The sequence below is a fragment of the Triticum aestivum genome, chromosome 2D, assembly GCF_018294505.1.
Source record: "Triticum aestivum cultivar Chinese Spring chromosome 2D, IWGSC CS RefSeq v2.1, whole genome shotgun sequence".
In the NCBI taxonomy this organism is placed as follows: Eukaryota; Viridiplantae; Streptophyta; class Magnoliopsida; order Poales; family Poaceae; genus Triticum; species Triticum aestivum.
Window position 1 is genome coordinate 382,225,685 of NC_057799.1, and position 71,500 is coordinate 382,297,184.

At 46.5% G+C, this 71,500-nt stretch overlaps 4 protein-coding genes and 2 pseudogenes across 6 annotated transcripts; 4 read left to right on the forward strand and 2 right to left on the reverse strand.

Moving 5' to 3' along the window:
* Nucleotides 1-11,307: 11,307 nt before the first annotated feature.
* LOC123053278 (G-type lectin S-receptor-like serine/threonine-protein kinase At2g19130) lies at nucleotides 11,308-18,094 on the forward strand. 2 transcript variants are annotated; one of them, XR_006425519.1, is made up of 3 exons: nucleotides 11,308-13,835; nucleotides 14,044-14,206; nucleotides 14,353-18,094. XR_006425519.1 is itself a non-coding variant. In XM_044476734.1 (2 exons), the coding sequence occupies exon 1, from the start codon at nucleotides 11,339-11,341 to the stop codon at nucleotides 13,829-13,831; it is 2,493 nt and encodes an 830-aa protein (XP_044332669.1). In that variant the 5' UTR covers nucleotides 11,308-11,338; the 3' UTR covers nucleotides 13,832-13,835; nucleotides 14,044-14,344. The 2 variants fall into 2 exon arrangements, 1 of the variants encoding a protein (XP_044332669.1); XM_044476734.1 differs by lacking the exon at nucleotides 14,353-18,094 and having other exon boundaries at nucleotides 14,044-14,344.
* A 2,231-nt stretch (nucleotides 18,095-20,325) lies between these two features.
* LOC123053277 (G-type lectin S-receptor-like serine/threonine-protein kinase At2g19130) lies at nucleotides 20,326-22,949 on the forward strand. The gene has a single exon (XM_044476733.1). It carries the CDS (start codon nucleotides 20,333-20,335, stop codon nucleotides 22,832-22,834), a length of 2,502 nt encoding a protein of 833 aa, XP_044332668.1. The 5' UTR covers nucleotides 20,326-20,332; the 3' UTR covers nucleotides 22,835-22,949.
* Nucleotides 22,950-24,175: 1,226 nt separating this feature from the next.
* On the forward strand, nucleotides 24,176-27,304 carry LOC123053279 (G-type lectin S-receptor-like serine/threonine-protein kinase At2g19130). Its single transcript, XM_044476736.1, has 2 exons — nucleotides 24,176-26,793; nucleotides 26,979-27,304. The coding sequence occupies exons 1-2, from the start codon at nucleotides 24,402-24,404 to the stop codon at nucleotides 27,062-27,064; spliced, it is 2,478 nt and encodes an 825-aa protein (XP_044332671.1). The 5' UTR covers nucleotides 24,176-24,401; the 3' UTR covers nucleotides 27,065-27,304.
* A 1,642-nt stretch (nucleotides 27,305-28,946) lies between these two features.
* Nucleotides 28,947-39,070, reverse strand: LOC123053280 (leucine-rich repeat receptor protein kinase MSP1-like; annotated as a pseudogene).
* Nucleotides 34,525-37,824, forward strand: LOC123053281 (G-type lectin S-receptor-like serine/threonine-protein kinase At2g19130; annotated as a pseudogene).
* Nucleotides 39,071-40,392: 1,322 nt separating the features above from the next.
* LOC123053282 (ubiquitin carboxyl-terminal hydrolase MINDY-3) lies at nucleotides 40,393-48,989 on the reverse strand. 2 transcript variants are annotated; one of them, XM_044476738.1, is made up of 7 exons: nucleotides 48,194-48,989; nucleotides 44,880-44,958; nucleotides 42,955-43,109; nucleotides 42,402-42,492; nucleotides 42,107-42,292; nucleotides 41,928-41,999; nucleotides 40,393-41,516 (listed from the first exon to the last, which is right to left on the reverse strand). In XM_044476738.1, the coding sequence occupies exons 1-7, from the start codon at nucleotides 48,715-48,717 to the stop codon at nucleotides 40,695-40,697; spliced, it is 1,929 nt and encodes a 642-aa protein (XP_044332673.1). In that variant the 5' UTR covers nucleotides 48,718-48,989; the 3' UTR covers nucleotides 40,393-40,694. The 2 variants fall into 2 exon arrangements, with proteins under 2 accessions (XP_044332673.1, XP_044332672.1); XM_044476737.1 differs by having other exon boundaries at nucleotides 42,107-42,295; nucleotides 48,194-48,988.
* Nucleotides 48,990-71,500: the final 22,511 nt, after the last annotated feature.

Sequence of the window (71,500 nt, forward strand, 5' to 3'; positions counted from 1 at the left end):
TCCAACTCCGAGATGCTTACTCCAGTCCTTAGAAGGATTGCTGGAGCTTTGCATACTTGTTAGCATCTTTCAGGATTGACAAAACCTTCTGGTTGTATCACATACAACCTTTCCCCAAGAAAGTCGTCGAGGAAACAATGTTTTGACATCCTATCTGCAAGATTTCATAAATAATGCAGTAACTGCTAATATAATTCCAACAGACTCTTAGCATCGCTATGAGTGAGAAAGTCTCATCGTAGTCAACTCCTTGAACTTGTCGGAAAACATCTTAATGACAAGTCGAGCTTTCTTAATGGTGACACCTACCATCATTGTCCGTCTTCCTTCTAAAATCCATCTGTACCCAACAGCCTTACGACCATCAAGTAGTTCTTCCAAAGTCTATACTTTGTTTTCATACATGGATCCTCTCGGATTTTATGGCCTCGAGCCATTCATCGGAATTCGGGCCCACCATCGCTTCTCCATAGCTCGTAGGTTCATTGTTGTCTAGCAACATGACTTCCAAGACAGGATTACTGTACCACTCTGAAATAGTACGCATCCTTGTCGACCTGCGAGGTTTGGTAGTGACTTGATCTGAAGTTTCATGATCACTATCATTAGTTCTACTTCAATTGGTGTAGGTGCCACAGGAATAACTTCATGTGCCCTGCTACACACTAGTTGAAGTGACGGTTCAATAACCTCATCAAGTCCCTACCATCCTCCCACTCAATTCTTTCGAGAAAACTTTTCCTTGAGAAAGGACCCGATTCTAGAAACAAACCCTTTTGCTTCCGGATCAGATATAGGAGGTATACCCAACTGTTTTTGGGTGTCCTATGAAGATGCATTTATCCGTTTTGGGTTTGAGCTTATCAGCCTGAAACTTTTTCACATAAGCGTCGCAACCCCAAACTTTTAAGAAACAATAGCTTAGGTTTCTCTAAACCATAGTTCATACGGTGTCGTCTCAATGGAATTGCGTGGTGCCCTATTTAAAGTGAATGCGGTTGTCTCTAATGCCTAACCCATAAACGATAATGGTAATTCGATAAGAGACATCATGGTATGCACCATATCCAATAGGGTGCATTTATGATGTTCGAACACACCATCACACTATGGTGCTCCAGGCGGTATTAGTCGTGAAACAATTTCCACAATGTCTTAATTGTGTACCAAACTCGTAACTCAGATATTTATCTCTATGATCATATCATAGACACTTTATCCTCTTGTCACGATGATCTTCAACTTCACTCCAAAATAACTTGAACCTTTCAATATTTCAGACTTGTGTTTCATCAAGTAAATATACTTAGAATCTACTCAAAGCATCTGTGAAGTAAGAGCATAACGATACTCACTGCGTGCCTCAGCACTCATTGGATTGCACACATAAAATGTATTACTTCCAACAAGTTGATCTTTTGTTCCATCTCACTGAAAACGAGGCCTTTCAGTCATCTTGCCCATGCGGTATGATTTGCATGTCTCAAGTGATTCAAAATTAAGTGAGTCCAAATGATCCATCTGCATGGAGTTTATTCATGCATATATACCAATAGACATGGTTCGCATGTCTCAATCTTTTCAAAAACGAGTGAGTCCAAAGATCCATCAACATGGAGCTTCTTCATGCGTTTTATACCAATATGACTCAAATGGCAGTGCCACAAGTATGTGGTACTATCATTACTATCTTTTGGCATGAACATGTGTATCACTACGATCGAGATTCAATAAACCATTCATTTTAGGTGCAAGACCATTGAAGGTATTATTCAAATAAACAGAGTAACCATTATTCTCCTTAAATGAATAACCGTATTGCGATAAACATAATCCAATCATGTCTATGCTCAACGCAAACACCAAATAACAATTATTTAGGTTTAACACCAATCTCGATGGTAGATGGAGCATGCGATGCTTGATCACATCAACCTTGGAAACACTTCCAACACATATCGTCATCTCACCTTTAGCTAGTCTCCGTTTATTCCGCAGCTTTTATTTCGAGTTACTAACACTTAGCAACCAAACCGGTATCTAATACCCTGGTGCTACTAGGAGTACTAGTAAAGTACACATTAATATAATGTATATCTAATATACTTCTGTCGACCTTGCCAGCCTTCTCATCTATGAAGTATCTAGGGTAGTTCTGCTTCAGTGACCGTTCCCCTCATTTCAGAAGCACTTAGTCTCGGGTTTGGGTTCAACCTTGGGTTTCTTCACTAGAGCAGCAACTGATTTGCCATTTCATGAAGTATCCCTTTCTTGCCCTTGCCCTTTTTGAAACTAGTGGTTTTACTAACCATCAACAATTGATGCTCCCACTTGATTTCTACTTTCGCGGTGTCAAACATCGCGAATAGCTCAAGGATCATCATATCTATCCCTGATATGTTATAGTTCATCACGAAGCTCTAGTAGCTTGGTGGCGGTGACTTTGGAGAACCATCACTATCTCATCTGGAAGATTAACTCCCACTCGATTCAAGCAATTATAGTACTCAGACAATCTGAGCACATGCTCAACTATTGAGCTTTTCTCCCTTAGTTTGCAGGCTAAGAAACTTGTCAGAGGTTTCATACCTCTTGACGTGGGCATGAGCATGAAATCCCAATTTCAGCTCTTGGAACATCTAATATGTTCCGCGACGTTTCAAAAACATCTTCGGTGCCTCAATTCTAAACCGTTTAACATTACGCACTGAACTATCACGTAGTCATCAAAACGTGTATGTCAGATGTTCGCAACATCCACAAACGACGCTCGAGGTTCAGCACACCGAGCGGTGCATTAAGGACATAATCCTTCTGTGCAGCATTGAGGACAATCCTCAGTTTACGGACCCAGTCCGCATAATTGCTACTGTCGACTTTCAACTAAATTTTCTCTAGGAACATATCCAAAACAGTAGAACTAAAGCGTAAGCTATGACATAATTTGCAAAGACCTTTTGACTATGTTCATGACAATTAAGTTCATCTGATTATTTAATGAACTCCCACTTAGATAGACATCCCTCTAGTCATCTAAGTGATACATGATCCGAGTCAACTAGGCCGTGTCCGATCATCACGTGAGACGGACTAGTCATCATCGGTGAACATCTTCATGTTGATCGTATCTACTATACGACTCATGTTCGACCTTTCGGTCTCTTGTGTTCCGAGGCCATGTCTGTACATGCTAGGCTCGTCAAGTCAACCTAAGTGTTTCGCATGTGTAAATCTGGCTTACACCCGTTGTATGCGAACGTTAGAATCTATCACACCCGATCATCACGTGGTGCTTCGAAACAACGAACCTTCGCAACGGTGCACAGTTAGGGGGAACACTTTCTTGAAATTTTAGCGAGGGGTCATCTTATTTATGCTACCGTCGTTCTAAGCAAATAAGATGTAAACATGACAAACATCACATGCAAATCATAAAGTGACATGATATGGCCAGTATCATCTTGCGCCTTTTGATCTCCATCTTCGAGGCGCGGCATGATCACCTTCGTCACCGGCATGACACCATGATCTCCATCATCGTGTCTTCATGAAGTTGTCTCGCCAACTATTACTTCTACTACTATGGCTAACGGTTAGCAATAAAGTAAAGTAATTACATGGTGCTTTCAATGACATGCAGGTCATACAATAAATTAAGACAACTCCTATGGCTCCTGCCGGTTGTCATACTCATCGACATGCAAGTCGTGATTCCTATTACAAGAACATGATCAATCTCATACATCACATATATATAATTCGTCACATCCTTTTGGCCATATCACATCACATAGCATACCCTACAAAAACAAGTTAGACGTCCTCTAATTGTTGTTGCATGTTTTACGTGGCTGCTATGGGGTTCTAGCAAGAACGTTTCTTACCTACGCAAAAGCCACAACGGTGATATGCCAATTGCTATTTACCCTTCATAAGGACCCTCTTCATCGAATTCGATCCGACTAAATTGGGAGAGACAGACACCCGCTAGCCACCTTATGCATCAAGTGCATGTCAGTCGGTGGAACCTGTCTCACGTAAGAGTACGTGTAAGGTCGGTCCGGGCCGCTTCATCCCACAATGCCGCCGAATCAAGATAAGACTAGTAACGGAAAGCAAATTGAACAAATCATCGCCCACAACTACTTTGTGTTCTACTCGTGCATAGAATCTACGCATAGACCTAGCTCATGATGCCACTGTTGGGGAACGTAGCGATAATTCAAAATTTTCGTACGTGTCACCAAGATCAATCTAGGAGATGCTAGCAACGAGAGAGAGGGAGTGCATCTTCATACCCTTGAAGATCGCTAAGCGGAAGCGTTACAGGAACGCGGTTGATGGAGTCGTACTCGCGGCGATTCAAATCGCGGAAGATCCGACCTAGCGCCGAATGGACGGCGCCTCCACGTTCAACACACGTACAGCCCGGGGACGTCTCCTCCTTCTTGATCCAGCAAGGGGAGAGGAGAAGTTGAGGGAGAACTCCAGCAGCACGATGGCATGGTGGCAATGGAGCTCGTGGTTCTCCGGCAGAGCTTCGCTAAGCACTACGGAGGATGAGGAGGAGTTGGAGGAGGAGACGGCTGCGCCAGGGAAGGGTGCGGCTACCCTCCCACCCCCTCACTATATATAGGGGGAAGGGGAGAGGGGGCCGGCCCCTCTAGATGGATCTAAAGGAGGAGGCGGCAGCCAGGGGAAACCCTAGATGGGTTTGGGCGCCCCCATCCCCTAGGAAACTTGCCCCCCAAGCCGGCAGGGGCGGCTGCCCTAGGGGTGGCGCCCCCACCTCTCCTGGTTACGTGAGAGGGGTTGGGAGGGGCGCACAGCCCCTTAGTGGGCTGGTTTGCCCCTTCCCCTTGGCCCATAAGGCCCCCAACGCTTGTCGGGGCCTCCGAAACCCCTTTCGGACATGCTGGCCATAGCCAGGTACCCCCGGAACAATTCCGGACTCCAATACCCTTCGTCCAATATACCGATCTTCATCTCCGAACCATTCCGGAGCTCCTCGTCATGTCCGGGATCTCATCCGGGACTCCGAACAACCTTCGGTAACCACATACTATTTCCCATAACAACTCTAGCGTCACCGAACCTTAAGTGTGTAGACCCTACGGGTTCGGGAACCATGCAGACATGACCGAGACACCTCTCCGGCCAATAACCAATAGCGGGATCTAGATACCCATATTGGCTCCCACATGTTCCACGATGATCTCATCGGATGAACCACGATGTCGGGGATTCAATCAATCCCGTATACAATTCCCTTTGTCTATCGGTACGTTACTTGCCCGAGATTAGATCGTCGGTATCCCAATACCTCGTTCAATCTCGTTACCGGCAAGTCTCTTTACTCGTTCCGTAATGCATGATCCCGTGACTAACTACTTAGTCACATTGAGCTCATTATGATGATGCATTACCGAGTGGGCCCAGAGATACCTCTCCGTCATACGGAGTGACAAATCCCAGTCTCGATTCGTGCCAACCCAACAGACACTTTCGGAGATACCTGTCGTGCACCTTTATAGCCACCCAGTTACGTTGTGACGTTTGGTACACCCAAAGCATTCCTACGGTATCCGGGAGTTGCACAATCTCATGGTCTAAGGAAACGATGCTTGACATTAGAAAAGCTCTAGCAAACGAACTACACGATCTTGTGCTATGCTTAGGATTGGGTCTTGTCCATCACATCATTCTCCTAATGATGTGATCATGTTATCAATGACATCCAATGTCCATGGTCAGGAAACCATAACCATCTATTGATCAACGAGCTAGTCAACTAGAGGCTTACTAGGGAGATGTTGTGGTCTACGTATTCACACATGTATTACGGTTTCCAGTTAATACAATTATAGCATGAACAATAGACAATTATCATGAACAAGGAAATACAATAATAACCATTTATTATTGCCTCTAGGGCATATTTTCAACAATTTTTAATCACGTAAAGCCTAAAAAGGGAGTATTGGCGGGTCAAAATCGTGATGATAAGCTGCCCAAGGATTAAAGAAGGCAGGTTTATTATGCAGAATTGATTGCTACAAAAGAAGAAAATTAATAGCATGCACGATTAAGCTGGCTAGCACTTGTAGGGTTACAAGGTATCCTTTGAGCCGCCCATACAACAGTGGTCAAGTAGGCAATTACAGATCTGGAATTGAATGAAATTTCACTAAGTGCTAGGCAAACAAGTTTCACAGATTCTGCCTACAATTTAAGATCTACGGCAGTTCAAAAAACAGGTGGAAATTATTAAACCTAAAACACTGAGGACGAACTACTATGTTGGGGAGTGAATCTCAACAGAAGGGAATAAATCTGTGGTTGATAGCAGATACGAAAGTAATCAAAGTGTGACTTCAGCATCGCATCTGGGCTCGACTAAGTAACATGATAGATGAACTACGAATGAGCTTGATGAACTTCGATGAACACCGAAGAACTAGGTGAACCCTAATGCAGATTGGAATTAAAGGGAGATGGGTACCTAGTGATGCTAATAGTCGAGATCAGGTTGATGCAGCGGCCAGGTTGATGCAGTCGGCGGGGGCGGCGGAGCTCCGGTGGGGTCGGTCGTCGCGAGGAGGAAGAAGAGGCAGAGGCAGGGGTAAAAATGAAAAGGAAGGCCCCTGTCCCTATTTATAAGGAGATGATAAGATGGCATGTGCGGAAATCGAGGAGGTAAAATGATTATGTTAACCGTGCGGGCGCCTCGACTTTCGGGAAGTCCATTAAGATAGAGATCCGTTGAGATACCCTGGGTCTTGTGCAGAATTAACGCACATGAGGTCATGGCGGGTTACAATGGTTCTGTTTATGTGACGTCATGGTGGGTTATAGCGGTCTGCTAAAGATTCGGCACTGATGCATATTTTTTAGACAGTGAAGATTGATATGAACAAGTTCAAATCAACCTGGGGCCTAATGTTGGGGATATATCTCCGAGGTGTGACCCGCCCAGGAGGGGCCGGGTTACACCGTTGGAGGTTTAACATGAAGAAGGTTCAAAGAGGCCCAAGGAGAAGCACGAAGACGGTGGCTCTTGGAGGCAGGCCTAGTGAAGGCCCAAGACCTGGGTCTGTGAAGTGCCGTATGAAGACTTGCTCTGTAAGACTTAATTAATTAGAAACTGAGCCGGTCACGTTGTGTGAGTCGGCCGGGACTCTGTAAGCCTCCGGGTCTCGGCCTATGTATATAAAGGTGACCCGGCGGTGGGTTAACTCAAGAAACAAGTAATCGAGAACTAGGTCAAGCGTATTCGCTCCCTGGTAATCGAGACTCAAGCAATACTACTAAAAGCAGGAGTAGGCTTTTACCTCAGTGAGAGGGGCCGAACCTGGGTAAACCCTTTGTGTCTCTCGTTCCCATTCAACCCCTTCAAGCTAACTACGTTGCAATGGCTCCACACCTAAGTCCTTTTGCTAGGACATCTGTCGTGACAAATCCACGATAGTAAGGTTCAGTAGGGTAACATGGATCATATCATTGGGAATAATAAGGTGTAGTCATTAAACGTCCAAAGCTCTTGTCTGATTTCATTACTTAATTATCGAGACAACCCTGCGCGATAGGTAGGGCTTGCGGTAGGACAACTTATTCTTGATGCAGGACTCATGCTGGTCAAGATGTTATTTGGACACATTCCCCACTTCGATCTGTAACAAGCACATCTCGATGGGTGACTTCCAGCGCATAAATTAATATCCTATTTGATCCGCGTGCAAATACGAGGTTGTAAACATTAAGACCTCATACCCGTACCTTTTTTATTATAAGTGTTTGACTCACTATTTGCTTGCTCCGGCCAAAAGCTGAATTTGACACTTTGGCAAAAGCTTGCTAGAGACCATCGCTTCAAGGTAATCTTCCTCTCGTGTGTTCGATAACTCAGGGTCACCTCTTGGGAAATAGGTGCGGGATACACTTTTCTGTTCCATTACCGGATCAATAAAAGGAGGTATCAGCGAGCCACCTCACACCTGCGCACCCTATGCCGGAGCCGCCAAATGAGATGTGGGACATGGAAACCACGACCGTTTGCACGACTCGGCTTGGTAATCTTCCTTCTTATACCTCAGACAATGAACCACGTTCGTGCAGAAGGCCGACATGTGATCCGACAATAAACAGTTGTAGCACAAACCTTGCAATTCGTGGAGGAGTCTGGGTTTGGGACGGGGTGTCGAGAGAGGATGGAATGGTCGGCGTTGCCTCCATGACTCCTGCGATTGAGGGGTCCTCTTGCTCAAGGATCCGGTGGGGGCACGATGATGGATTGTAGGGCCGACGATAGGGGAGGCACCACCAGCGACAACGGTGAGGAGCTCATGTCTGAACCTGAGATCTGGACGCAGTCCCTGAAGAAACTATCGTTCAATAGGGACACCGGAGAGGGGGGTGGACGCTGTCATCGAAGTGGTGGGCAGCAAACACTAGCTCTCTGCAAGGCGTTATGCCCTCTCTACCAGAAACAAGTTTTTTCTAGTTCTCACTATCTATATTCGAAAATGCTAGACTTACATAAGAATTAATTTCTACGTATTGAAGTTACGTGCTGGCTTGTCCTGTTTTTACTTGTCTAATTAACCGGGCCTCCTAATTAACCACTCATTCCCCCAAATTCAACAAGGTGTCCCGGTGGTCATACATAATGTTTTCATAGCTTGCCCGTAGGTGTAGCATTGCTCATCTATACTTTATGCACTTCAATGTCTAGATGATTGTAGCACGTGTTTTAGCTACGAAGTGTGTAAATTGTAGCTATGTATTTGAACTCTGTGTGTAGCTTTGTGCTTGAATTTCCAAATTGTTGACGAAATTAATGATTAATGATAAAACTGTTTGAAGTAGCTATGTGAAGAATAAAATTTATAAAAATAATCCATCGGAAAGTTTTTTTTTAAAAAAAACACCATGTATTAATTAACTTAAAATGTTCGTACAATCATTCATAACAAACTTTGCCACGCAGGGCGGAACGGAATGAAAAAGAAAACCATCAGATCTATTATCAAAACTAAACTTTGCAATCTGATGAGCCACTATATTAGCCCTCCTGTTGGTCTTAGAAATCTGTAAACTCACCAACAACTTTGAGAAATCTACAGCTTCCTTCTTTAGATGAACAAGGGATGATCTGTCCGTATAATCTTTTCCAAAAACGGAGGCCACAAAGGAACAGCCAGTTTCCAAATGACGGGCATGTCTAGTGTCATACCAATATATAGGCCGGACAGGGACGCTCTAAGTTCCGCTTCCGTGACGCTATAGCAAGCACCAATATAATCCCAGGAGGATAGGATCACTTGTCCACAGTGATTTCTAACAACCACCCCCACGCTCGCAGCTTCAATGGCCTCTACAAAACTTGCGTCGACATTAATCTTGCAGACGTCTGGGGTAGGTGGCCTCCAAAGAGTAACCTTCCTCTCAATGTTATTGGTTGGCTGAAGATCCAGCTCCACTTGCTTCCCTTTACTGCATATCTCCACCTGCATTTTAGCATGACAAGACGAGAAAGATGCCCAATAATTTTCGACAAAACTCATCGAGGCTGGGATGGATTCCATTCCCTTACCAAAGATTAAATCATTCCTCAAGTGCCAAGCTCTCCAGAACTCATCGGAAAGTTCTTTGAAATGCGCATCCAATAACATATTTTTTGTGACCTATAACTTACATTTTGTTGATAAAATTAGTGATATGAAGTGACCGTATTATATGAAAAATAGAGGGAGTAAAATAGACAAATACCAGACAAACGGATACACTCCTTAGGTGCCATCCTCAATCGCCCATTTAGCCGAGGACCTCGAAGATGCCCTAGTCCAAGTTCCACTCATTTTCACAACCGTAGTCAAATGTGCTTTTTTTCGGGTAAACACTTGTATTACTCAATCACCGGTCATATTACAATCAACTTTGCAAAGGTCTACTGCCTCTGGCGGTCCTGAGCCCAACTAAACCACAATTCTTTTCTCGGTTCTAGCAAAGTTTGTCAAAGAATCACTAACAACATTTTGGCTGCACTTAACATGAGCTATACAAGTTTTGCAGAGGGAAAGCAAGTGTTTGATCTCTGCTACTGAAAAAGCAAAGCACTAATCTATCCACATCTTCATTCTTGAAAATGTTCACCACAGAGACAGAGTCTACCTCTAGCAAAATAGAAAGAATTGATCGTTGAATCGCTAAGGATAAACCCTCCATACATGCACAGAACTCATCCTCCATTGCATCTCTGCAAGAAAAAAGTTCCTTGCACGATGAATAACTTGTGTTGCATGTGTTGTCACGAAGAACCATTCCAGCTCCAACACCATCATCCGGCGACCAAGATCCATCAGAGGAGGAGGAGCCCAGTTGTGAGTCTGATCAAATGTGTTTCTCGGCCACGTCCACTTGCTAATCATGCTCAATCCGGCCGTCTTCCACTAACCTTCTATTTTGTTGGTACAACTTTAAGTAGACTTGGTTATCATATTATTATTTTTTGTAGCCTCGGTTATCATATTGGTTACATTATTGGGGTTGGGACACAATTACTTTTTTTTCTTTGTTTTCTGTTATATTTTCCCCTTTGACCTTTGTTCAGGGTTTTTACCATATTCATGTGGCCATCTTGGCCACTTAGTAATGCCATTTCATTCCCTTGAGCCTTCTTATGGGGTTTTACCCTATTCTTGTGGCTAAGCTAAATTCATCCAAAACAAAAAACACACAAACAATCATATAATATTCCAACCTGAGCTCCCCGATGTTTCGCATCCCAGACATTGTTCTGACATGAACACCTCGTTCGTTGGCCGTGCCTCTCCTGCTTCTATATGCCGGTCGAGCTCCGCCAAGAGAGGAACAAGCCGTAAAATTGTCATCGATTCCATGACGTCGAGATTCATTGCATGACATGTTTTTTGGAAAACAAATAGCAGACCATCGGAGAAAAGTTTCATTATACTCCCTCTGTAACTAAATATAGGGCATTTTTTATGCCCTATACAAAATAAAAAAGCGGCTGACATTTTGATACAAAGGTACTTTCTCTATCCCACAATTTAAGATGTTTTTTGACTCCAGTGTAGTGTGAAAAAACGTCTTACATTATGAGATGAAGGATGTAGTAATTTTTTTAAAGTTAACACCGTATAAACGAAAATGTTTACATACACATACCTACATAATCACACGCACATACGCTATGAAAAAAAGGAGCGTTCCGCGAACAGCCCAAAAGGGCAGCACAAGTTGCCAACTGCCATTTTCACCGATGAAGTCAATCCTCAAAAAAAGACTCGTGAGCATCCGTCCAACCCGAGCAGAGCGGATGTCTGTCCCGCGTCCCATTGACAATTCAATCCCCACGCACCGTCCTCACCTCAACAGCTCTCGCCTCGCCATGCCTCTCCCCGTCCTGCTCGCCCTGCTCTGCGCCCTACACGCTCCCGCGAGCTCCGCGTCCACGGAGACGTACTCCCTCTCGCCAGGCCAGTTGCTCGCCGGCGGCGACAAGCTCGTCTCCAGCGGCGGCAAGTTCGCGCTCGGCTTCATCCAGATCCCAGGCAGCGACAGCAAACCCTCCGGCTCCGGCGGCAACAGCACTCAGTTACGCATATGGTTCAACCGTGTTCCCAAGCTGACCTCGGTGTGGGTAGCCAACAGGGGAGGCAGCCCGGTGACAGGCGCCGCCTCCCCGGAGCTCACGATCTCCGGCGACGGCAACCTCGTCATCGTGGACCACGGCAAAGTCGCCTGGTCCACCCAAGCCGCCGCCACAGCCAGCAACAACAGGACGGTCCTCCTTCTCCTGGACACCGGGAACCTCGTCCTGCGCAGCGCCTCCGACGTGCTGTGGCAGAGCTTCGACCACCCCACGGACACTCTGCTCCCCGGCGCCACCATCGGGCTGGACAAGGTCACCGGCCGGAGCCGCCGCCTCGTCTCCAGCAAGAACCGGATCGACCAGGCTCTGGGCCTCTACTCCATGGAGCTGGGCCGCAGCGGCGTCGTCCAGATGCTGTGGGACTCGTCCGTGCCGTACTGGTCCAGCGGGGAGTGGAACGGCGGGTACTTCAGCTCGGTGCCGGGGATGACCGCCCGCCACCTGTTTGGCTTCACGTTCGTCAACGACGACCGGGAGGTGTCCTTCGCCTACCACCTGCTCGACGAAACGATCACCATGTACAGCTTCCTGGACGTGTCCGGGCAGAGGAAGGTGTTGGCCTGGCACGAGGCTACGCAGAACTGGGCGACGGTCTACACCCACCCCACCGCGCAGTGCGAGGTACACGCCGCCTGCGGGCCATTTACGGTCTGCGACGACAACGCGCCGACGCGGTGCAGCTGCATGAAGGGATTCTCCGTGGGTTCGCCTGAGGATTGGGACCTTGATGATCGGAGCACGAGCGGATGCAGGAGGAACACTCAGCTGAATTGTGCTAGCATTAGCAGCGGCACCATGGTTGGCATGGCTGACATGTTCTACACCATGCCGTCCGTCAGATTGCCCTATAATCCCCACAGCGCCGTTGGACATGTCGCCAGCGCAGTCGAATGCGAGCAGGTCTGTCTGAGCAACTGCTCTTGCAGTGCATATACCTTTGGAAGTGGTGGCTGTTCTATGTGGCATGGTGGATTGCTGAATGTAAAACAACACCACCAGATTGATGGTGCTTCCAGCGGTGATGGCGAAATTCTTCACATCCGCCTCGCGGCAAAAGAGTTCCGGACTCGGAAAAACAACAATGTAGTTATCATTTTAGGTGCCATTGGTGCAGGCCTCAACGCTCTGGGTATCTTGGTACTCATCGTAGTGCTACGCAGGACCAGGAGGAACAAAAGGTACAGTGAAACATTAGACAAAATCCATGGTGGTAGTGGGCTTGTTTCATTCAGATACAGCGATTTGCGGCGTGCAACTAGAGATTTCTCGGAGAAGATTGGGGCAGGTGGTTTTGGTTCTGTGTTCAAGGGGTCACTAAATGATTCGACCACTATAGCCGTGAAAAGGCTTCACGGTTGTTATCAACAAGAGAAGCAATTCAGGGCTGAGGTGAGTTCAATTGGAATCCTCCACCATACAAATTTAGTCAAAATAGTTGGTTTTTGTTGTGAGGGCGACAAGAAGCTTCTTGTCTATGAACACATGCCAAATAGTTCCCTTGATGCCCATCTGTTCAGGAGCAGTGCCAAAACTCTGAATTGGAGAACCAGATACCAAATAGCTCTTGGAGTTGCGAGGGGGCTGGCATACTTGCACGAGAGCTGCCTGGACTACATCATACACTGTGATATAAAGCCGCAAAACATACTTCTGGACGCATTGTTTGTTCCTAAGATTGCTGACTTTGGGATGGCAAAGCTTCTGACAAGGGATTTTAGCCGGGTCATGACCACAACCAGGGGCACAATTGGGTACCTTGCCCCTGAATGGATCAGTGGAGTGGCTATCACACCCAAAGTCGATGTGTATGGATATGGGATGGTGCTACTGGAGATCATATCGGGGAGGATGAACGCGAACGGAGAATGCGGCAGCAGTGGTGATGGCATTGTTTATTTCCCCATCCAGGTGGCACGCAAGCTTCTCGAGGGAAATGTCACGAGCTTCGTGGATGATAGGTTAAACGGTGATGTCATCATCGACGAGGTTGAAAGGGCTTGCAAGGTTGCCTGTTGGTGCATTCAGGACAGGGAGTTTGAACGGCCAACGATGGGCAAGGTAGTCCAGATTCTTGAGGGTCTTGTTGAAGTCGACACCCCTCCGATGCCTAAGCTACTTGAAGCTATCGCCGGAAGATCAAATTCAGCATGCACCTGACCTGGTAACCATTTTCTTCTTCTTTAAACTGAACTCGCCTAACCCATTTATTTACTCTAGCACCTAACCTGCTATAGACATGGTTTGAAATGATACAGCAGGCAAGTATATTGATTTGAGAACCTTTTGTTATAAGGGAATTTGAGAATTTTCATAGCAATTAGCAATGAATGCTTGCGATGCTATTCTCACAACTATCTCACACATGGCAGAGTGGAACTTGTCTGTTGAGCTTGCACTTCTGTTGCTACTACAGTCTAATGGAGCATTTCTCAAGCACCCGCTGGTTCGATCATCTAGCTCCCAGTCCTCTGGTGATCTCACGGTGAAGCCCTTCATACAATTTCAAGATGGCAGCATGTTATAATTGCAATTGTGAGCTTTCTATCCACATATATGCCCATGTATCATCACAATTGCTGCCAAAAACCACCATTTTCATAAAGGTTTGCTGAAAACACCGATTTTCAGTAACCACGTTGCAGAAAGCACTAACCGATCAATTGACCGCGTTTTAACAGTGAACCCTGATGTCCCGGCCCCACCAGTCAGGGCCACATGGCAAGTGGGAGACGGCGACCGCGAACGGCCGTTAACGGTGGCTTGCATTCACCTGGTCTAACATATATGTCCATGTACCAGTCTCGAAGAAGCCAAGCGCGTACCTGTCGTTCCGGGAGACGAGCTTGTTGCCGCTGCCAAGTGGTTGGCGAGCTGAGATGGTGTCTGTCGTAGCAGAGCTTGTCACACCGATGTGTAGGTGGAAGATTGCGGTGAAAACAAAGATGAGGAGAAGGCGAGCTTGCAGTTGCAGAGAGAGACTGCAGATGTAGCAGGAACGTAGGTGGTTCTTGCCAGAAAAGCATTGTGAAGTTAAGTAGCTATTCAAGTACAACCATCAAATTAACTAGTGGAGGGAAAAGATGTTCCATTGGCGATCTAGGATCGGGTGTTAGGCTTAACTTAGTGATGAGCTGCACGACCAATGGGCATGGCAGCGACGTCATCTCGTCTTCCTAGAATATAATACTACTGCTCATGAACCTAAAATATTTTTGTTTGCCAGTTTCCTGAACCTAAAATAAGTTGACAATGGGCAACACCAATACAGCAGAGACAGGAACACCAATACAAGTGACTAAATTTTGTACTAAAGCTAGTACAAAGTTGAGTCTTAATTTGGGATGGAGGGAGTACTTGCCTGAATTTAACAAACTGAAAATGGGCTAGTTTTGAGACTAACCAAGGGAGGCTATTGATTGTCTTTTGAGTGGACGTGTTACTGCCACTAGTGGATGAAAACCAGTGGCAAATTAACAGATGTTTTCTGATGTTCTTACTGCCCTCTCAGTGCAAATTGTTTGTTACTGTTTGGTGATGTAAATAGTCCAATTTCGAAGGGTCAAACTTTCAGGGGTGTTAGATGAGAATACGGCAACATGTCCGAGTAGGATAGAATGACAGGATCGTGATAGACTGTCGGTTTCCATGTATAGTTCAAACCGACCTAGCTAAGCTAACTTGTATTGCAAGTCTGTACGTGTATATATGTTGATCAATGAAATCAATCGAGGCGTGCAATTGCAGCCCGATACTGTTATCTTACATGGTATCAGCTTGACCCTCGATCCTTAGCCTCCCTCCTCTTCCAACCTCGTATTCTCCAAACCCTAGCCTTGAACCTCCATCACCATGACTCCCAAAGAGATCGCCGCCAAGGAAAAAGAGCTGAACGAGCGTGCCAACGCTCTTGACGCCCGCGAGACCCAGCTCAATCAACAAGCCACCGACACCGGCAAAGCAAACGCAACCTCAGCACCTAGCCCTTCCACCTACGCCACCTCCATCAAAATCCATGTTCCCATTACCCTAGACCTCGCTGCCTCCAACTACACCAACTGGCGCGAGCTGTTCCTTGTCGCCCTTGGCCGCTATGGCCTCACCTCCCATGTCGTCAGCAAGGACGGTGCTACACCCTCCGACACCTCGCCCACCTCTGATTGGGGCCGCGATGATTATACGGTCCTCTCCTGGATCTATGGCTCCATCTCCGCCGATCTTCTCGGCATCGTCATGCGCCCTGGATCTTCGGCGCGCACCATCTGGGACGCCATCGAGAACCTCTTCCGCGACAACAAGAAACATCGGGCGATCCAGCTCGAGGCGGAGTTCCGTAATACCCCGCAAGGCGACATGACGATCAGCGACTACTGCACCAAACTCAAGGCTCTCGCGGATGCGCTTGTGGACGTTGGCCAACCGATCAGCGATGAAACACTCGTCCTCACCCTCCTCCGCGGCCTCAACGACAACTTTGCACATCTCCGCTCTTTTCTTCCATTTCAGGTTCCCTTCCCCACGTTCCTGCAGACGCGCTCAGCACTAATCCTGGAGGAGAATCAGAAGAAGACCGACGCCAAAAACACCGCGTCCACGGCGCTCTGGGCAAGCGGCAACAGCGTTCTCTACGAACGCGCTCCTCCTTCCGGCTCCGGGGGCGCGACTGGCGAGCACGCTCCCTCCTCTGGCTACGGGGGGCGGACGTGGCCAGGTCTCTAGCAACACAAGCTTCACCAATTACAACAACCGCGGCGGCCGCCGCGGCGGTCGCGGTAGTGGACGCGGCGGACGTGGACGCGGTCGCAGCGACAACCCGTGGCAGTTCAACCCCTGGACCGGTGCTCCTACGCGCGCCAACCTGCTTCAGCAGCAGCACTCTGTCGTCCCATGGCAGCAGCCTCAGACGCCATGGCAGCCTCGCCCATGGCAAGCTCCTACACAAGGTCTACTTGGTTCCCGCCCACCAACACCAATGGCTCCGCAGGCGTACCCTGCTTATGGCACCAACAACCAAAACCTCTCCATGCGGCCGTCAACGTCCTCAAGCTCGGCGATCGACCCAGCTCTCCTAGCGGCCCTCAACAATATGCAGCTCCCTGGCTCACACGAGTGATACATGCGAAATCATTCAGGTGAGCTTACGCACCCGGGTACTGCTATCCTGGACGTCCATATTCATTGGGATGTGTGCTACACGGAACGAAAAATATTAGGGGCCACATTATCTGGCAGTGTTTTATAGACATAAGGGACCGCGATCGCCTACTTGGGCTAGGGGGGAACTGTACCAGATGGCCCATCCGCTCGCACAAAAGGACAGACACATGTGGGCTTCGAAAGCAAGCATCTCCAGAAAGAGAGACAGAGGAGTCATCCGCGGTCGCCGCGTGACATTTTCTCCTCCGTCTTCCTGTGGAGCTAGCTCGGCGGCGGGGGAAGAAACGAGAGAAGGAACGAGATCTGAGAGGCAGCTTCGCTTGCCGGGGAGGGAGGAGGGGGGATCATTCGCCAGTCCGGGTGTTCTAAATTTCTGTCTACTATTATCAGTGATCTGAAGTCTGAACTGGCTAGTGGCCGAGTCTGAAGTTGAGCCTCCTGAGCCAGACGGAGTGCAGGATCATGTGGAACATGTCGAGCCTCTCCGGCGGCTGCCGCAGAGAGAAGATTGATGATTTGTCATTATTTATACGCTGTCCTGAAGCATTGCAATAAATCTCCAATAGGTTTGACACTGCAACCGAACCCTCTACACTAGCCTTAAAGAGCAACATGCTGTCATCTGCAAACAAAAGGTGGTTTATGGATGGGGCTGTTGGGGCCACCTTAATACCTGCAAGTGATGACTGTGATCTGGATTTCAGGAGGCATGAAATGCCCTCTACTGCAATCAAGAATAAGTAGGGGGAGATTGGGTCTCCCTGTCGGATTCCTCTGGTAGGTCTGAAAGACTCGAGCTTCTCACCATTAAAAAGAACAGAAAAGGATACTGAAGAAACCATACCCATTACTGTGGTGATCCACTGCTGAGAAAAGCCCAATTTGCTCATAATGGCCTTCAGATATGACCACTCCAGCGCAGTCGAATGCGAGCAGGTCTGTCTGAGCAACTGCTCTTGCAGTGCATATACCTTTGGAAGTGGTGGCTGTTCTATGTGGCATGGTGGATTGCTGAATGTAAAACAACACCACCAGATTGATGGTGCTTCCAGCGGTGATGGCGAAATTCTTCACATCCGCCTCGCGGCAAAAGAGTTCCGGACTCGGAAAAACAACAATGTAGTTATCATTTTAGGTGCCATTGGTGCAGGCCTCAACGCTCTGGGTATCTTGGTACTCATCGTAGTGCTACGCAGGACCAGGAGGAACAAAAGGTACAGTGAAACATTAGACAAAATCCATGGTGGTAGTGGGCTTGTTTCATTCAGATACAGCGATTTGCGGCGTGCAACTAGAGATTTCTCGGAGAAGATTGGGGCAGGTGGTTTTGGTTCTGTGTTCAAGGGGTCACTAAATGATTCGACCACTATAGCCGTGAAAAGGCTTCACGGTTGTTATCAACAAGAGAAGCAATTCAGGGCTGAGGATAAAGAGCCCCAGCTGATGATGCTTTGATCACCTGTTTTACATCCAGGCTTGCCGAAAGATCGAGTTTAGCATGCACCTAACAAGTCTGTTCTTTATCTAAAATAATATTTTTCCCTCCATTTTCTCGCCAAAATAAATTTTAGAAAAAATAGTTTCCTTCTATTTTTCTTTTTAAAACCATGTGAATCATGCAACATGTTTGATTCGAGAACTTCGAAATTTGTCATTGCCATGACCGGCCTTGTCGTGTTTCTTATTTCTTAGGCCATGTTTGTTTCAACTTTGATTGTATTCGAATCATATGTGGATTCGCTTCACTGGCAAACCTGATTCTATGGCCTGCGGAATCAGTTTTACCACCGAAGTACACTTTGATGTGCTTTAGGCAATTGCACTGAAATGGCTCAAATCCAGATTCAGCTTCACTGGCAAAGCTAGTTCAAACTAGTTGTTTGTTTTAACTTCACTGACAAAGCAGAATCTAGTCCCTGAATCTCAAACGAAATTGTTGTTTGTTTCAGATTCCATATTCAACTTCACTAGCAAAGCAAATCTGTCCCTGAAGCTCAAACGAAATAGTGATCGCAATCGTAGCTGAGCGTGCGTCAATTGTCAGCTCATTATTTAATTGGAGATGAAAAGCTTTGTTCACCCACAATACACAACTCTTGCTAATCAAAACTCACCCAAGAGCAATTCGACGCTTGAACTAACAAATGAATATGTACCAAAAGGATAGAACCAAAATTCTTTTTTTTTATTTTTTTATTTCTCTATTTACTTACATTTTTCCTTATTATTTTTCATCTTTTCCTTGTGTTACTCTACCACATGAATATTATTTGATGAGCAAAAAAGACTAGCTAGGCATTATTGGGTTGAGCAGCCTTTACCTCATCAAACAACACTTTGAGCTTTCTTCGGGATTTGGCACAAAGGCTTGTTTTGAGAAACATTAACAACTAAAAAAATGTGAACACCTTTTTAAAAATACATGAACATTTTTTACATATAATAATATAAAAAATATATTCATGAACATGTTGTCTTGGTATATGCAAACATTTTTTAAACATGAGCATCTCTTTGAGAAGTAATGAGAAAAATTGTTTCAAATACAAAAGTAATTTCTAAATTACATGAACATTTATTTTCATATGCGTGCACATTTTTTATTGCAACGAATGAACACTTCATTTCCACATACATGACCATTTTAAAGAAAAATACATTCAAAAAATAAAATCACATTAACATGTTTTATTTCCCTGGATATTGTATTTTTGCAACAAGTGAACATTTTTTCACTTACTATTTTTAAACTGGATATATAAAACTAGTGAATACATATAAAACTGTCCTTAGAGATGTGGACAGCCATCCAAGAATTGTGTATGAGGTGCGCAACCTGCAGGCTATATCAAGCGTCAAAATAAATGATGACTTCGAGGAATAGTTGGTAAGCTTTGCTCACCAGCTAGCCAGTCAAACCTAACGCAAGAGCAGTTGGACACTTGGAGTGCTGACAAATGTATCTGCACCAAAAGTATACAGCCAAAATTGCTTAATTTACGTCCATTGTGGCAATCAGCAGGCCGGCAAGTATTGTTGTTTGTTTGTCTGACAAAGACAAGAATGGATATTTTTTGGTTGTAGACATACCTCACCTCACATGCATTCTGGCATTCTACAAACATGGCTAAATTAAGACTGTTTCAGGTTGGTCAAGAGTATAGCACCCAGACCACATCGTTGCCGTGATGTGGATGTTGTGCACTTCATCGCTAAATTAGACCTGAAGAAGATCTTCAATCACAGCATACTGACATTTTTTGCTCCGCTATCAAGGAAAATAGCTGCGACATGTATCCATCCCACGCCTTAGATCTGGTGAAGAAAGACTAGACGTGAGGCAGGCGGAGTGTCAAACTTTTCGACGAAACTGCCAATCCAATAGTTGTGCAGTTCCTCACTAAATTAAGCCTGAATCTCACATCTTCACAGGGACGTTTTTCACCCCATTGGTTTGGCGGTTGTGCTTGACTACTAGTTCACCACGCTTAATTATTTCTTGCCATGGCGGCCGAGCGGAGCACCCACCCTACTACACAACAGTTGCGGTCTCTCCAACTGCAAGCTACCCCTCTCCCTCTCCCTTGGTTCACCATGCCTCTCCTCCTCTTTGTGTTCACTGTCTTCACCTTACACGCCGCCGCCCCTGCAAATTCTGCCACGACGGACACCATCTCCGCCGCCCAACCACTCGCCGGCGGCGAGAAGCTCGTCTCCGGGAATGGCAGGTACGCTCTTGGCTTCTTCGAGACCGGCAGCGACTCCAACTGGTACATGGGCATATGGTTCAACACAGTCCCCAAGCTTACTCCAGCGTGGGTCGCAAATAGGGACGACCCGATCAAGAACATCACCTCGCTGGAGCTCACGATCTCCGGGGATGGCAACCTTGTCATCCTGAACCGGTCCAGCAGCTCCATAATATGGTCTTCTCAAGCAAGAGCCACAGCCACCGACACCATTGCTGTCCTCCTGAACACTGGGAATCTCGTCCTGCAGAACAGCTCTTCAAACCCATCAGATGTTTTCTGGCAGAGCTTTGACTACCCCACGGACACATTTTTGCCCGGGGCGAAGCTTGGGTATGACAAGGTCACCGGCCTCAATCGCCGCCTTGTTTCTTGGAAGAACTTGATCGACCCAGCCACTGGAGCATACCATGAGGAGTTAGACCCCAGCGGCCTCGACCAGTTCCTCCTGACACCGCTCAACTCTTCCACACCGTATTGGTACAGCGGTGTCTGGAACGGCCAATACTTCGCCTTGATGCCAGAGATGTCAAACGGCTATTTTATGAATTTTACATTTGTCGACAACGATCAAGAGAAGTACTTCATGTATACCTTGCATGATGAAACCACGGTCATCCGTAATTATGTGGATGTCTCAGGTCAGGCAAAGACCAATATGTGGCAAGAAAGCTCACAGAATTGGGTGCCGATGTTTGCCCAGCCCAAAGCTCAGTGTGATGTCTATGCAGTCTGTGGACCTTCCACCATTTGCGATGACAACACGCTGCCATCTTGTAACTGTATGAAGGGCTTCGCCGTGAGATCGCCCAAGGATTGGAAACTATATGATCTAACCAGTGGGTGCTTGAGAAATACTCCATTAGACTGCAGCAACAGAAGCACAATTTCGACAGATAGGTTCTACCCCATGCCATGTGTTAGATTGCCCCAAAATGATGATCATAGCAAGCCAGCTGCTGCTAGTTCTGGTGAGTGTGCACAGATCTGCCTGGGTGACTGTTCTTGCACTGCATACTCCTTTGTGAAGGGCGAATGCTCTGCTTGGCACGGCGAATTACTTGACTGGAGACAGCATCAGTGCAGTGACAGTTCAAGCACAAATGGAGAAACTCTTTACCTTCGCCTTGCTGCCAAAGAATTTCCCAGTCAGCAGGCTAGCAGAAGAGGAAAAACCAATGTTATACTCGTCATCAGTGCAACTGTTGCTTCGTTAGGCTTGTTAGCAGCACTGGTGCTACTAATCATTATTTGGAGGAACAGAACAAAGTTATCTGGTGGCACACTGAAAATTGCTAAAGGTGTCAATGGTATCATCGCGTTCCGGTATGCTGATTTGCAACGCGCAACTAAAAGTTTCTCTGAGAAGCTCGGAGGAGGCAGCTTTGGTAGTGTGTTCAAGGGGTCTCTGGGTGACTCGACAACCATAGCGGTGAAAAGGCTTGACCATGCTAACCAAGGAGAGAAGCAATTCAGGGCGGAGGTGAGCTCCATCGGGATCATTCACCATATCAATTTAGTCAGGTTAATTGGCTTTTGCTGCGAGGGTGGTAGGAGATTGCTTGTCTATGAGCACATGCCAAATCGTTCTCTCGATCTCCATTTATTCCAGAGCAATGCCACAATGCCATGGCATGCCAGGTACCAAATCGCCCTCGGAGTTGCTAGAGGATTGGCCTACTTGCACGACAGCTGCCAAGACTGCATCATACACTGTGACATCAAACCAGAAAACATCCTCCTTGACGCTTCGTTCGCTCCGAAGATCGCCGACTTTGGGATGGCCAAGCTTCTGGGAAGGGATTTCAGCCGGGTGCTGACCACGGTGAGAGGGACTGCGGGGTACCTCGCGCCTGAATGGATCAGCGGCGTTGCGGTCACAACAAAAATCGATGTTTACAGCTATGGGATGGTGCTGCTGGAGATCATATCTGGGAGGAGAAATTCTTGGGCACCATGTTCTTGCGGCGGTGACCATGGTGTTTATTTCCCTGTTAACGTTGCCCAGAAGCTTCTCGAAGGCAGTGACATCGGGAGCTTGGTGGATCACATGTTACATGGCGATGTCAATCTGGATGAGGCTGCAACGGCTTGCAAGGTCGCGTGCTGGTGCATCCAAGATGATGAGTTTGATCGGCCGACGATGGGAGAAGTAGTTCAGATTCTCGAGGGGCTGTCTGAGATCAGTGTGCCCCCGATGCCCAGGGTGCTTCAAGCTATGAGCGGCAGGGGAAGTTCGCATTCGACATGCTCCTAATAAATATGTTAACTTTTAAGGGAGTATTTCTATTCTGGAATCCATGGAATTACTTGTAATTTACATGTGTCAGAAATGAAGTTGCTATTTGTTAAAAATATATTTATATACTTGAAAGATAGACCGTTTGTGTGAGTAGTACAAGTGTATCGATTTGATCGATAAAACAACTATATGTGGCATTGGGAGAGAATACATAGTGTTCCCGTAGCTTGGATGCTGCACGAGCTTAGGGAAACTTTAATCCATTCTCAAAAGTTAGTGTCTAAAGGCACATCTCCAAAACTTAAGTTCCAAAAGTTCCTGGGTATTGGGAAGGTGCCATCTAACCATCCCCAAAGCCCTAGTGATGCCAATCTTCAGGTAAAGGGTCGGCGTTTCGGAGGGATGAAGATCCTAGATCAGATTTTGAGTACAAAGGAGATTCTCTTCAACACATCTTTGTTGATGAAAGTGCTCTAACAAACAAACAGAGACAAAGATCCCTCCAAAAACTTGTCACCCTGTACATAAGGCGTCCATTTTGTTTTTCTTCTATGTATGAAAAGGCAATGCTCCTGCCGGTTTCTCGAGAGAAAAACACAGAGACAAGATCTTCAGGTTCGGGGCGAGGTGATTTGCCAACATCTTAGAGATGGTCTTCGCCACGCTATGATGCACCCAGCCACCCATGGTTTTCCCCTTGAGTATATTTTTCCCACATTCAAATTTGGTGTCTTATTATTGATCTGCTTTTGCGCCTAAGATAAATCTTGATAAATTCAAGGCCTTAATCCAAAATCGCCATCGGTCAAACCTCAAAGTCAAGCTTCTGATTAGAGAATTCTTGTACATAAACTTCCAGCAATGCACATGTGAGCGTTCACTTCAGAATATTTTCACCACATAAACAGACAACTGATAATTCCCTTAATTTCACTGCAGTGGACTTCACCTAGGCAAGAATTGTTTGACCAAACAAATCGACCCAGGCTTTAGTTTCAAGAGATAGTGGAACACTCCTTGATAAGTACTGCCTCTATTCACAAATATAAGATGTTTTGGATGTTTCAATATTAACTACATATGGACTGAAATGAGTGAAGAACACACTAAAGCATGTCTACATACATCCTATTCAAAAAAAAAAAAATCGTATACATTTGTGAACGGAGGGAGTAGTACCTAGGAGTAATTAATAGAGTAGTGACGTCCCAGCTCCCACCGGTGAAGGGCTGAAGGCAATCTCTGCCGTCGAGCACAGGTTTGGCCCGTTCTCCACCCCAGGACTACGGCACGATGTGTGAGCTCCAGACATGATCGGACCTTCAGACAACCGCCGACGTATATATATTTCAGTCGTATTCGGGTCCTTTAAAGCCAGTCGTACTCGGGAGTCGGGTCCTTTAAAGCCGTGACGACTAGGCGGCCGGCACTCTACTGTACCCCAACGGCTGCTGTCGTGTGGCTGGCTTCCTTATCATGCTCAGTTTGCTCCCTTCGTACACCATATAGTTGTGCCGCACGCCGAGGCAGCATTTCCACGTCTCAAGAAATAGAGCAGCAACTCTAGTTTCTTCGCACCACCATGCCGAACCCGATCATCGTCGTCGCCTACGGCCTCCTCCTGCTCCTCCCCCTGCGCAATCCCACCTGTCGTGCCGCGACGGACACCATCTCAGCTGGGCAGGTACTCGCCGGCAAGGACACGCTCGTCTCCAGCAACGGCAAGTTCGCACTGGGCTTCTTCCAACCGAACAGTAAGTCCTCGCGCCATGCTTCCAACTGGTACCTGGGCGTATGGTTCAACACAGTCCCAAAGTTCACTCCGGCGTGGGTGGCCAACGGAGATAAGCCTGTCACTTTGCCGGAGCTCGCAATCTCCGGCGACGGAAACCTAGTCATCATAGACCAGAGCACCAAGTCCATCATCTGGTCTACCCAGGCCAACACCACAGCAAACAGCACTAGAGCCATGCTACTGAAAACCGGTAACCTCGTCCTGCAAAGCACCTCAAACTCTTCCCATGTCTTGTGGCAAAGCTTTGACTACCCGACGGATACTCATCTCGCCGGCGCAAAGCTTGGCCGAGACAAGGTCACCGGCCTGAACCGCCGTCTTGTCTCCAGAAAGAACATGATAGACCCTGCTCCTGGGATGTATGTTTATGAGTTGCACGAGAAGAACGGTTCTGCCTGGTTCAGTCTTGCAGCACTCAACTCGTCCATACCATACTGGTCGAGTGGAGAATGGAACGGGCACTACTTTGGTTCTATACCAGAGATGTCAGGCCGCCAGTTGATTGACTTTACGTTCGTCAACAACGAACAAGAGGTGTACTTCACTTATACCTTGCTGGATGACGCGACCATCATGCGTTTTGCGCTGAATAACTCTGGTCAAGTCAAGATACTCTTGTGGGTTGAGCGTGCACAGGATTGGGTACCAGCCCACACCAATCCCAACGACCATTGTGATGTGTATGGCATCTGTGGGCCTTTCACAATCTGCGACGAGGACAAGCTTCCTTACTGCAGCTGTATGGAGGGCTTCTCCATAAGATCGCCTGATGACTGGGAGCTAGAAGATCGAACAGGCGGCTGCATGAGAAATGCCCAATTAGATTGCAGAATCAACGACAACACAAGTATGCAAGACAGGTTCTACTCCCTGCCATGTGTCGGTTTGCCCGACAATGGCCGCAAGATAGGAGATGCTACAAATGTAGCTGGATGTGCACAAGTTTGTCTGCGCAACTGCAATTGCACTGCGTATTCCTATGGTTACAACGGATGTTTTGTTTGGGATGATGAATTAACCAATGTGAAACAGCAACGATGTGGTGATATTGGTAACAATAAGCAAGCTACTCTTTACCTCCGCCTTGCCGACAAAGAGGTGAAAAGGTTGGGAAGGAACAGGCGACGGATAATCATTGGCAGTGCCGTTGGTGCAAGTGTTGCTCTATTTGGTTTGTTGTCACTCTTCTTTCTACTGATGACTAGGAGGATGTGTGCTCACAGGATGAAAAACCTTCAAGGTGATGGTGGCATTATCATGTTCAGGTATGCTGATTTGCAACGTGCAACAAAAAACTTCTCTGAGAAGCTAGGGACAGGTGGTTTTGGTTCTGTATTCAAGGGGGTTCTAAATGACTCGTCTGCAATAGCAGTTAAAAGGCTTGATGGTGCTCGTCAAGGCGAGAAGCAATTCAGAGCTGAAGTGAGATCAATTGGGACCATTCAGCATATCAATTTAGTTAAACTAATTGGTTTCTGTACCGAGGGTGATAGGAGGCTGATTGTCTATGAACACATGCAAAATCGTTCTCTTGATGCCCATTTATTTCATAGTAATGCTACAGGCTTAAAATGGAGCATCAGGTATCAAATTGCTATCGGAGTTGCTAGAGGACTGGCCTACTTGCATGATAGTTGCAGGGATTGTATTATACATTGTGATATTAAGCCAGAGAACATACTCCTCGATGCATCATTTGCTCCAAAGATCGCAGACTTTGGGATGGCAAAGTTTCTTGGAAGGGACTTTAGTCGAGTTCTCACTACAATGAGAGGAACTATAGGATATCTTGCACCTGAATGGCTTAGTGGAACTCTTATTACAGCAAAAGTCGATGTATACAGCTATGGCATGGTTCTGTTGGAAATTGTATCAGGAAAGAGGAACTCAGGTACACAGTGTACAACCGATGACGATGATGTCTATTTCCCTGTGCAAGTCGTAAATAAACTACTGCAGGGGGGTGCGGGAAGTTTGATGGACAGCAATCTGCACGATGATGTCCATTTGGACCAGGTGGAAAGAGCTTTGAAGGTTGCGTGTTGGTGTATTCAAGATCATGAGTTTGATCGACCCACAATGGGTGAAGTAGTTCAATATCTTGAAGGTTTTCTTGAAGTCAACATACCCCCAATGCCAAGACTACTTGAAGCTATTGCAGGGAGTGCACACTCGAAATGTAAGCAATAACGTACTTGCACAAACATACCAATCCAAGCATAGCTTACTATAAATACTACTGTAGAATATAAGCAGCGAGATGTGTCATGATTACATTTGGTATAATACTGATAAAAGCCTATGGTATGTCAATATTCAGTGCTAGCATGCCTGACTTGCATCATCTTTTTTGTGTACGTGTAGCCGATTGGTACCTGGACCAAGCTTCACAAGAGGGGGGACTGAAAGATGATGGAGGCAGTGCGCCACACCATGCAGCTCACCCATGACATGAACATAGGTTGCTGCAGTCATGGAGCAGAGTTTCCCTTCAGTGATTGTCTAAACCATGGCATGAAATACCAGTGGCGCTATTAGCATTTCTGAAACTAAATGAACTGAGATAAGGTACACTGTGTTTTTCAGGATATATTGTTGTACTCTCATCAAAGGTCGATGGCACTCTTTAAGATTGGAGGTGTGCATAGAAGCACAAGTATTTTTTAAATAAATTATTGGTTGGTTGTCCACGTGATCTTGTAAAAAATGGGTGCAAGCACAGATATAGTATAATTTGGCTAGTGATCGTTGTCTGTGAGTCACTCGGTAGAATAGAATTCAGCCGTCCGGGCTCATCCCCAATTCAACCAAATGTCAGGTGGAAAAAATTGGGCATGCAGGCAGGATGCGGCGAATAGTGGATAGTTGTGCCGCAGCTAGAAGGCGTATACCTCAAGCTTGGGACCAGATTTGTTGAGTCCAGCATTGGCGCCATCAGGCGTGGTGTGGCTTCCCGGCTTCACACTGGCCTGAAGGCCTCGCGGGAAACAGGAGAAGTTGCGGTGGGTGATCTCGCCGGTCCTCCTGCTCCTGTCACCGCACTCCTTCCGGGCCTTCAATCCCACCCAACGTATTTCGGATTTTCGGGGCAGGGTAGTCCTGATAACGTGGTCCTGGTAACCACCGAGGCTTTGGGGTTTCCGGGTGGCGCGACGGCGGCGGCAGAGGCGTTGCTGGGCAAGATGGCGCGGCCTGGCGATGATTAGTGAGCTCAAGAAGCCGAGCTCGTTCGCGACATCCAACAGGAAGCCAAACTTTGGGCACCTCAATAACATCATCCCTGTAAACTAAACCCATTGTATTGGGGCTGAGCAGCCTCCTCCTGCTCACTGCCAAGCTCAACTTCGCCATCTAGAGTGCGTAGCAGAGGAAGGCCTACTTTTCTCTACTCTCTTTCTATCGATGGAATGATACGCATCAATGCGTATTCGCAAAAAAAAAAAAGTTCAGCCTTCATTCTGTAAGAAAGGACGATGTCTCTCTTGAAAAGGAAAGAGTAGGAGGCTAAACTTAGCATTCCTCTGTTTCCATATGTTTCAGTCTGGCTATTCTGCCGCGCTTTTTTTTTGAAATAATATTCTGCTGCGTCTTTAAGCCGAGTGAGCGGCCTACACTTTTGACCATGGTGTTTGACAGTTTTGTGTTGGTGATAGAAAAATGCCGTTGTGTCATTCGTGCTTGTTTGTCCAACGCTGTATAGTGTTTGTAATAATCAGTTTAAATAACCAAATAAGGAGACGAAGAATGATACGAGTACTTTGTCTCATCATGTGTGTTAAAGGCCGGGTACCAAGCTGTGCTTTGCTCGGGGTGATTCCTCACGAAGTGCTCCAAGATGTCCCTATGAAATGAACATTAGACAGTTTGGAATCAACACGCTATAAAGGAAAGTGAAGGAAAATAAACAGGAGTCACCTATATATAGTGGCGGTGTGCCCGGCATGTCGTCAGCTGGGAAAGTGGCGATGGCACCGGTACAACTGCATCATTTTCATAATTGCAATAGGTTCTTTCAGATGAACTGAGCATTGCTCAAAAGCCCAAGGCCCGGAACATTGCCTTCGTTTTGCAAGTTTTCAGGCCGCAACTTTGTTTTCTTTTCCTGGAGGCAGTCCATTGCAGGCAAGCTTGCAGATACAATAGCTTTGCATGCTGTATTTTCAAAACCTCCATAGAACCCGAAAAGAAGAATGAAGAGCAGAAGAGCATATTCTGGCAAACAGATGAGCAGAACCAGTACAACGGTGCACTACGACACAGAAGAAGAAAATTCAGTTAAAGCAAAAGCAGCAGCAGACCGTGAACAACAACAGAGTATAAGAGCTCTGGATCTGGCAAAGCAGACAAAAAACATGAGCTTAGAACTATCAGTTCTCTGAAATGCATAAACAAAAGAAAGGACAAGTGAACTTTCAGCACAACCATCTTCAGAGCTCCCATGCTGCCATGAGTGACTGACACACAGTACATGAATTAAGATACAACAGCATTTGTCCCAACTACAGCCTCAACATGAGCAACACTGGTTTATCTCATTACAATCTCCAGCATTTGTCCCAACTACAGCTACAAGTTACCTACCATCAGCCTGCATTATTACATCACATCACTGTCAAGAACAGTGCTACGAGGCCAGCACTACGAGCCCCTGGACACCGTCACCACCAGAGGCCCGCACTCCATTGGCTGGGTCGTCTTGAGGCCCTTCACCACCTCCACCATGCTTGGCCTCTTCCACGGCTCGTCGGCCGTGCAGTCCAGGGCGATGCCGAGCACGCGCACCATCTGCTCCCGCCACACGCCTGAGACTGGCAGGCAAGGATCAAACAGCTCGTTCCTCGCTCCGCGAGCGATCACCAATCGTACCCAGCCGACAAGGTTCCCACCACCTTCCAAGTCTTCTTGCCCTGTGGGTGGCCGCCCTGTAAGCAGCTCCAGCATGACGACGCCGAAGCTGTACACGTCGCCTTTCGTGCTGGACTTCATTGTCTGGCCATACTCTGGGGGGATGTATCCACATGTACCGGCAATGTCGGTGCTGACGTGAGTCTCACACGCGCTGATTATCCTTGCGAGGCCAAAGTCAGAGACCCTCGGCTCGAAATTCACGTCCAGCAGGATGTTGCGTGATTTCATGTCCCGGTGGATGATATGAGGCACAAATCCTTCATGAAGGAAAGCAAGCCCATGGGCAGAGCCGAGGCAGATCTTGAGACGGTCTGGCCATCCAAGCGCTTCAACTGCATCTGCTCGGTTCCTCAGCCATATCTCAAGGCTCCCATTCTCCATGTACTCGTAGATCAGGAACCGTTCATCGCCACAAACACAGTAACCAAGCAGGGGAACAAGGTTTGGATGCTTCACCTTTCCAATGGTCTCCATCTCAGCTAGGAATTCACGGTCACCCTGGAACTGATGGCCACCATGAAGCCTCTTGATCGCGACTCTCCGACCTTCAGGGAGTGCCGCCCTATAGACAGTGCCAAAGCCACCATCGCCTATGATGTGTTCCTTACTGAAATTCTCTGTGGCTTTCAGTATATCATCAATGGTGACCCGCAACAGTGAATGCTGAAAAGTTGCGAGATTGATACTCAGAGGTTCCCGTGACTTCCTTCCTAGGAGCCCATCACTTGAGGTTGGCTCAACGGTTGCCTTGGCCTTACCAGCGGGCGCAATAACCAATGAACTGTTCCTGGATAGTTTGTGTCTCAGATAAAACACGAGAAGTACTAACACAATGATGACAGCAAGTGAAAGGATACAAATGATCCCTAATCTTCAAACTCGATGAGATGGATGAGCCACCCTGCGACCAGTGCCATTAGTGGAACAAACACCTCCTGCTGCACAATCTAATGAGCTGTACATGTCGATGTGGTTACCAGAGAAGTTGGCAAATGTGAGGCCGAATATATTGCAAATACCACAAGGGATGACACCATAGAAATCATTGCTTGAGAGGTCAAGATAGTTCAAAAAGCTGAGATCAGAGAGTGCTGATGGTAAGCTTCCAGTGAGGCTATTGTTGTGGATATCAAGAGAAGACAGTTGTGTGAAGTTCGAGATAGGCTCATCTAGGGTCCCTGAGAAATGGTTACTGCTTGAATTGAAGAACAACAGTGAGCTTGAGGATTCTCCGTCCATGGGACAAAAGAATAAAATTTTCCCAGAGAGATTGTTGTTACTGACATCCAGGCGGTTCAGATATTTGTTGCACAGCAAAGACTGGGGTAGACTTCCGGTAAGTACATTACCGGACAAGTCTAGCATTGAAATTTTGGGAAGAACTTGGCCTATCTCAACAGGAATGGTGCCATTTAGGTGGTTGTTTGATAGAATAAGGCCTTGAAGTTGTACCAATGGTGCAGACCAAGGAAGCATTGGTCCAACTAATCCATTAGAAGACAGATTAATGCTTGTAAGATTTGTCAGCTCACCAAGCTCTGAGGGAATGGTGCCATTTAGCAAGTTGCCTTGCAGGTTCAACACCATCAGCATAGAACACTTCTTTATTGCTGCCGGAATCTGACCAGTCAACCGGTTGTATGACAGATCAAGAAGGCCGTTATGCTGCACAAACTCCGAGTCAGGGTGAACCTCATTTTCAAACCCCAGACAGATCTCAGCAGGAATAGCACCAGAGAGCTGGTTATAAGACAAAATCAAGCTATTGAGCAATGTCAAGTTAGATATGGCCCTCGGGACGTGCCCGGTCAGATTATTAGAGCTCAGGTCCAGTGTAGCAAGGTTTCGGCAGTTGAAGAGTTCTATTGGAATGTTCCCAGATAACCCGTTGCCATGCAGAGACAGAATAGTCAGATTTTGTAGATAGCCAACAGACTGTGGTATGGGTCCTTCCAAATAGTTATTGTCAATCTGCAACCTCTGCAAGCTGGACAACCTACCAATGCTATCTGGGATCTGGCCGGTAATCTGATTATTGCTGAGAGAGATCTGCAAAAGAGTTGATGACTCCCACAACCTGTCAGGCAGCATTCCTGTGAAATTGTTTAGGGACAATTCCAGACTAACTAAAGGCAGCTCAGCCAGGTACCCTGGTATCTCTCCATGAAGATGGTTTCCTAGCAAGTTCAGCTCGGTGAGGTTTGTGCATCCTTTAAATGTTTCCTCGATACTTCCAGTCAGATTGTTATCATGCAGTATGAGTGTTTGCAGGGAGTTGTCTTGACACATCTCAAAAGGGACAGAACCTGAGAGACGGTTAGTTTCTGCAGAGAAACTGAGCAGATGCTGCAATGGCTGCAATGGCAAAGGTCCACTGAACAAGTTTTGACCCAGCGATATAGATCTTGCATTTGCCCAGTTCCTTATCCAATCTGGAATATTGCCTGATAGTTTATTCCCTTCCACAGAAAAAGAGATAACAGTTTCCAGTTCTGCAAGTTCTTCAGGGATGGAGCCAGTGAAGGCATTAAATGACAGATTTATGAGAGTAATCTTCTTGCAGTTACTTAGTTCTTTGGGTATGCTCCCCCTGAGCCCTGCATTCTTCGCAATCAGCTGTGTCAGATTGCCAAGCAGACCGATGGATGTTGGGAGTTCAGCATCGAAGTGGTTCTCTGATATGTCAAATTTCTCCAGGCTTACAAGACCGCTGATTGACCAAGGGATGGTGCCTGTGAGTTTGCATTAGGGAGCAGAAGTACTTGAAGCCGCTTCAGATTACCAATTTCTTCTGGAATGCTCCCAGTGAACGCATTTTGTCCCAAAATCAGCAGTCGAAGGTTTTCCAATTGACCAATCTCCCTGGGTATTGGCCCCACAAAATTGTTTGAGGACAGATCAAGTGACATAAGGTTCACCAATGAGCTTATTCCGGAAAATATCAATCCACTGAGGTTATTCTGGCTTAGATCAAGATGCAACAGCTGAGACAGATTACGAAAAGCTGCTGGAATCGATCCATTTAGGCTGTTCATGTGAAGGTCCAGGAACTCTAGGTTCTGCAGACTGCCCAACTCTGTAGGAATGCCACTGGAGATGGAATTCCCGGATATGGAGAGCTTGGTGAGATGCTGCAACTGAGCAATTGCAGGGCTCAGTTGTCCATGTAATAAGTTGTTGTCAAGCACCATTTCTTTCAGCATCTTCAAGGTATATAATGAGTCAGGCAGGTGCCCAGTCAGCTGGTTGTCGTTCAGTTCTAGGTACTGAAGACGCTGCAAATTCCCCAGGGTGTCTGGAAGCTCACCGGTAAACCCACACCCACTTAAGTTCAGCAGAACAAGCGACTCGAATGCCCCAATGCATGAAGGAAACCGGACGTAGAGTGGCATGGAGGACAAGTCTATGGCCACAACGCTACGCCCCGAACAGGTTATACCTAACCAGCTGCAAGGGGGAGTTTCTGAATCAAACCAGCTGCGGAGGAAACCCTTTTCTTCAGCAATTGAGTGCCTCAGAGTGAATAAACTTTTTATATCACTTGATTCAGACATGACAGAACTGGGGATGAAGATCACAAGAAGAATGAGAAGGCAGATGCTTCGAGATCCCATTGCTATTATGTTCTTTGGACTTGTGTGATGTTCAATCTGCATAAGAGATTAAACATGTCAGCGGCTTTCAAAGAACCACATAACACATGACATGTCAAAAGTTCGTCATGTTCACTATGTCAATGCTAAAAAAAATGAGATATTCTATGTGATCCAGAACAAAAAGAAATTCAACTTTTCCTTTAGCATATGAGGAACCAGCAATCAAAGTGATACTCAGGGTTTTATTTATTTGAGCCAGACTGGATGTTCAAGGCTTCAAAACAAATGGCTTGTTTATTACAGAACTTGTAGATTTTAATCACACTTTGATGTAAATGAGCAATCAAAAGTTGTGCAATGATAGAGCTCAAGCAGGGATTTACACTGACTGCCTTCTCAACCATGACGCCCGAAGTACAGCAGACGAAACTCAACTCAATCGAAGTTCATACGCTCCCCTCAGAAATACACCCTGAACTCCTGAAGAAAAAGAAGAATCAGCAGTCAGTTCCATGCAAGTAATTCTCAGGTCAAGGTACAAGAATGAGTAAACAAGCAAGCCCATCCTAGTACAGTCAAAATCATACAGCACAACTGAAGAACCACGAGTGACAAACATTCCCACTTAGCACTGCCCCCTACCATCCAGCCAAGAGAATCGGGGCAATGCCGGTGTCCACAAGAAAGAGCACACTACGATAACAAACCCAGGAAACACAAAGGAGAAAAAACAGCAGCACAAGTGGAAAAAACCCTCCCGAAAGCCCAAGAAGCAGGGGAGTCGAACTGTAGGACACAGGATGCCCATGATCCATGCAGCAACATTGAAGGTCTCAATGAAGGACTTGCTGAAGTTGTATCTAGCCTGGGCAATCATGCCTTCCATTGGTAGGAGTTGAGGGGTGAATCAATAGTCACACAGCACCTGTGCTGAAGTCGCATTTCCAGAACAGGTGGTAGCAGGATTCAACATCTCCTACGTTACATAAAATGTAACTAGAATTTCCATTGATCTGGATGTGTCATTGGCTCATCGCTCGAGCAAGTCCTTAGGATTGAGCCTATCATTCAAAAGGAGCCAAGCAAACGCCTTGAGCTTGGATGAGCAATTTGACTTCCATATCTAGGAAGAGTAAGGGGCTCGAACATACTGGAGGGAGATGTCATAAATCTCTGATGCGGAGAAACACTCGCCCCAAGGGAAGCTCCAGGTGTCACAAGGAAACCCCACATACTTGACCCAGCTAAACATGAAAGTGGCCTCTGGTGAACAGGTCAGCGGCAATTCAATGGCGTCACCTCTCACCCGTGGTTACGCCATAACTTGGTATTTCTAACTGAGGTCATCCAAGACATAGTTGTGGTATTATTCATTATTTACCTCCATTGTTTCTGCAGCTGATTGAACCACTTAAACATGCATGTGGTGCATTTAAACATGCAGTGATGCCACTAAGTCACTGTTCTATACTCTTCGTTCATCTTTCTGCTTTTATAGTAGCAAACATGAGAGGTGAGGGTCAGTCCCTTCCTACCTGGTTCCCATATCAAATCACAAGTGCAAGAGTTTGAGAGGATGAGAACACAATGTTGGATGAGGTGAACGAAATATAAAAAGGTGCACTGGTTAGCCATCTTGTCACAATCATGCATTTTTTTAATCTAGTGTGCAACACATGGTCACCTAACACTTTTCACAAATTCTTTTTTCTGCTAGTGTTGGATTTTGCAAAGATGGCATGCCACTTGATTAGTAAATTAGGGATATCGATCACGGCCATAGAGGCGAGTGCTCGACTTTACCATGACGTTTGGTGTTGCCCAGTGTTTTAAGTACCCAATTCTAACCAAACTTCTTGATGTTTGGCTAGCTCTACAGGCCATTCAGCATGCATCTCTTCCTCATCCCTTTCGGGTTTTTCTTGTCCCTACACTTCCCTGGATGTTCTGCTGCCATGGACACCATTACATCTAGGCAAGCACTTGTCGGCAACGACAGGATCATCTCCAACAACGGCAAGTTTGCTCTCGGCTTCTTCCAGACAGGCAGTAAGTCCTCCCACAACACCCTGAACTGGTACCTAGGCATATGGTACAACAATGTCCCCAAGCTAACTCCAGTATGGATAGCAAATGATCATAACCCAGTTACAGACACCACCACGTCGGAGCTGATAATATCCAGTGATGGCAACCTCGTCATCTTAAACCAAGTCACCATGTCCATCATCTGGTCTACCCACACGAATACCATAAGCAACAATACCATTGCTATGCTATTGAACAGCGGAAACCTCATCCTACAGAACTCCTCGAACTCATCAAATGTGTTGTGGCAGAGCTTTGATTACCCCACAAATACCTTCCTCCCTGGTATAAAACTAGGTTGGAACAAGATCACGGGTCTGAATCGCCGTCTGGTTTCTAGGAAGAACTTGATTGACCTAGCCCCTGGCAGATATGGTGCAGAGTTAGATCCAAGTGGTGCCAATCAGTACATCTTTACACAGCTGAACTCGTCCATACCATATTGATCGAGTGGGGTATGGAACGGCCAATACTTTCCGTCAATACCAGAGATGGCAGGCCCTTTTGTTGTAAATTTTACATTTGTCGACAATGACCAAGAGAAGTACTTCACATATAACTTACTAGACGAGACAATCATTTTCCATCATCTGTTGGATGTCTCAGGTCAAACAAAATCTTTCCTTTGGCTTGAGAGCTCACAAGACTGGGTGATGACCTATGCCCAACCCAGAGTTCAATGTGATGTATTTGCTGTTTGTGGACCATTCACAATTTGTAATGATAATACGCTTCCATTCTGCAACTGTATGAAAGGATTCTCCATAAGATCGACTAGTGACTGGGAGCTAGATGATCAAACAGGCGGCTGTGTGAGAAATACTCCATTAGATTGCAGTATCAACAAAAACACAAGTGAGGAAGACAGGTTCCACCCTATCACATGTGTTGTATTGCCCAATAACGGTCACAGCACAGAAGATGCTACAAGTGCAGATAAATGTGCCGAAGTTTGCCTTGGCAACTGCACTTGTGCTGCATATTCTTATGGTGTCAATGGATGCTTTGTTTGGAATGGTGAGATTATTAATGTGAAACGGCAACAATGTGATGGTACTACAGATACTAACAAAGCCACTCTTTACATTCGCCTAGCCAACAGAGAGGTGCAAAGGTTGGAAAGCAACAGAAGACGGATAATCATCGGCATATCAATTGGTGCGAGTGTTGCTTTCTGCGGTTTATTGTCACTCTTCTTGCTACTGGTGATTAAGAGGAACAAGAGGTTGTCTGCTCATAGAATGGAAAACCTTCAAGGTGGTGAGGGCATTATTGCGTTTAGATACGTTGATTTGCAACGTGCAACAAAAAACTTCTCTGAGAAGCTAGGGGCAGGTGGTTTTGGTTCTGTATTCAAGGGGCTTCTAAATGACTCCACTGCCATAGCAGATAAAAGACTTGATGGTGCTTGCCAAGGAGAGAAGCAGTTCAGAGCTGAAGTGAGGTCAATCGGATTCATTCAGCATATCAATCTAGTTAATCTAATTGGCTTTTGTACTGAGGGCGATAGTAGGTTGCTTGTCTACGAACAGATGCAAAACCGTTCTCTTGATGCTCATTTATTTCACAACAATGCTACAGTTTTGAAATGGAGCGTTAGGCATCAAATAGCTCTTGGAGTTGCTAGAGGACTGGTCTACTTGCATGATAGTTGCCGGGATTGCATCATACATTGTGACATTAAGCCAGAGAACATACTTCTTGATGTGTCATTTGTTCCGAAAATAGCAGATTTCGGGATGGCAAAGTTTCTCGGAAGGGATTTTAGTCGAGTTCTCACTACAATGAGAGGAACAATTGGATATCTAGCACCTGAATGGATTAGCGGAACTGTTATTACAGCAAAAGTCGATGTCTACAGCTATGGCATGGTTTTGTTGAAAATTGTATCAGGAAAGAGGAACTCGGGTAGACAATGTACAACCAGTGATGATTATGTGTATTTCCCTGTGCAAGTTGCAAGCAAACTACTCGAAGGGGATGTGGAGAGTTTGGTGGACAGCAATCTACATGGAGATGTCCATTTGGAACAGGTGGAAAGAGCTTTGAAGGTTGCATGCTGGTGTATTCAAGATGATGAGTTTGATCGACCCACAATGGGTGAAGTAGTTCAATATCTTGAAGGTTTTCTTGAAGTCGACATACCCCCAATGCCAAGACTACTTGAAGCAATTGCAGGGAATCCACACTCGAAATGTAAGCACGACTTCATTTATGCAAACATCTTAATTCAAGCACAATTATTTGTCATGCTGGAAGCCTGGAATCCAAGAAAATAAAAAGAGACATGCTAAGCACTTCAGGTTTTGTCATGAGTACATTTTTTATATTACTGATAAATCCTATGGAACATCAACATTCATTGCTAGCATTTCTGATCGCAGTATCTTTTATATGTTCATTTAGTTGATGGGTACCTGGACCAAGATTCACAAGAGGCAGGCAAACTGCAACATACCTCAGAGCTTCATGAAGACAGGTTGCTGCAATGATGGAGCAGAGCTTCCCTTCAGCGATTGTCTCAACCCTGAAATACCAGTGGCAAGTTAGCATTCCTGAAAATACTTGTTTTTCAGGATATACTGTTGTATTTATGCATAGCAATCATTTGGACTCTCATCAAAGGTCGCTGACACTCTTTAAGATTGAAGGTGTGCATAGAAGCACAAGTATTTTTGACATAAATTATTGGTTGGTTGTCTACGTGATCTTCTAAAAAATGGATGCAAGTACGGATCTAGTACAACTTGACTAGTGATCGTTGTCTGTGTTGTATCCAAATATTATGTTTTTCTTCTTCCATTAGTGGCGGAAGTTCTGCCGTTTAGATGAAGAAAGAGAATTAATTAGTGAGCATGAACCCTGTAAAGACTGCAGAAGGTATGAAATGGTCAAAGGAAAACTGATACTCCCTCCGTCCCAAAATAAGTGTCTCAACCTTATTTTGGACTATTTCGGGACGGAGGGAGTAAAACCAGATTGGCCTATGACAGAACAATAGCAGCAGCTAAATAGGCTAGCGCACAACCTGTGGTAGCAAATTGCTAGCCTTAACTGCAATCAGTTGTTGAGGCATGTTGAATCAACATGGTTATGGGATTCTTAGCAACAAAAGATGAAGATAATTGGCACTTCCTCATTCCAAAGGTGGACTTGTATACTACTGCTTCCGAGTCCCTCGGTGGAATTCAGCCGTCCGGGCTCATCCCCAATTCAACAAAATGTCAGGTGGAAAAAATTGGGGATGCAGGCAGGATGCGGCGAAGAGTGGATAGTTGTGCCGCAGCTAGAAGGCATATACCTCAAGCTTGGGACCAGATTTGTTGAGCCGGGCGATGAAGGTGGGCACTGCCGAGTCCGGCATTGGCGTGGTGTGGCTTCCCGGCTTCACACTGGCCTGAAGGCCTCGCGGGAAACAGGAGAAGTTGCGATGAGTGATCTCGCCGGTCTTCCTGCTCCTGTCAGCGCACTCCTTCCGGGCCTTCAATCCCACCACGACCGTGACCCCTGAGCGGTAGAAATTGTACCTCTAGACCGAGGGGTTTCGGGACGCCACCGCAATGGTGGCGACACTGGCACCCGACGTATTTCGAGGCGGGGTAGTGGTGGTGGCCTCTGATAACGTGGCCGTGGTGACCCCCGAGGCTTTGGGGTTTCAGGGTGGCGCGACGGCGGCGGAAGAGGCGTTGCTGGACAAGATGGCGCGGCGATGATTGGTGGGTGGAGACGGGAGGCCTGACTGCTTGGAGGTGGGGGGGAGGAGGTTCAGGGGAGGGAGTGGAGAGTTGGTCGGAGTCTGGGCGAGGGGGAGGGGAGTTCCGACGAGCAGCTCATCGCCGGCGTAGCGAGAGGAGAGAGGGGCCCGCAGCCGCAGGTTAGGCTGGTTGTAATAGGGAGTATCATATATTAGTATGTATTATGTAGTATTTTTTTTATTGTCATGCATGACACAAAGCAGCATAGCATTTATTATGATACGGTATCATGATATGATACTCCATTACCTCTTTCTTCATTTAATAATATGACACCTCATCAAAAATTGCCTAGTTGGCATGCTGCTACCGCGGGTCTTATGCAATCGATGATACTAGCTATGATACTATCATTACGACCAGCCTTAAAGACCGCTTGTGCTGCTTCTATTTTTCTCGGAGAAACTTCATCTGTCAGACCAACATTAAATCGGACGGTTGGAACGACGCCCTACGTGCGCCGATGTGTGATTTAATTTTTTTTAGGGTTACGCCGTGTGATTGATTATAATTTATCTATTTTGTGCGAAATGGATTGAATTTCTATTTTTGTAACACAATGCAATCGCCAAAGCATTCGTGATCTCACTAAACAAACATCAAAGTGAGCGGTCGCTGAGTGTTTTTTTTTGGTGCAAAGTCATGTGCATCAATTCAAAACTTCACACATGATCGATGTAGAGATTGGCGCCTCGCTATAACATGAGACACAAAAACGTCAAATCTAGGGTTTGATCCTCGATAGATTAGGTGTACCACTGTCCTCCCTATAACCATCCAATGAGTTGTACATTTTGTTTTCACTTCTGCCCTTATGATTTGGCTTTTATTCCATGATATCCTACGAAATCGATTATAACCTCTCTTTTTTTACGCAACCACGTTCCCAGATCCCACCTCGTTCGTTTCCTCTTCCCGAACAAATTCTCACGCCCGTTCATCTATCCTGCATATGACACACCTCGCCACCGAGCTCACCATGGAGGACGAAGAGGTGGATGGCGACATAGCCCTTGGAGCAAGAACACTCAAATCTTGAGGGGCTGAAGGTTGTTCTAGCTGGCCATGGCATGCTCCTCTAGCAGTCTTCTGAGCTTGTCGTTGCTAACTGGACCCAAACAAAGCTGCAGATTGACCAATTACGCCAATGTACCACCGTAATTATCTCATAACAACCTCGTAGTCGTTACCGTTGTGTTTACCAAGCACGTCAATACATAAATCAACTACACGGACACGTTCAACTGAAATAAGCAAGGAGTGTATGTGCGTCTGTGTTCAAAAAAAAAAGAAGCAAGGGGAACATTTTTTCGGTCAACGAAAGAAAGGTTATAGGCAAGAAAGTAAGAAATCAAAAGGTGGACAAGTACGCACTATCATAGAACTTTTACAGCTCCGTCAGATGTAAAACAAACAAGTCGCTCAGCTCTGTGTCAGATATAAAATAAACTACAACAAAATCATCTGTGTACAGGAAAGAATGTGCCTCGAGACTTAACAGCATGTCCATAAAAGGTGTATACATCTAATGTCAATTAAAAGAAAAAAGAAAACTCATGTCCCTGATAAGATGACGCGATAAAAAGGATTCATGTCGATGGGGGAAAACATATATTCATCAACACCAGCAGCCCCTTCCAAAACTTTGCATGGCATGGTCAACACTATGGGAGTTCAAGCAGTCTGCTCGAAATCAGCCCAACAAGTGATATGACTGGAATTCAAGCATCAGATCAGACGATACTCGGCACATCTCCAGACCAGCTGCAAGCTGCCCGTGGCCATCGAGTTCTAATGCAGTCCACTAGTGGCGCATGCTGACAAGCAGTCTGAACTGGTGGAGCAAGAGAAAGAACACTGTCATTCTTGCTGCCGCTGGCCGATGAGCTTACAACATCAGCTAGATATTCATCCTGCGTCCACCTAGGTGGGACGCTCACATTTAACTTGCATATCCTAGGTCTTTGTATTGGAGTTGAGCCTCCTGTGTTTCCACTCCCATTAAGCACTGACTTGGCAATTCCATTGAAGTGGTAGATAGTGAATTGCTTCTTGCCCATAAGGCCAGTTGGATCTTTCATGCCTCCAGCCCTTTTATCCAACTGAAGCAGTGCCTGCCAGAACTCACTCCATACTATAACGCCCGCATTACAGAGATCGTCGAGCTTGTCAGAAGGAAATGTTATGTCGGTGTCCCTCAGAACTTGCTGGAATCCCTCCACCGCAATAAAGCCTCCACCTCCACTCTGGTCTTGCGCATCAAATGCCCTCCTAATTTTGGATTCACGCTCTTCCAGCTCATTCTCCTCTTGGACGTTGGGATTTAGGGCAAAAAGGACAGTGTAGTGACTTTCACTTCCCACCACCCATATAGGCCATTTCGGGCACTTTAGGTACTGACCAACCTTGCACAAATTTAGTGATTCCAGAAGGGTAAGGAACCCAACTTCAACATCACTTGGAATGCCTTTCAGGGACATGCCGCCACCAAGGTCCATCTTGCCATCAAATACATTTGGGACAGCCTCTCCACAAAGCAATAAATTTACAATTTCCTGCAAAAGACCACACTAGGTTGTAATGTAATGTATAGATATTACTGATAATAATGGGCAGTCCTAGTACATAAAACGTTGTTCAATATTTATAGCTTTCAAGTGAGTCCAGCACTGTATTCCAACAGTAAGCACTGAATTGCTATGTCAAGTGTGATATGCTGCGATCCAAAGAAGCCAACAGCCCTGTTCATCATGGAGTGGGCATGCATCCGTAAATACCATACTTATAAGTTTATATGTTTGTCCTCACTTCACATAAAAGGGTTAAACCTGAAGTGACACTGCTTGCACAAACAAGACTTATGTGCAAGTGTAACTCGAGTTAAACTGACAGTGTGGTACTAAATGGCAGGGTGTCACAGTAAGCAAGTCGTGCTAAAATACTGGAGTTGATAATGCTATCAGTACCTGAGAAGCATGCCCAAATGGAGCTGTGACCAATGGTTGGCTTGGATCATCCCTATCTGCTTGGATACAATCCTGGTTCAAAATTGATTGAAGTTCAAATACACCACTGAGTTTGCAATTTATTCAACTGTGCAAGCAAAAAAAAAAATGCACACCACAAAACATAGACATAGACATACCAGTCCCCGTGAAAGTAAAGAAGAGATAAGAAATAACATGGCACCCAGTCGACTTCGAAACAGAGGAATGTTTGCCAGAAGCATGTTGAATGCATCCTTCCTTGAGGTAAATGTAATTATTCTAAGAACTTTCTGGAAATCAATTGCCGATTCAACAGAAATGCCTTCCAAAGCAGCATCAACTTTCTGCTGCAAGTTCCAAAAGAGAATTGTCGTCATGCTGTATATGGAAGTATAATCAACTTTGAAGCATCTCAAAGCTTACAAGCACCTGATTGTTATCAAGTCCACTTACCTCACGAATGACACCTCCAATGAATGCCACAACAGCTCTTTTCCCAGTTCCACATAAAAATAGAATTTCCACCATAGCATGAACCAATGCTCTAGTAAAAAAAAATCAATAAACAGCCGTTTGAGTATCAAGAATAATAAGAAAGTACAATGCTGCAAACTGTATAATGTTTCATGATACATTTAGAATATCAATTCTAAAATATTAACGTGGGGAAATAATAGGTATGGAAGCATTTAGGTTCTCCACGGAATAAACATTAGAGCATGGCTGTTGTTTCAATAAAGTAATAAAATGGCAAGGATTTTTAATAGTTCACTGAAACACAGCTTTTGGTTTGGTAAATCAAGGGATCTGTCACAAACACATGAATAGAGAACTAACTAAGAAATGCCGTGGGCTTAAATTAAAAAAAAAATCTCCCACGTCAGTCTGCTATGTTTTTATTTTCATAATGAAGAACGGTGGTTCAGAAGAATTACTGAATACGTAGATAATTAGCTAAAAGACAACACTGGCATCAGTATGGTTTTTAAGGAGCAAAAGAAACCACCTCGTCTTTCCATCCTCGGTAAGAGAAGAAAAATCATCCCTTGCAGCAAAAGAACTCTGATAAAATCGTCTTTGTCCAAGAGCAAATGATGGATCACTGACCTCTGGGTTACCCAAATTATCAGAGAAAAACAGAAGATATTTAAGGACATATGCCTGCAAAAAGAGAACATGAGAAGTTGCCATCAGAAATGTTGAGCTTGGTGATAGCAGAAACAATTGCACAACAGATAGCTAAATAAATAGTTAGATCTCGTCTGTAAACACATTACTGTGACAAATTAGAAAAAAAAATCATAGGCTTATATACAAGAAAAAGGTATAAGTCAGATAAGCTGCTCAGCTTTGAACAACTTCTCTGCTGATTTAATGTAACAGCAGGATGCCCCAGCGGTCCTACCAGACCTTACTAAGAAAAGTACAGATTTGTGACCACCAACGATAGGGTTTGTTCATCAGGATAAATTAGAGATAAAAAAATCAGGAAACAGGATTTTAAATTGGACCAAGGCGAGCTCATATAAGAAGAAAAAAGGTCGACCGGTAGAGCTACTCAGCTTTAAACGCTTTTTGGCATAACTAGCTCAGTGCCTGTGCATTATTACAAAACCAAAAAATCTGAGTTAGCCACCCAGCATAGAAGATTAATGGGAAGGCGTATGTGTGATTTGATCGCTGCACGAGATCCAGCTAGAAAAAAGAGCGAAATGACAGGGAAGAGTTGCAGGCAGTGATGCCCTGAAGCAACTGAAACAACCATGGGAGGGTTGCAAGGTTGGGAAAGGATAAGCATAGGGAAGAGAAGCGACACATGGGAGGTGATTGAGGAAGAAAGATAGCAGCGGAATGGCATCTTTCATCCCGTTTGAATAAGTAAAATCGTTTGCTCTATATGCTATAGCATGTGAAGAGTTGGTTGGTTGAGTGGTGGAAGGTAAAACCCATAGCAATGTTTTGAGTTTGAGGTTCGTCCTGTATGTGTTACTTTGTGCCTTTTACAAAAATGCTGGTCCCACGTGAGTAAAAGCGTGCTTGTTTACTTATACGAGTAAGTGTGCAATTATTTACTTGTGCCTTCTCCCAGGGCGATTCTCCCACTTGCGAGTATGGAGTTCATTTATTACTTGTGACTTTTGCAAGATTGTTAGTCCCAGGTGTGAGTAGAATGGAGAGTGAGGAGTGAACTCAACCACCAACTCAAATCTTTGTAAGTAGGAAAGAAATTTAAGTAACGGCAGACTGCCCCAACCTATCTCTTACACGTCTGTTCAATTCATCAGGAGTTTGAGATTTGTCATGTATGTGTTAATTTGTGTCTTTTACAAGAACGCTGGTCCCACGTGAGTAAGAGCGTACTTGTTTACTTATACGAGTAAGTGTGCAATTATTTATTTGTGCCATTTCCCAGGGTAATGCTCCGACGTGCGAGTATCGAGTGCATTTATTACTTGTGACTTTTGCAAGATTGTTAGTCCCAGGTGAGAGTAGAATGGAGAATGAGTGAACTCACCACCAACTCAAATCTTTGTAAGTAGGAAAGAAATTTAAGTAACGGCAGAATTCTCCAACCTATCTCTTACACGTCTGTTCAATTTACCAGGGTCACTACACAGGATGCTTAGGCGCGGGGGCAGAGCTTGGTTGGGACCAACCTGGGCCTTGGCCCCTCCTGCGATTTTAGCACTACATGGAACTTTTTGGCTAACTGTGAATTGAAATCACTACTTAATCATACACCAATCAGTGTTGACCCCTCCTCAGTTTAGCTCTGTGTTGAGTTGGCGGTTCATAGTATTGACCAAAGTTCAGGCAGTCCAACTGAAGTGACACCCAGTTAAGGCAAGGAAACATGTAGAATTCTAGACAGCAAAAATGCCCACAATAACACTCAATCAAACACAATTAGCTAAAGCAACAATGATGTACCTGCACTGTAGCTAAGACACCACAAGGGCCACCTTCATGTTGTACCAGTCCCATAGCTGTTTCTGGGTCAGAGCTGAACCTGCATACATTTTAACAATAATTAGAAAAATAGCATTCAATTGTATGACTGCAATGAAAGGTGTGATAGGATCAATGCTATGATATTTCCAAGAAACTGTATGCGTTAATTTCTAATGGTGCAGGCATGCAAATTCCTGTTAACTGTCAAATCTGGAAATTTTCCTACTTCATCGCCAGAATTTGCCAGCAATCAGAGTCATAATTCAAAATAATCACACTTTTAACTTGGACTCGGAGCACCAATATACCAAAGGCATACTTAAAACTTCACGTGTTAAGTCAATTGCGCAAAAACTTATTCAAACTAAAAGGTCCCTTTGATGTGTGAGAGTGAAGACATGCGATCCAAGCTGGATTCAGAGAAACAAAATAAAATTGATCAAGTCAATCCTAGAAAGCTTAGAAGAAGAAAAATGTTCAGAACTGGAGCTCCTGAAGGACCGCGTTTCACCCAAAATGCTTGATGCTCTGTGCTGCATGGTTCTCCCATACTGTTCCCATGCAAAAAATAGCAGTGGCTTAAAATTGTTGCACGTAGGCCCTTTGATCGCTACATAATTATTTTTCTCAACCACCAATGCATAATTATGAAGATATTTGCAACTCCAGCAGCAGTTATTTTCACAAACACCCCTAACGAAGTTACCTTTGATGACAAGACATCAAACATGGTATTAGCTAGCCATGGCAAATGCCCATTATTTGTAATGGCCAACATGCCATAAGTTCTTATCCAGGGTGGGTTCCATTTCCTGGCAGTACCGGCCAGTTACTGCCAGGAATGGGACAGTGCCAAGGTAATATAAATCGGATGGTTTATTTTGAATTTAAATTCCTTTATTAAAAGTATGCAGTATCTTCTAGCTGATATGATCACATCCAGAATGGATACGGCAAGAAGCTACAATTGGTACAACAAAGAAGCGTGAATTAACATAACTACTTAAAAATTGAGGTTGATGAAACCTTTTGTTTTGTTTATTTCAAATTCTGAAATCCAAAACCATCAGAATTTGACGAAACCCCACTGGTAACCGGTCAAAACTGGATGCCAGAACCTGGCAGGAAGCAGGAAGCAGGAAGAGCACAGGAAAGTGAACCATTTTTCGAGAAAACGCGATGTCTGGTTGTATTTAAAAGGTAGGACAGACCCAGTGTATAGAAGCTCGCACACAAGGTGGGGTCTGGGGAGGGATTATAGGAACCTAGTCTTACCCCTGCGAAGTGCAATGCAGAAAGGCTGGTTCGAACCCAGGGACCTCTTGTATTTAAAAGGTAGGAAGAAAGCAAATCACACTCAGGCGGGCAGAGGCAAGGAAAAAGGCAGAAAAACAAGGTCCTCGGGGAATCAGTGAAACATCCCAACCCTCTGGCCAGCAAGCAGCAAGCGCTGCGGTGCCGGCTCTAACCCAATATTTCTCGCGTCCAACTTCAATATGCTTCCATCAGATCTGTACTCCTCTCAAAGAGAAAATTTACTAGTACTGGAAGCTCATGTATCATGTATGGCATGAATATTAAATTATAGAGCACGACCAATGTCATCTTTAATTGCTAGTTTCTGCGATTGAAACTGCCATGATATATAGAACGTTTCTCATAATTGGGTTGGAAAATGGAGAGGTACTACCAATGTTTAACTTAACAACAAGAAACAAAAAGGAAATGCAAGTCAGAGAACACATCTCCATGCACATCTATTCTGCCACGAGAAAAGAAAAAAATTATGGAACTTACATTTTGCCATGCATGGAGTATTTATTAACTACCAAATTTGTGTTCTCCATATATGCTATGGCAATGTTTCATATGTATACTACTACCTCGTCCGGGTTTAAAGGGCCGGAGGGCCACAACACACAGTCCAGATTTATAGGCCGGGTATTTATTGCCCTGTGTTAATTCGCGGATTAACAAGCATTTGTTCTGGGATACGTGGGGACGGATGAAAGAGCTGGCATGAGAGCGCGCTGGTTGGCTGGCCGTGCGGCTGCGCGCGAGACTTGTGGCGTGCAGGCTTGCTGATTGGCGAATTTGGAGAAAGGCTAACGATTAACGCATTAATTGGAGCAAAGTATGGCCCGCTGCTTTGTGTACCGCTGCGCTGCCTTGGTCCTGGAGAATTGGTCGGACGGCCCTTTAAACCCGGACGGAGGTAGTATAAATGAGTACAGTTAAGGATGCCCAGATGCCAATCTAAGTAACCTCAAGGACAACCTCTTGTTCTCTTAGTCTCCTACCATGATTCGATCCTCAAAGATACACATAACCATGTATGATCACTTTGAATCATGACTATCATTCGCTGGCAGAAACAACTAAAATACACAATATATGTCCACATCAGTCTGTCTTCACAGAACACTGAACCATTGATTGACACCCAATCCTCGAGTATTCAGGGACAGTGGGACACTAAACCCTAATCTCATAAACACATGTCTAACACTAATTTCTAGGTGCCCATCACCATGCCCATCAGAACAGAAACTTAACATAACCTACTTAGACAATGAAAGCAACGAAGTCACCAAAGGCCATTATCTTACAGATATGGGAGGTGAAATCAGAGCGGATATGGACATATGTCGCTCATTTCGTACCCTAAACCACATTTTTTTCGTGGGACTCAGAGTTGGACATGTGTCGTGCCCGATATGAGTACAAATGCAAATATTACCGGGTACTAATGTTAATCAAATAAGAACTGTATAAAACATAAACCATTTATATGGCAATATAAAGATCAATCAACCATACAATTTCCAAAATGCAACTACATGAATAATTCAACAAGGCAAATTAACTCGTAAATATATGGTTTCCACTTGTTGTACGATGACATTGGATGACATGTACCGTGCAAGACAATGTGAAATTAACCTACCAAAGGCACCTTTCCAAGAAAAATATGTACAAGTACAGCATCAGGAAGGTCGATAGCCACACAAGCAATGGGTCAGGCCTTCAAAAGGGCCGGATATGAGCGGTGGGCTAAGATCTATAGGCTGAGCAAGTTAGCTTGTCCCGTATATCATAGATTATATTATCCGAATAGTTCCGTTACAAAACCGGATATCACTCATCCTATATCACATCCCATATCCTATTCTGGAATCAATGCCGGATTTCTATTTCGGTGAATGGGTAAGTGCTCCAGAAATCAAAGTATCCCTCTATTTTTCACCCATATACACATATTAATGAGACTGAAGTACCAAACAAAAGCTCACCTGATACCCTGATTGCTCCACTGCGCCAGCACTGCCTTTGAAACCCCACTCCCAAACACCATGAGCCAGAGCTTCTCAGCGAGCTCCGGATGCAACTCCTCCCCTTTCTCCTCCTCTCCCACATCAACCTCCAACTCCACTTCCGCCTCCTTCACATCCTCCATAGGTACCACGGTTGATTCCGACTCCACCTTCACGTCCTCCGGGGCGGAAGGTTGCTCCGCCACCACGGCCGTCGGCTGGGACGGCGGCGGCACCACGACGGCGGCGGGCGGGGCGACGGTGACGGGCGGGGCGACGGTGACGGGCGGGGCGACGGCGGCAGGCGGGGCGACGGCGCGGAGGCGCTTCTCGGCGGCGGCGGCCATGAGCTCGCGCTGCTTGCGGCGTGCCTCCGCCTCAGGCGACTCCCCGGCGGGCGATGGGGGCTTGCTGCGCTTGGGCTCGGGCTGCGCCGGCGGCGAGCCGTGGAGGCTCATGCGGAGCGCCATCTGGAGCTCCTCCTCCTCGTCCCGATCCCCCATTGAAAGCCGCTCCGCCGAACCCTGGCCGGATCGATCCGGCTCGAAACCCAAACCCTAGGGCAGGGTTTGGCCCCTCGCCCCCGGTCGTAGGCTTCGAGCTAGGGACGAAGTGGAGCGGGCGGTAGTTGTTGGAATTCGGGCCTGGGGCATCGGGATCCGGGATGGCGGCGGGTCAGGAGGCCGACATGGTCGGTGTATTTGTAGGAGCGCCGTCGCGACGGCGATGCGACGGGGGGTGGTGGGGTGTGTCAGAAACGGAAGTGTTCTCCCGGTGGCTGTTCGGTGCGCTGCACACTTGCGGCTCGGGCGCGTGGTTTGGCTGAACAACCGATGACTTGTGGGGCCAAGATAGATCGTGGCCCAGCTGTCATGGACTGGCGGCAGATGATTCCTGGTGACTGGTTGGACGGTACGGTAGCTTTGGCTTCCCCTGCTTTGGAGTTTGGACAGTGCGGCATGAGATCCGCCTTCATCATTGGTCTACCCTCAAGTCGAATGCGTTTTCGGCCCTTCGATGGAAGAATTTTCGTAATCTCACGGAATTCTATGTATACCATAACATTTAATTGTTGTTCTTTTTATTTTGGAATAGACACATTCTTGCTTCTTACGACCATAAAACTATGTTTCCGAGTTCCATTTCAGGTTTCCATTCTTGCATCGCCGGAAATACTGAAATAAATTCAGAAATAAATGTGAGCACCAGAACTTAACCCTGGTGGGCTCGGGATACCACTGTCCCTCTAACCATTCAATCACAAGTTGGTTCACCGATGTTCATATTTTTAGAATCAATATATTTTCAACAAATTATTAGTGGGTCGCTTGTAGTAATACGATTTGTACTATAATAGTTCTAGCACTTCATAGTGTAAAGTACGAGTTGAGATGCAAAAATGTGCTAAGACGAGAGAAATTTTGTTGAAGCAAACTTGAGGCTGCAGCCCCGCACCCACTCCATCCCAATCTTGACAAATTTAGTGAAGAAAATTCTTTTATATGAGTTTTACATTAAAAGTTAGAGCTTTTGCAAACCCCCCACCCCCCCCCCCCCCCCCACCCCCAGAGAGAACCAATCTTTGTCTAGCTCTCCTAGTATTATTATGTGACGTTGGCTCAAACTTATAGAGATTAGTATACGTGACCGGTATCACAAAAATGTTGATATTCTAAGTAACATGCTTGCATGAATAGTACTCAATTTGTTTCATGTTATTCCTATTATCTTTTTCCCTTGCCATGTGTCTCTCTACCTTATTGTTCTTTGCTTTGGGCATTCTCGATCGACTCAAAAAACACATGCTCATGGTCACTGGAGAATTCTCACCCACATGACACAAGGAGACACCGATCCACACCTTTAAGGCTCCGGGGGTGCCTCGAGCCAACTTTCTTCGATGTAGTTTGTAGTATAGTGAGTTGTCATGTCTCGCCGCCACACGCTTCTGTCGGAAAAATAAAGCGTTTTGAGCTATACTTCTAATGGACGAGTTGGTGAATAGTCTCCGTGGTTTATTTTCGTTGGTTTTTTTTGTGTCTCCTCCCACCACCCCCTCCCACCCTGGTGAATAGTCTCCGCGGTTTATTTTCGCTGGTTTTTTCGTCTCTCCTCCCACCACCCCCTCCCACCCTGGTCCATCTGTTTATTTTTCTCTCCACTTACAACCAGAACTTTCCTAACGTATAACAAATCACGGATCTAACTCTTTTAAATTATGCAAATCAATCGATTCCTTTTATTGGTTCAATTTGTCTTAGGAAACAAATAACAGATTTTCAGAAAACAAATAATACATTTTAATCTAATTTTTCTAACTTATCTAAATCAATCGATTTCTCTTATTAGTGAAATGTGTTTTAGGAAACAAATAACAGACACGTCACAACTTTCCTCCCAATAAATAGTTTCTTAACATTTGCAAACTTTCCTAATCAGACACGTCACAAACGGGCAGGTACTGATATCACGTTACCAAACAATAAAACCTCATTTGCATAGAAATTAGTTCAAAAATCCTAACTTTCCTAATTTTTTACCTTTCCTTGATAACAACCAATATTTCCTATGTTTTCCACCTATTGAAGGAAATCACCCCTCCATCGATATTAGCATTTTTTGGAATGAGATCTCCGATTTTTTTTTTTGCGATTCTTTCCAATGGTGACCTCTCCTTCCACTCCGGCTCCTTCTCGCATAAACACCTCCACCACAGCCAAGTGACACCGCCCCAGACCTCCTGCCTCTCCACACCTTCTCCGCCACCTCCTTCTCGTACTCCATTAACAATCCCTCCGCCACATTTGTCCACGGTGGTGTCGAGGGCATGGCACAGCAGCGTACCAGCGGTAGAGCAGCGCATAGCAGCAGGAAGCAGCACGCAGCAGGCGAGGCAAGCAGCCGACGGTGGAGGGCAGAGATGCGGCCGGCGTGGCTGAGGGGGCGGCCGGCAGAAGATGACCACGACTGGAGGCGGCGCGAGGCAGGGGCGCGACAGCGGGGCGAGCGAAGGGATAGACGGCAGCAGACGGGGCGAGCGCAGCCAGCGAGAGTGTGGCACGCGGCCAGGGTGTGTGTCGCGCGGGGGCACAGTGGTGCGGTGGCGGCGGCGGGCGCGACCGACGCGGTGTAGCACGGGCGTGGGCATGGAGAGGGAGTGGCCCCGCGGGCACGGAAGAAGAGCGGCAGGCTCGGGCATGGGCGTGCATAGGAGCGGGCATGTGCCACGGGGTCAATCCGAGGAGCTCGGTGGCTACCCCTACAATGGCCATGGCGGACGGCGGTTCTCGGCCACGGCAAAATACCTAACGAGAGCAAACGAGAGGGGAAACAGGGGAAAGGCAAGAGGAGATCATGGCGGTGTCAATGGCGCCCTAGGGGAAGACATGGGAGCTCGGGGCGGCGCGGATCGAACGACAATGTCGCGGTGGCCCAAGGTTGAGGAAGACGGCAGCGACGTCGATGCCGGGGTGCTGGACTTGATCTCGTTAGCGCAGACGAAGTAGCGAAGGCGTTCGGAGCTCCTCGACAAGCTCCTAGCCCGCAGGGAGGGCGGTGGCCGTGTGGACGGGGTCGGTCATGGTGGTCGTTGTAACGCCCGGATAATTACGGTACAGTAACCCTCTACTAGCGAGGGCACGTCACCGCTGTTACTGTTGCTAAACTCACTCTATTTCAAAATGATTCAAATTTGAATTAAAAATCAAGTGAAACAAATAAAATTTTCAAGCAGTAAAACTAAAATGTTCGAATAATTCTATAATTTCCCTTGATCATTGCCGTGTTGAAACCAACTTCATTGGACTCAAAAATAAATTCCTAGTAAAATAATAAGTGTTCCTACAACAATTATTTTGGCTTTATCAAAATAAACAATTATTTATTTTACTCCAACTGCCTCCAAACTTCGTGTGTTAGCTCCTAAATATACAAAGTTTTTATGTGCCAAGTGTTAGATTGAACAAAATTTAATTGCTATTTATATAAAATGCAAAGTAGAGTAGAAAACTAAAACAAAAATAATAAAAATAAAAGGACCTAAGCTACTGTGCAAGTGGGCTCTAGTTCCTACAGTATGGCCTGGCCCAATTCGGCCAGCCTCTCGACCTCCTCCTGGAACAGGAGAAGGCCGAAGAGCCATGGCCGCCGAGTGCTTGACTACGCGCACTGCTGCGCCGCGGAGGGGTTAAGAGCAGCCCCTGCCCCCTTTTCCTCTCCCCCGAAACCCTAGCATCCCCCCAGATCCCCTTCCTCTCGCTCTTCCTCTACGCCCGAGACATCGTCGCCGCGCCATCGTCGATCTCGCGGCCACCGACTGCTTCATCATCTCCATCACCGGATCGAGCCCGGGGAGCCACACCAACGACGCCCCCGTCTTCTTCTTCGCCCACGGCCACCGCGGCCATCGCCGTCGATCTCCACCGCCGATGCCTCCCAACCCTCCTCGAGCTCGCCCCACGCTCACTGTGAGCCCCCTCCGTCGACCCCTCTGTTTTTCCCTTTTTAGTCGTCGTAGTCCGCCGACCCCGCTCCCGCGTGAGCTCACCACGACCCCCCTGCACACCCCGCGCGCGCCCGTCCGCCCAACCCCATGGCCGCCGTCGCCTGGGCGCTCCCCTGCACCCCCGCGCGAGGCCTCCCTGCCTGCCTTTGCCTCGCCCGCGCCCACCTCCGCTCGCGTCCGCCATGGCCGCCGCTCCCTGCTACACGCCATCCCCGCTCGCCCCTGTCCGTCGCGGGCGCAGCCCGCCTGCCGACGCTGCTGTCGGCCGCTGCTGCTTCGTATTGCTGTCGCTAGTGCCTCCTGTTGCTTGCTTTTACTATGTTGATGCTTTGCTTGCTGCCGCCGCCGCTCGTTGTCGTTGCTACCTGCTGCTACTGCCTCAACGCCCCTGCCGCTGCTGATGCTCGTTAACTGCTGCTGCTCTTGCTTCCTACTGCTGATTATTGCTGCTGTACCCGCTAGTTGCCGCCGCTGCTGCTCCATGCTTATGCCGCTGCTCGGTTGTTGGTCCTACTGCAGCCTGCTATCTCCGACTGCGGCTGCTACGCCATGGCCAAGGCCATGGCCGTGGTGTGTGTGAGTGTGCTGTGTGAGTGCACGTGTGTGTGAGTGTGTGTGGTGCTGGCCCAAACTAGTTTAGGTCTATTTAGCTAGATTAGTTCTAGGATTAATTCTGCTGTTTAGATAGTATCAGTTTAGTGCTAGATTAGCCTAATAGCTTATGACATGTGGCCCTTTGTTTTAAATTAGTTTAGTTAATTCTCTTTTTGGCACATGGGCAAATGGGGCCCCGCTTTGACCCTGTTTACTGGTCAACCATGATGGGTCAACTATTGACTTTGACACAGGCCCCACTGTCATACACATGGCTAGCCCCCTAGTAGGTGTAAAAGGGATTCTGCCTTTTTAGTATAAACGAATTAGATTAATAAAAGAAATGTAGACAATGCTTAAAACTTTGATAATTCATAGAAAGATAATGGTAACTCGGATGAAAATGTTTTCTACATGAAAGTTGCTCAGAACGACGAGACAAATCCGGATACACTCTCTGCTCACCTGTCACATGCCTCTAGCATAGCGGACATGCAACCTTCCCCCTCCGGTTTGTCTGTCCGAAAATGCCAGCTTCGGGGAAACATTCCCGGATGTTACCCCCTTCGCCGGTAGCGTGTAGCACCGTGTTAGAACACGTCTAGCTCTACCTGTTATCCTGTTATGCTCTTGCTTGCTATGTATTTACTGTTTCTCCCCCCTCTTCTCTTCGGTAGACCCCGTGATGGCTGCCGATGCCACTGTGATCGACTACGTCACCGACGACCCCTCCTTGCCAGAGCAACCAGGCAAGCCCCCCCTTTGATCATCTCGATATCGCCCATTCCATTCTCTCATGCTTGCATTAGATTTTGCTATTGTTATTGTTTGCTCCTATTCTGATGCATAGCCTGCTTCTGTAACCTGCTCATTGTTACCTACCTGCTTATCCTAAACTGCTTAGTATAGGTTGGTTAGTGATCCATCAGTGACCCCCACCTTGTCCTTGTTGCCCTGCTTCATCATTGAAGACACGATCAACGGGATCGAAGACCAGGCCCCGGCACCGCACATCACTTTCCCCTTAGTTGCTCGACACTACCGGGTTACTATCGAGTGCCGAGGGTGAGACCTCTAGAGCACTTATGATGTTAACCCTGTAGTGTAGCTATTCGGTCGTGGTCATTGAGGGGTGATTCCGCCTTAACCACTTCCGATACGACTCTGTCGTGCAACCCCTCAAGTGTGAACCTCGGGGGTGGTTCCTCTTACGTTCACCTTGATGATTACATCGAGTGGAATTCACCGGGGGTGATTCCTCGGGTTTTCCCCTTGATGTTTGGACACACGGATACTTGGACTTTACAACTGTTTCTTGGAAAGGCAGGTCGACCCTGAGGGGTACTCGTGAGTGATGTGGAGTCGGGTTGACCTTGAGGGTGCCCGCGAGATAATTACGAGGCGTGGCCGGGCATTCCTAGCCCTTGCCGCAAGTCCTCGAGACGGGGCACCGGGGTCACATCTTTCGTGAGTCCCTGCTTGTTACCGCGCGTTCCTAATCCACTACGATTTGGATATTTGATCCGAGGGGCCTCTGGCCTGATAGCACTCACCATCACGTGGGCATAGTATGGGCGTTATGCATCGTATACATCAGCCGAAGCTTAATAGACGTCAGCGACTGAGCGGCGCGCGCCGGGTTGGACTGGTAAGCACCTGCCTTTTTAAGGAGGTAGCTAGGTCTGCTCACCGGCCGCGTTCGCAACGTGCAGGAGTTCCCGGGGCGATGGCCCATGACCCCTGGGGGCACAGGTTTAGTCCGGCGTGCTGACCTCTGTATTAAGCCTAGGTCGGGTTGCGGCGTATTGTTTGGCCGAGGCCGGGCATGACCCAGGAAAGTGTGTCTGGCCGGAGTTAATCGAGCATGGTGGGTAAGTTGGTGCACCCCTGCAGGGAAGAAAACATCTATCGATAGCCTGTCCTATGGTAACGGACACTTGGAGTTGTATCCCGATCGATACAACTAGAACTGAATACTTGAGATGAGACATGGATTGAGAAATGGATAGTATGGCTCTGGGATTGCTTTCTCGCAGGGAGTCGAGAAAGGATCTCTGGCCGAGGTTGATAACACTACTACTACTTTACTTTATGCTACTCTACTCCCTCCTGTTGCTGCAAGATGGTGGTTTCCAGAAGATGCCAGTCTTCGATAGGACTAGCTTCTCCCCCTCTTATTCTGGCATTTCTGCAGCCCAGTCCACATATACAACCTTCCTTTGATAATGTTGCATATGTAGTGTAGATCCTTGCTTGCGAGTACTTTGGATGAGTACTCACGGTTGCTTTGCTCCCCCTTTCCCCCTTTCTTCTTCTTTCCGGTTGATGCAACCAGATGTCGGAGCCCAGGAGCCAGATGCCACCATCGATGCCTACTACTACGTGGAGACCATCGACAACCAGTAGTTAGGAGGCTCCCAGGCAGGAGGCCTTGCCTTTTCGATCGTAGATGCTTTTGTGCTGGCCTTCTTAAGGCATACTTGTCTAACTCATGTCTGTACTCAGATATTGTTGCTTCCGCTGACTCTTGTGTATTCGAGCCCTCGAGGCCCCTGGCTTGTAATATAAAGCTTGTATTATTTTAATTTGTGTCTAGAGTTGTGTTGTGATATCTTTCCGTGAGTCCTTGATCTTGATCGTACACATTTGCGTGTATGATTAGTGTACGATTGAATCAGGGGCCTCACAAGTTGGTATCAGAGCCGACTGCCTGTAGGTAGCCCCCTTTCCAACTCCTTGGCCGAAGTTGAGTCTAGTCGTCCAAAACTGTTTTACTAACTTGGTTGTGTGGCTTCCGGGCCCACGTCGCCATTGGGTGGTATTAGGATCTTTTATTCCTTGTCTATACTCTGGGACTCTGATCTCTCTTCCATTCGGGTTAAACGAGTTTACTAACTCTGACTCTAGGATCTCGTAACCACTTCCTCCTGGAGAGCCCCTTCACTGCAGATGATTGCTTGCTTCGCCAGAAGATTCTGCAGATACTCCTCGATGTTTCCCGTGCCCCTGTGCCCACTGCTTTGCAGTTCCTGACCACCGATAATCCCCGTGAATAACATCCTTGCCGCTTGTACATTCTTCCCCAGTTGTTCCCGTTGTTACAAGATACCCCTAGTACTCTCCGTTGTTTCGAGAATCCTTTGTGCCTTCTGCTTTGCAGCTTCTTTTTGCATTGCGGATAATTAACTTAACCGGGGTTCGTTCATCCACAGTTGTTCATATGCTTTCCAAAATACCTGAAAATGCTATCTGATCTTTCAAAATCCTCTGCAGCCTATTGCTCTTGATTCTCCTTGCCTGCTTGCATTAAGATTAATTCCATATGTCTAGCAATATTCTTTAAAATTCTTTGTGATTGTCATTCTGTTCCTATGGATTCAGCGTGTGTGCGAATACTCACAATCATCAATTAATCCTTGGAAATTTTCTTTCCGGCTCAAACATCCTTCCAGATATGAGCTGGTTCTTTCCCAATCCAGATTTGATCGGGTGCACCTCTAAGTCTATTCTACTTACTCATCTTTTGATCAGAGCCTCTGCTTATGATCCTTCGTCTTGAAACCATGACTCCTTTGTACTCAAGCATCGAATTATTCAGATGTTTCTATAATCGAATGCCTTTGCATTCTTTCCTTCTTCTGATTGAGTACTGATACTCACATCAGATCCATTGAGGACCGCTGAATCCTTTGTTGGATTATTATCAGGCAGTGTCCTTCATATTCAAAATTTTGTGCGCTCTTCCCCTGATACCTATTGCCTTTGGTAAATTGTATTCTCTGCTGTGTCAACCATGCTTTGCTTCCGAGCTTGAGTTAATTACCTCTGAAGTTTTTGCAAATGTTCCTAAGATGTCGCGACGGGTTGAACTAATGGTTTCCCTAATTTGTGTGAACCTGGACATTTCTATGGGTCATACTCTACTGGTGTTACGCCGGATAAAAAAAATTCTACACTACAACTTCGTCAAAAGCGAGAAGTAAATGAGAGGTTATGCATTGAAGAAGTGGGAGTCGACCTTGAACTTTGTGTTCATGCCCATAGACACGATGTAGATCTTATCATGGAAGCTTCTCTTATAATCAAATGTTCCCTTGGTATAAGCTCATCTTGCATCTGTAAATTGATTCTTTGCAATCGTGGTTCCGACCATATTTTCTCCTTGATTCCATTTCCCGGACAAGTTAAACTACTTGTCTTCTGCAGATCATTTCATCTGTCCAACCTCTTTTCTGATTTACCCTCGAGTGTTACCCCTTGGTATCTCGGGAATATCGCAGGAACTACATAACTTCTTATGAGTTCTTCATCGAACTACTATTGATCACCAATTCCAATATCCCCGGGTTTTGAGTGGTTGGTCGCTCGAGAACACCGGTAAGTGAATCGATTCCGCACTCCGATTCGATAACTCTAAGTAATTTTCATTGCTTACGAGTTTAATAATCCTTCCAGTCATTCCTAGCCTGATCGGCTATATCCCTGTCGTGCTAAACTTTAACTGTGCTACCTGGTCCTTCTTTTCCGAGCACAATTTCCGACGATGAGCTAAGCTTACATCGATCTTCCTCATCAGATCTTTTCGCCTTGAACAACAAGCTTGATTTCGAGTTTGTGTTGTACCCATGGTTCCAATAACCTTTTCGCTTCATCATTCCTTTGCCTTGATGTCATCGCCGATCGATTACATCTTCATGAAATCTCTAGACAAATTTGTCGTGATCATCACCAACATTCTGAGCTATTCCAGGATATCAATCTAATTCATGATGAGAAATACCATCCTTGCCCCCTCGATGAATTGTTCCTGAGCTCGCCGGCCACAAAATCATATTTTTCTTGCTGGAATTGTATGACTTATTTTATAAGTTGTTCCGATGGATCCTTTGTGTATCCAAAGTCTAACCTTTCCTTGATGACCATGTCAACACTATCATGAAGCATGTGTGTGGTACTCTGATCATCAACAAGAACATTGGGAGCGCAATGCTAACTGTTCTTGATCAATTATCCAAACACTGTTGTACGGGTAAACCTCATATATTCCTTGCCCCTTTGTCTAAATGGTTTAATACTTGGAGCCCTATCATGTTCTGCCTTTCTTTGGGAAAGTTATACTCTAATGCTTGGGTATAAACACCTTTCCTTTCCATTGGTCTGATTATCATAATAATCACATTTTCCTTTCCATTGTTTTGTTTCACCTTTCTTGTAATCTAACTTGTCTAAGCGGAAATAAATCCCTGCTTAAGTAAGCACCTCGGTGCCCAACTCGGTCAGTAAGACCCTGTTAATATTGTTGATGACATTCCGGTAACCACCGATGGACGAGAACTTTGCCTTTTGGTCCGCCTCGTTTCAACGAGCAGGAAAATGATTCTCTTCGTCCCTCGTCCTTGGTACCAACGTTGTTGCCAACATAACTGACAGGCTATCCTCTGACATGCCTTGCTATCAGCGCCGTTCCTACTTTTAACCCACATGATGGGCCCATAACCCACAGTACCACAGGATCGAAACCTGACTCTCCTGTACACCCCTGTTTCTAAAGTTATTCCTCACGCTTGGCTTCGTATGTAGATCACGAGCCACCTTCCTAGAGATGATCTATTCTGGTTTCAGCCCCTATACTTATTTCCATTGCTTTGAACCCCTTTCACACTCTGCTTCAGGCAACGAACAATTTCCTATCCGCTTGAAACTTCTTATTGCACCTTCTTATTATCCTCTCGATGACTTTCCTGAATTTCAACTCGAGCGATGCCTCTATGCCTCGTTCACCGAGATAGATCCCAGGTACCGAACATGTGTTGAGCTCCGTCCTGCCCAAGTTCCCCCCCCCTTATTTTTTCCGTAGTACGATGGAGATCCTGGAGGAAAAATGACAACATCATCATGATGCATTGACGTAGAGAAAAGAAGACATCAATGAGAGGGATCAACTTCTTCGAGAAGAGCAACCAAGGACGAGAAGATCCGTTAGAATTTCGTAACCAGAACCTTCCCCCTTACTCCACCTCTTAAATCTCGGGACGAGATTTCTTGTAGTGGAGGAGAATTGTAACGCCCGGATAATTACGGTACAGTAACCCTCTACTAGTGAGGCCACGTCACCACTGTTACTGTTGCTAAAGTCACTCTATTTCAAAATGATTCAAATTCGAATTAAAAATCAAGTGAAACAAATAAAAATTTTAAGCAGTAAAACTAAAATGTTTGAATAATTCTATAATTTCCCCTGATCATTGTCGTGTTGAAACCAACTTCATTGGACTCAAAAATAAATTCCTAGTAAAATAATAAGTGTTCCTACAACAATTATTTTGGCTTTATCAAAATAAACAATTATTTATTTTACTCCAACTGCCTCCAAACTTCGTGTGTTAGCTCCTAAATATACAAAGTTTTTATGTGCCAAGTGTTAGATTGAACAAAATTTAATTGCTATTTATTTAGAATGCAAAGAAGAGTAGAAAACTAAAACAAAAATAATAAAAATAAAAGGACCTAAGCTACTGTGCAAGTGGGCTCTAGTTCCTACAGTATGGCCTGGCCCAATTCGGCCAGCCTTTCGACCTCCTCCCGGAACAGGAGAAGGCCGAGGCGCCATGGCCGCCGAGCGCTTGACTATGCGCACTGCTGCGCCGCGGAGGGGTTAAGAGCAGCCCCTGCCCCCTTTTCCTCTCCCCCGAAACCCTAGCATCCTCCCAGATCCCCTTCCTCTCGGTCTTCCTCTACGCCCGAGACCTCCTCGCCGCGCCATCGTCGATCACGCGGCCACCGACTGCTTCATCATCTCCATCACCGGATCAAGCCCGGGGAGCCACACCGACGACGCCCCCGTCTTCTTCTTCGCCCACGGCCACCGCGGCCATCGCCGTCGATCTCCACCGCCGACGCCTCCCGACCCTCCTCGAGCTCGCCCCACGCTCACTGTGAGCCCCCTCCGTCGACCCCCCTGTTTTTTCCCTTTTTAGTCGTCGTAGTCCGCCGTGCCCGAGCCTCCGGCCACACCCCGACTCCGCTCCCGCGTGAGCTCACCACGACCCCCTGCACACCCCGCGCGCGCCCGTCCGCCCAACCCCATGGCCGCCGTCGCCTGGGCGCTCCCCTGCACCCCCGCGCGAGGCCTCCCTGCCTGCCTTTGCCTCCCCGCGCCCACCTCCACTCGCGTCCGCCATGGCCGCCGCTCCCTGCTACACGCCATCCCTGCTCGCCCCTGTCCGTCGCGGGCGCAGCCCGCCTGCCGACGCTGCTGCTTCGTATTGCTGTCGCTACTGCCTCCTGTTGCTTGCTTTTACTATGCTGATGCTTTGCTTGCTGCCGCCGTCGCTCGTTGTCGTTGCTACCTGCTGCTACTGCCTCAACGCCCCTGCCGCTGCTGATGCTCGTTGACTGCTGCTGCTCTTGCTTCCTACTGCTGCTTATTACTGATGTACCCGCTAGTTGCCGCCGCCGCTGCTCCGTGCTTATGCCACTGCTCGGTTGCTGGTCCTACTGCAGCCTGCTACCTCCGGCTGCGGCTGCTACGCCATGGCCAAGGCCATGGCCGTGGTGTGTGTGAGTGTGCTGTGTGAGTGCACGTGTGTGTGAGTGTGTGTGGTGCTGGCCCAAACTAGTTTAGGTCTATTTAGCTAGATCAGTTCTAGGATTAATTCTGCTGTTTAGATAGTATCAGTTTAGTGCTAGATTAGCCTAATAGCTTATGACATGTGGCCCTTTGTTTTAAATTAGTTTAGTTAATTCTCTTTTTTGCACATGGGCAAATGGGGCCCCGCTTTGACCCTGTTGACTGGTCAACCCTGATGGGTCAACTATTGACTTTGACCCAGGCCCCACTGTCATACACATGGCTAGCCCCCTAGTAGGTGTAAAAGGGATTCTGCCTTTTTAGTATAAACGAATTAGATTAATAAAATAAATGTAGATAATGCTTAAAACTTTGATAATTCATAGAAAGATAATGGTAACTCGGATGAAAATGCTTTCTACATGAAAGTTGCTCAGAACGACGAGGCGAATCCGGATACACTCTCCGCTCACCTGTCACATGCCTCTAGCATAGCGGACATGCAACCTACCCCCTCCGGTTCGTCTATCCGAAAATGCCAACTTCGGGGAAACATTCCCGGATGTTACCCCCTTCGCCGGTAGCGTGTAGCACCGCGTTAGAACACGTCTAGCTATACCTGTTATCATGTTATGCTCTTGCTTGCTATGTATTTACTGTTTCTCCCCCTCTTCTCTTCGGTAGACCCCGTGATGGCTGCCGATGCCACTGTGATCGACTACGTCACCGACAACCCCTCCTTGCCAGAGCAACCAGGCAAGCCCCCCCTTTGATCATCTCGATATCGCCCATTCCATTCTCTCATGCTTGCATTAGATTCTGCTACTGTTATTGTTTGCTCCTATTCTGATGCATAGCCTGCTTTTGTAACCTGCTCATTGTTACCTACCTGCTTATCCTAAACTGCTTAGTATAGGTTGGTTAGTGATCCATCAGTGACCCCCACCTTGTCCTTGTTGCCCCTGCTTCATCATTGAAGACCCGATCAACGGGATCGAAGACCAGGCCCCGGCACCGCACATCACTTTCCCCTTAGTTGCTCGACACTACTGGGTTACTATCGAGTGCCGAGGGTGAGACCTCTACAGCACTTCAGATGTTAACCCTGTAGTGTAGCTATTCGGTCGTGGTCATCGGGGGTGATTCCGCCTTAACCACTTCCGATACGACTCTGTCGTGCAACCCCTCAAGTGTGAACCTCGGGGGTGGTTCCTCTTACGTTCACCTTGATGATTACATCGAGTGGAATTCATCGGGGGTGATTCCTCAGGTTTTCCCCTTGATGTTTGGACACATGGATACTTGGACTTTACAACTGTTTCTTGGAAAGGCGGGTCGACCCTGAGGGGTACCTGTCGGTGTCAAAACCGGCGGATCTCGGGTAGGGGGTCCAGAACTGTGCATCTAAGGCGGATGGTAACAGGAGGCGGGGGACACAATGTTTACCCAGGTTCGGGCCCTCTCGATGGAGGTAATACCCTACTTCCTGCTTGATTGATCTTGATGATATGAGTATTACAAGAGTTGATCTACCACGAGATCGTAGAGGCTAAACCCTAGAAGCTAGCCTATGGTATGATTGTTGTTGTCCTTCGGACTAAAACCCTCCGGTTTATATAGACACTGGAGGGGGCTAGGGTTACACAGAGTCGGTTACAAGGGAGGAGATCTACATATCCGTATTGCCAAGCTTGCCTTCCACACCAAGGAGAGTCCCATCCGGACACGGGTCGAAGTCTTGAGTCTTGTATCTTCATAGTCCAACAGTCCGGCCAAAGGATATAGTCCGGCTGTCCGAGGACCCCCTAATCCAGGACTCCCTCAGTAGCCCCTGAACCAGGCTTCAATGACGATGAGTCCGGCGCGCAGATTGTCTTTGGCATTGCAAGGCGGGTTCCTCCTCCGAATACTCCATAGAAGATTTTGAACACAAGGATAGTGTCTGGCTCTGCAAAACAAGTTCCACATACCACCGTAGAGAGAATAATATTTCCACAAATCCAATCTGCTGACGCATTTTGCAGCATGACATCACACCACGGCCCGGTCATTATTCGAACCGTTTTTCACAACCAGCCACTGCACATATCGCGAGGCGGTTTCCTTGGCATGTCTTGTCGAAGCAGAGATCGTGTCCCCTTATCACGGGATTCTCATCAATACGGGTGTGGGTAACCCAACCGCGCCATCAATTACGGCGCTTGGGGAATAAGCGAGTTTACCAGGTAGGTGGGGAGGCACATAGCCTCTTCCGCCCTTATAAAGGGACAAGGATTCACCCTTTTCACCCACGCCTTCTTCCTCCTTGCTCATCCATTCTTGCGCACTCGAGCTCCAGCGCCCAAGTTCGCGTTTTTCTCCTCAAACCACTCCATGCATGTCCGGAGCGGGAGGCAAGTGGATGGTCTCCTCCGTTAAGGAGGAGAACATCACAAAGCTGCGGGGAGCCGGATATCTGGCCGCGGATATCGCGCACCGGCTGCCAGATGCGGGGCAGATCATCCCTACTCCAGCACCCATGAGAGGGTGGTTTTCCTTACCCACTTCGTCCGCGGACTGGGATTTCCCCTCCACCCGTTTGTCTGCGGGCTCATGTTCTACTACGGGCTGGACTTTCACGATCTGGCCCCCAATTTCATCCTCAACATCTCGGCGTTTATCGTCGTGTGTGAGGCCTTCCTCCGCATCAAGCCCCACTTCGGCCTGTGGCTGAAGACCTTCAATGTTAAACCGAAGGTGGTGGTCGGCCAGCAAGCGGAGTGCGGAGGTGCCATGGTGGGCAAAATGCCCAACGTCACCTGGCTCGAAGGCTCCTATGTGGAGACCATAAAGGGGTGGCAATCGGGATGGTTCTACATCACCGAGCCGCGCGACACCAACTGGGTGGCGCCCCCCAAATTTTGATCCGAAATCCCCATGCGGCTCACCTCCTGGAAAGAGAAGGGCCTGTCCTGGGGTTCCCCGGTAGAGCTGACCGGACTCCAGACATGCATCAAAAACATGATGAACAAGAAAATCAAGCTCGTCAACGTGGTCCAAGTCATGCTCTTCCGCCGGATCCTCCCATGTCAAAGACATGCATTCAATTTGTGGGAGTTCGACCCGGTCGAGCACCAGACGCTGCGAGAGCTCTTCGACACGACGCACAAGGACGTCTGGAAGGTGCTGTTCAAGGGCGCTGAGGTACCTCCTCCCCTTACCGAGGACCGCGGACTCATCTTAAAGCGCCCTGCTAATCCGGTAAGTCTTTTATATCTTATAAGATGTTCATTTCCCCAGTATAACCACGCACGGGATCTAAGCCTCCACGCAATTTAACAGGACTGGGTAGCGACAGCGGAGCGGATCGATTGTCCGGCCCCCCTGCCCGAAGATCCAGCAGATGCTCTCCTAATGGAGATGCTGGTTCCGACACCTTATGAGGTGCCAGAGAAGAAGGCCAAGAAGAAGGCCACGGGGACCAGGAAGGGTCTCCGGCGTAAGGTTATATCGGACTCATCATCCGAAAGAATCAAGGCGCACTCCTCCCACGAAAACGAGGAGGAGGAAGAGGAAAGTTCTCCCCCCCCCCCAGCCGGGGGAGAAAAGAAAAGGAAGGCCGCCCCGTCCGGGGCGGCCGAAGGGTCCAAGAAGGGAAGAACCCTCCTTCCAAACAACTCCACCACTGCCGCCTTCAGCAAAGAGGAGTGGTTGCCCAGGGACAAGCCCCTGGCGAAGTCGTAAGTATCCGGATACCATAATAGTTTTGGTATGTTTCATTTTATTGCTCCTTATCATGCCGAACATGATCATGCAGTCCCTCCAAGGCCCATATTGACGTATCCTCTTCGGATGGGTCTTTGGATCCGTTGGCGATGAACAGCGATTCACTCCCTGTTGGGGAACGTAGCAGAAATTCAAAATTTTCTACACATCACCAAGATCAATCTATGGAGTAATCTAGCAACGAGGGGAAGGGGAGTGCGTCTACATACCCTTGTAGATCGTGATGCGGAAGCGTTGCAAGAACGCGGATGAAGGAGTCATACTCGTAGCGATTCAGATTGCGGTTGATTCCGATCTAAGCGCCGAACCACGGCGCCTCCGCGTTCAACACACGTGCAGCCCGGTGACGTCTCCCATGCCTTGATCCAGCAAGGAGAGAGGGAGAGGTTGGGGAAGACTCCGTCCAGCAGCAGCACGACGGCGTGGTGGTGGTGGAGGAGCGCGGTACTCCAGCAGGGCTTCGCCAAGCACTACGAGAGACGAGGAGGGAGAGAGGTAGGGCTGCGCCAAGAGGGAGAGCAAAACATATGTTGGGCAGCCCCCATACCTCAAGTATATATAGGGGAAGAGGAGGGGCTGCGCCCCCACCTAGGGTTCCCTCCCTAGGGGTGGCGGCAGCCCCCAGATCCCATCTGGGTGGCGGCCAAGGGGGAGAGAGGGGGGCGCACCTAGGGTGGGCCTTAGGGCCCATCTGCTCCTAGGGTTTGCCCCCTCTCCTCTTGAGGGCGCCTTGGGCCTTGGTGGGAGGCGCCCCAGCCCACCTAGGGGCTGGTCCCTTCCCACTATTGGCCCACGTATGCTTCTGGGGCTGGTGGCCCCTCCCGGTGGACCCCCGGAACCCTCCGGTGGTCCCGGTACGTTACCGGTGACGCCCGAAACTCTTCCGGTGGCCAAAACGGGACTTCCCATATATAAATCTTTACCTCCGGACCATTCCGGAACTCCTCGTGACGTCCGGGATCTCATCCGGGACTCTGAACAACATTCGGTAACCACGTATATCTATTCCCTATAACCCTAGCGTCATCGAACCTTAAGTGTGTAGACCCTACGGGTTCGGGAACCATGCAGACATGACCGAGACGTTCTCCGGCCAATAACCAACAGCGGGATCTGGATACCCATGTTGGCTCCCACATGTTCCACGATGATCTCATCGGATGAACCACGATGTCGGGGATTCAATCAATCCCGTATACAATTCCCTTTGTCTACCGGTATAGTACTTCCCCGAGATTCGATCGTCGGTATCCTGATACCTTGTTCAATCTCGTTGCCGGCAAATCTCTTTACTCGTTCCGTAACACATCATCCCGTGATCAACTCCTTGGTCACATTGTGCACATTATGATGATGTCCTACCGAGTGGGCCCAGAGACACCTCTCCATTTACACGGAGTGACAAATCCCAGTCTCGATTCGTGCCAACCCAACAGACACTTTCGGGGATACCTGTAGTGCACCTTTATGGCCACCCAGTTACGTTGTGATGTTTGGTACACCCAAAGCATTCCTACGGTATCCGGGAGTTGCACAATCTCATGGTCTAAGGAAATGATACTTGACATTAGAAAAGCTCTTAGCAAACGAACTACACGATCTTGTGCTAGGCTTAGGATTGGGTCTTGTCCATCACATCATTCTCCTAATTATGTGATCCCGTTATCAACGACATCCAATGTCCATGGTTAGGAAACCGTAACCATCTATTGATCAACGAGCTAGTCAACTAGAGGCTTACTAGGGACATGGTGTTGTCTATGTATCCACACATGTATCTGAGTTTCCTATTATTACAATTTTAGCATGGATAATAAACGATTATCATGAACAAGGAAATATAATAATAACCAATTTATTATTGCCTCTAGGGCATATTTCTAACAGTCTCCCACTTGCACTAGAGTCAATAATCTAGTTCACATCGCCATGTGATTAATACCCAAGAGTTTACTAGAGTCAATAATCTAGTTCACATCACCATGTGATTGTAATGAATCCAACACCCATGGGGTTTGTTCATATCTCGCTTGTGAGAGAGGTTATTAGTCAACGGGTCTGAACCTTTCAGATCCGTGTGTGCTTTACGAATATCTATGTCATCTTGTAGATGCAGCTACCACGCGCTACTTGGAGCTATTCCAAATAACTGCTCTACTATACGAATCCGGTTTACTACTCAGAGTCATCCGGATTAGTGTCAAAGTTTGCATCGACGTAACCCTTTACGACGAACTCCTTTTCCACCTCCATAATCGAGAAAATTCCTTAGTCCACTAGATACTAAGGATAAGTTCGACCGCTGTCATGTGATCCATTCCCGGATCACTATTGTACCCCTTGACTAACTCATGGCAAGGCACACTTCATGTGCGGTACACAGCATAGCATACTGTAGAGCCTACGTCTAAAGCATAGGGGACGACCTTCGTCCTTTCTCTCTCTTCTGCTGTGGTCAGGTCTTGAGTCTTACTCAATACTCACACCTTGTAACACAGCCAAGAACTCCTTCTTTGCTGGTCTATTTTGAACTCCTTCAAAATCTTGTCACGGTATGTATTCATTTGAAAGTACTATTAAGCGGTTTTTGATCTATCCTTATAGATCTTGATGCTCAATGTTCAAGTAGCTTAATCCAGGTTTTCCATTGAAAAACACTTTTCAAATCACCCTGTATGCTTTCCAGAAATTCTACATCATTTCTGATCAACAATATGTCAACAACATATACTCATCAGAAATTCTATAGTGCTCCCACTCACTTCTTTGGAAATACAAGTTTCTCATAAACTTTGTATAAACCCAAAATCTTTGATCATCTCATCAAAGCGTACATTCCAACTCCGAGATGCTTACTCCAGTCCTTAGAAGGATTGCTGGAGCATTGCATACTTGTTAGCATCTTTCAGGATTGACAAAACCTTCTGGTTGTATCACATACAACCTTTCCTCTAGAAAATCGTCGAGGAAACAGTGTTTTGACATCCTATCTGCAAGATTTCATAAATAATGCAGTAACTGCTAATACAATTCCAACAGACTCTTAGCATCGCTACGAGTGAGAAAAATCTCATCGTAGTCAACTCCTTGAACTTGTCGGAAAACATCTTAACGACAAGTCGAGCTTTCTTAATGGTGACACTTACCATTATTGTCTGTCTTCCTTTTAAAATCCATCTGCACCCAACAGCCTTACGACCATCAAGTATTTCTTCCAAAGTCTATACTTTGCTTTTATACATGGATCCTCTCTCGGATTTCATGGCCTCGAGCCATTCGTCGGAATCCGGGCCCACCATCGCTTCTCCATAGCTCGTAGGTTCATTGTTGTCTAGCAACATGACTTCCAAGATAGGATTACGTACCACTCTGAAGTAGTACGCATCCTTATCGACCTACGAGATTTGGTAGTGACTTGATCCGAAGTTTCATGATCACTATCATAAGCTTCCACTTCAATTGGTGTAGGTGCCACAGGAACAACTTCCTGTCCCTGCTACACACTAGTTGAAGTCATGGTTCAATAACCTCATCAAGTCTCCACCATCCTCCCACTCAATTCTTTTGAGAGAAACGTTTTCTCGAGAAAGGACCTGTTTACTTCCAGATCTGAAACAGGAGGTATACCCAACTGTTTTGGGTATTCTATGAAGGTGCATTTATCCGCTTTGGGTTCGAGCTTATCAGCCTGAAACTTTTTCACATAAGCATCGCAGCCCCAAACTTTTAAGAAACGACAACTTAGGTTTCTCTAAACGGTGTCGTCTCAACGGAATTGCGTGGTGCCCTATTTAAAGTGAATGCGGTTGTCTCTAATGCCTAACCCATAAACGATAGTGGTAATTCGATAAGAGACATCATGGTATGCACCATATCCAATAGGGTGCAGTTATGATGTTCGGACACACCATCACATTGTGGTGTTCCAGGCGGTATTAGTTGTGAAACACTTTCCACAATGTCTTAATTGTGTGCCAAACTCGTAACTCAGATATCTCTATGATCATATCATAGACATTTTATCCTCTTGTCACGACGATCTTCAACTTCACTCTGAAATTACTTGAACCTTTCAATAATCCAGACTTGTGTTTCATCAAGTAAATATTCTCAGCATGTACTCAAATCATCTGTGAAGTAAGAACATATCGATATCCACGGCGTGCCTCAACACTCATTGGACTGCACACATCAAATGTATTACTTCCAACAAGTTGCTCTCTTGTTCCATCTTACTGAAAACGAGGCCTTTCAGTCATCTTGCCCATGTGGTATGATTTGCATGTCTCAAGTGATTCAAAATCAAGTGAGTCCAAACGATCCATCTGCATGGAGTTTCTTCATGCATATATACCAATAGACATGGTTCGCATGTCTCAATCTTTTCAAAAATGAGTGAGTCCAAAGATCCATCTACATGGAGCTTCTTCATGCGTTCTATACCAATATGACTCAAATGGCAGTGCCACAAGTGTGTGGTACTATCATTACTATTTTATATCTTTTGGCACGAACATGTGTATCACTGCGATCGAGATTCATTTTAGGTGCAAGACCATTGAAGGTATTATTCAAATAAACAGAGTAACCATTATTCTCCTTAAATGAATAACTGTATTGCGATAAACATAATCCAATCATGTCTATGCTCAACGTAAACACCAAATAACAATTATTTAGGTTTAACACCAATATCGATGGTAGAGGGAGCATGCGATGCTTGATCACATCAACCTTGGAAACACTTCCAACACATATCGTCATCTCACCTTTAGCTAGTCTCCGTTTATTCCGCAGCTTTTATTTCGAGTTACTAACACTTAGCAACCGAACCGGTATCTAATACCCTGGTGCTGCTAGGAGTACTAGTAAAGTACACATTCATATAATGTATATCCAATATACTTCTGTCGACCTTGCCTGCCTTCTCATCTACCAAGTATCTAGGGTAGTTCTGCTTCAGTGACCGTTCCCCTCATTACAGAAGCACTTAGTCTCGGGTTTGGGTTCAACCATGGGATTCTTCACTAGAGCAGCAAATAATTTGTCATTTCATGAAGTATCCCTTTTTGCCCTTGCCCTTCTTGAAACTAGTGGTTTTACTAACCATCAACAATTGATGCTCCTATTTGATTTCTACTTTTACAGTGTCAAACATCGCGAATAGCTCAAGGATCATCATATCTATCCCTAATATGTTATAGTTCATCACGAAGCTCTAATAGCTTGGTGGCAGTGACTATGGAGAACCATCACTATCTTATCTGGAAGATTAATTCCCACTCGATTCAAGCGATTGTGGTACTCAGACAATCTGAGCACATGCTCAACGATTGAGCTTTTCTCCCTTAGTCTGCAGGCTAAAGAAACTTGTCAGAGGTCTCATACCTCTTGACGTGGGCACTAGTCTGAAATCCCAATTTCAGTCTTCGGAACATCTCATATGTTTTGTGACGTTTCAAAAACGTCTTTGGTGCCATAATTCTAAACCGTCAGCATTACGCACTGAACTATCACGTAGTCATCAAAACGTGTATGTCAGATGTTTTGCAACATCTACAGACGACGCTGAGGTTCAGCACACCGAGCGGTGCATTAAGGACACAAGCCTTCTGTGCAGCAATGAGGACAATCCTCAGTTTACGGACCCAGTCCGCATAATTGCCACTATCAACTTTCAACTAAATTTTCTCTAGGAACATATCTTAAACAGTAGAACTAAAGCGTAAGCCATGACATAATTTGCAAAGGCCTTTTGACTATGTTCATGATAATTAAGTTCATCTGATTATTTAATGAACTCCCACTCAGATAGACATCCCTCTAGTCATCTAAGTGATACATGATCCGAGTCAAACTAGGCCGTGTCCGATCATCACGTGATACGGACTAGTCATCATCGGTGAACATCTCCATGTTGATCGTATCTACTATACAACTCATGTTCGACCTTTCGGTCTCTTGTGTTCCGAGGCCATGTCTGTACATGCTAGGCTCGTCAAGTCAACCTAAGTGTTTCGCATGTGTTCCGAGGCCATGTCTGTACATGCTAGGCTCGTCAAAACCCGTTGTATTCGAACGTTTGAATCTATCACACCCGATCATCACGTGGTGCTTCGAAACAACGAACCTTCGCAACGGTGCACAGTTAGGGGGAACACGTCTCTTGAAATTTTAGTGAGGGATCATCTTATTTATGCTACCGTCGTTCTAAGCAAATAAGATGTAAACATGACAAACATCACATGCAAATCATAAAGTGACGTGATATGGCCAATATCATCTTGCGCCTTTGATCTCCATCTTCGAGGCGCGGCATGATCACCTTCGTCACCGGCATGACACCATGATCTCCATCATCATGATCTCCATCATCGTGTCTTCATGAAGTTTTCTCGCCAACTATTACTTCTACTACTATGGCTAATGGTTAGCAATAAAGTAAAGTAATTACATGGCGTTTTCTTTTACACGCAGGTCATACAATAAATTAAGACAACTCCTATGGCTCCTGCCGGTTGTCATACTCATCGACATGCAAGTCGTGATTCCTATTACAAGAACATGATCAATCTCATACATCACATATATCATTCATCACATCCTTTTGGCCATATCACATCACATAGCATACCCTGCAAAAACAAGTTAGACATCCTCTAATTGTTGTTGCATGTTTTACGTGGCTGCTATGGGATTCTAGCAAGAACGTTTCTTACCTACGCAAAAGCCACAACGTGATATGCCAATTTCTATTTACCCTTCATAAGGACCCTTTTCATCGAATCCGATCCGACTAAAGTGGGAGAGACAGACACCCGCTAGCCACCTTATGCAACTAGTGCATGTCAGT

Coding starts and splice junctions, on each gene's coding strand:
- LOC123053279 (XM_044476736.1), top strand. CDS start 24,402: ATGCCGAACCCGATCATCGTCGTCGCCTACGGCCTCCTCCTGCTCCTC. Junction 26,794..26,978: donor AGGGAGTGCACACTCGAAAT/GTAAGCAATAAC, acceptor GTGTACGTGTAG/CCGATTGGTACCTGGACCAA.
- LOC123053278 (XM_044476734.1), top strand. CDS start 11,339: ATGTCTGTCCCGCGTCCCATTGACAATTCAATCCCCACGCACCGTCCT.
- LOC123053277 (XM_044476733.1), top strand. CDS start 20,333: ATGGCGGCCGAGCGGAGCACCCACCCTACTACACAACAGTTGCGGTCT.
- LOC123053282 (XM_044476737.1), bottom strand. CDS start 48,717: ATGGGGGATCGGGACGAGGAGGAGGAGCTCCAGATGGCGCTCCGCATG. Junction 42,296..42,401: donor TTGGAGGTGTCATTCGTGAG/GTAAGTGGACTT, acceptor TGGAACTTGCAG/CAGAAAGTTGATGCTGCTTT. Junction 41,517..41,927: donor CATTTGGGCATGCTTCTCAG/GTACTGATAGCA, acceptor GGTCTTTTGCAG/GAAATTGTAAATTTATTGCT.